General features: G+C 37.9%; 2 long non-coding RNA genes across 2 annotated transcripts; one reads left to right on the top strand and one right to left on the bottom strand.

Annotated features, from left to right (window-relative positions):
• Positions 1-1,285: 1,285 nt before the first annotated feature.
• On the top strand, positions 1,286-28,050 carry LOC119480233. Its single transcript, XR_005204858.1, has 3 exons — positions 1,286-1,296; positions 8,505-8,514; positions 27,902-28,050. It is a non-coding gene; the product is annotated as an uncharacterized LOC119480233 (long non-coding RNA).
• On the bottom strand, positions 10,906-14,248 carry LOC119480234. Its single transcript, XR_005204859.1, has 2 exons — positions 12,693-14,248; positions 10,906-12,445 (listed from the first exon to the last, which is right to left on the bottom strand). It is a non-coding gene; the product is annotated as an uncharacterized LOC119480234 (long non-coding RNA).
• Positions 28,051-60,948: the final 32,898 nt, after the last annotated feature.

Genomic DNA, 60,948 nt, shown 5'->3' with positions numbered 1-60,948 from the left:
CGGATGCATATCAATACGTCTCCATATAGTATGTGTCTATCGAGGGGCGATATAGCATTCTAATTCAGATGAAAGGAACGGGAGTGTTATACATCATGGAGGTGTTTGATGCTGAGACGGAGAGGGACGGGGACGCGATGCGTTATTAGATACCGATATCTGTCCCCAACATGTACCTTGGGCAGATAAACGGTTGGTTGAAGTGACTTTGAAATGCATGGGATGCCACTCAGAGCCGCGCGGTTGATGAATAATTGAAGAAAAGCAGCGGTTTCACTGGCCAACCTCATCCGAGCTCAAATTTTATCTCCGAATATCTGTGCGAATAGATTATCAGCTCAAACTCTGTGCACCAGATAAATAAAAATGCAAACAGGCCAAACTAATTAACATCGGAACAAGAGGCGAGGTAGCCTCCCTGTGATACCAAGCCAAGTCCTCACACTTACCTAACTCACTCCCTGGTTGCGGGTTGTGGTGCTGGGAGATTAAGAAGTAGGTGTTTGTGTTTGTTCATGTGTGCACATGTTGGCCCGTTGTATGTACGGCTGGGGGAGGGGGAGTTTGTCATGTTTACTTATACCCGTGTGTGCAAGGGATGGATGCAAAATGTGCATGTGTTTGCAAGTGTGTGTTCCTCACTAATAAGCCATTGGGAAAAAAAGCAAGCTAATTTGTACATCTCTGCATAGAATTAGTATTAATTTACCTGCTATCTGCGCCCCTGGGACGTTAATAACGCTGTTGTTACGCAGCCCAAACAGCTCTGTGCAAACATCAGAGAACAAGAACAAGCATTGTACCCAACTGTTTCAGGACATATAGAAACGTGTTTTCACAGCCAAAGTTCTCTACTACTCTATACACACACAAATTCCAATCTTCTCATCTTAATTTCACAGGCCTTCCAGGCAAACAACTTCCCAAATTCCCATAGTTTTTTTTTCTCGTCGTCCTGATGAGGACTCCATTACATTAAATCAAAGTTTCCCAGGCCGAGGAAACAGCTTCCTTAAGTAAGGGTGTCTCCTGATCCTCTCCCTATTCTCAGTGTCGGCTCCCATCAGCATCACTTTCCTCGTTGCACTTGCATTCACCTCCACAGTCCTAGCTGCCGCTGATTAGTTCTCTGATTTCCCTTGCCTTCCCGAAGGAGCGCTCAAGTGCGGATGTCTACCCACTGTTTGCTGTGCTAGCATAACAACTGCAGCTGCTGATAGGTTATTGATATAGCTCTCTGTATGGCAATGACAAGACCACATTAGCTGAGCAATGAGAACTGAAATCTCATTCCCTGTTGCTGCTTTTAGCGGCCAAACGGAGATCCTTTACAAACTAGCAAAAGGTGTAGGCTGAAAGTGCGCTGTATTTCCAGTTTTAGTGCCATAATTCACAGCACATTTCAGCATATTTTTATTGTATATTTTCACTCCCAAAATGAATTTGGTCTTGCCTAAATTCAGAGGGATACTGATTAAAAAGGTTCAATGATTTTTTTTCCACTGTATCCGGATGTTGTTTCAAATTATTCCCACTACAAACTACTTCTCATTAGAGAGATTTGTTTGAGTGAGAGTGAGAGAAGGTTCTGTATCTTGGAGAAAACATTTTTTTTTAATACTCAATGTTTTATTATGAACATATGCAACTGAATTTAAATTTTCCATGACAGAAAAGTTACAAAAATGTTTGTTTATGCTGTCAATTATAGTTCTTAGTAAGAAAGAAAATAGGAATCTGAAAAATCGGAATCAGGAGGTCAGACTTTTAAGAAATTGGAATCGGCCAAGAAAATTGGAATTGGTACATCTCTGGTACTGTGATCGCTTAGTTTCATTTACATACATTTCATAGATTGAGTGCAGCTGGAGCTCTTACGCAGACCAACTAACACTGAGAGGGTACAGGGTTAAGGTTCAAGTCCTCGCTCAAGGGCACTTTGACAGTTTACACATCTGTTAATGGACACATGTTAGCTATTACAGGGACTGGTCCTTTAACCATTGGCTCCATGACCACTAGCCAAGCCTTGTTTTTCATTAGTCATCTTTGCTTTTTTTCTGATAAGCATTTCATTATGCACCTGGGTATATATATATATTTTTATTTTTTTTTCTCTATTGCATTGGATAAGACTTTGAATCCAATGTTAACTGCCAAAAACAATTACTCGTTACTTTTTTTTCTATATTTTCATATCTGTTCTGTACAGCTGAAGTATTACCCAAGTTAATAATTTCCTTGTGTTCAAGTGACCAAATAATGAAGACATTTCAGTCAAATGTGTGTTCCAAGTCTGTACAAATAGAGTGGATTTGTGTTTGTAGGCAAATACAACTAACAAATAGTGTGCACATAAACTGTATAATGTAACTTATTACTCCCAGGAATTGAATTTAGTTCACAAAATGTGTCACATGCCACTTTGGAGGGAACTTCTTCCATCACTGGTGGGCACAAATCCCCACTAATGTACAGTGACATTCGTGTGGAGTGAGGTGGTGTGTAGGAAGAGGTGCCGGATGATGGTTTCACAAGAAAAAGCCCTGAGGATGCTCCTGTCCCGGCCAAAGTGATGACACTTCACTCAGTCTGTGAACACTTACTTATGGAAGTGCTCAGCAGGCGGCACATCTGCTTTTATTGACTAAATTGGCACTATCATAAAAATTTCACAATCCACTCCCTCTCGTGGGCATTTACCAGATTTTGGAGTGCAACGCCCAGCTGGGGAAATAATTAATTTACTACTAAAGAAATAATTATGCTTAGTGTCTGTTTGCGTAATATCTTTTTATTTTAGTGCATTTTTCTGTCATGTTTTTTCTTAAAAGTAAGCAACGATCAATAAAGCGTTGAAGCATGAAAGATAATATAATGAAGAAACAATGTTAGCAATGAACTCATTCCCCATATGCAACATAATCCACGTCCAAATGACAAACAAGAAGAGCAAAGAGCAACAGTTAAAACGAGAAATGCAATTATATAACTATTACTACAAATATGTCCTGTAGTGTGTGTAGAAAATGTTGTCACTGAAACTGTGAACATCAAGGGGTAAAACACTCATGCTACTAGTTAACTACAACACCCAATGGCGTGCACATGTCTTGCTATTACAATCATTGTCATGAAGAGACAAATGGCTTCACAAATCAGATTTGTATATAAGGTCATCCTATAGGCACGGTCACACATATGCAAAATAAACATTCAACTCCCGTTCACTTCCATTCTCCGTGAGCGAAGGGGCAAAACAAAGTTGTTTCTGGTTGTGAAGCAAATTTTCGTATTTAGATTCATGTGGAGTTCAGCTTTGGTGAACCTTCAGGCGAATATCAGGGGATGGTCACTCACCTGCATTTGCGCAGATGTGACCATTCCTTAATGCTGCGTTCACACCAAACGCGACTTGAGTGCACCCCCATTTATTAATTAATTTAGTTATTGTAGTAAAAGAGCATTGTGCAGGAAGACGAGGAATACGTTTAGTTTTTTTGAATGACATTCTGGCATCTGACATTTCTTTTTTTCTTTTTATCCAATTCATAATCGATTAATCAAGTAATAATTGACGGATTAATAGATTACCAAATTGTTGTTAGTTGCAACCCTACAGTGTAGTATTTATGGCTCTACCATGTCATGCTCTTGAGAACAATTCCCAATAAAAATCTCAAAACCTTTTTTTTTTTTTTACACATGACCAGTTTATCAATGTTCCAAAATTGATTTGTCAATACATTTGAAACAGCAACGGGGTCCGTTCCAGGTCTTTTTATACACAACATCATACATCATTTACACCTTGAAAGTACCTGATCGATGGCCTGCAATGTATGCTGTCCAGCCATTGTTAAGGTATTTTTAGGTGCAGTAAAACAATGATAAAGCAGAGTCTACAAGGTGTGTGTGCATGATTAATTATGGTGCTGCAGTTTGAGTTGTTAGTGTGCGTCATGCATAGTGTGAACTATGGAGGCGGTTGTATCCTATATAGATGTGAGGGACCGGTGACGAACGCTGGTGGATGGCAGCGTTCCTCCAGTCAAACCTTCCGTAGAGTCCACCTCCAGTTCTTCATTGGCTCTTTGCCGTATTTCGCCATTATATTGTTCTGCATTGTTCATTGTTCAGCGGATCTCCTTGGACCGATGGTAAGCAAATGCGTCCAATAAAATTTAATTTAGTGTGCTTTTTGGTCATTCTTGTGATTTTTACACCTCCCACCATGGACGCTGTTTTAATTTTGGAAGACGCTTTTGTGGCGAATCTACCGCAGACCATCTCTCTTCATTCTCATTGTTGGAGTCCTAAGTACTGCTTTTAAAAGGAAAGGGAAAGAGGTGATGTGATTGGTCATGACTGATACTAGCCTCTACAACTCCCACTAGTAATGTATTTTTTTTCCCTCACTGTTTCCAACTGTGCTGCTGTTACACCACACACCTCTTGACCTCACTCTGAGCTGCGAGCTGTGCACAGGTGATTCTTGTAAATAGTGCCTAAGAGACTCAGGCACCATTAACACAACAAGTAAAATTGTCTCAATTTTGTTAATTATGTATCACTGAGCTGTTGTCTGTTCGCCTGCTGCTACTGAAATCTGCACATAGACAGGGTTTCTTTGTTGATCAGGAAACAAACTTGATCTGACAAATTACAAGTAAATCATATGCCATTCGCCCATGTTGTTTTACTCGTCAGTAATAAACTGTTAGAATGGAACAAGAAATTCTAATGGAAGCTTATTGTAAAGATGAAGTTTGAAGACGCATTATGTAACTGGAAAGTGGTCGAAACAAGAGGGTAAAGCAGAACTTCAAAAACCAATATTACCTTGTTCTTTCTCACAATGTCAGGTTATATTGTTGTCAGTTACCAGAAAGACGGGCATCCAAATATTATACAAGCTGCAAACTATAATTGAACATGTAGCCCTTAGGGGTGAACTCAGAAAGAAATACCGCCTCAACTTTCCCAGTGGAGAGCCCCAAGTGCCCCTAAAGGTTTTTTTTTTATCACCAATCAGTTTGTGGTAGAAAGGGTGACTTATACTACACTGTGTTATCTGAGCATCTGTACATGGTGCATTTCACTCACTTTTACAAACTGACACTTTTATGTTCCTGGAGGTCTCGCCATGGCTGCTTTCCTCTCTCCCCGATATTCTCCATGACTAGCGTGCCACACGCTGCAACACATACAGTAAACTTCAACATGATATATAGATAGTCTGTAATGCAAATATTGTATTGTTCACTGAACACCAACTGCAGTGCAGGAGCACTCGAACACACCGGTAAATATCCATTTTACAATGGGTGTCAATGTTTTCCACAGGTCTGGTGACATTGATTTGATTCCCGCAAATGTCAAGTTGAAGTTTACCACTTTAACCAAATTATTTTACGTGCTATAAACTTAACCGTTTGTATACACATTTATGTGACAAACAGTTGATACTGGCATTACCAGTCGGGATGTCCCAATTATCGGCTGATAATCAGTAAGGATATGTAATCAGGAAATCGTCATTATGCTCAGGCGCAACACTACTAAAGCAAAACAAAACATGTTGGCGGTGTAACTTTATCGTCAGCAGGAGAGCTAGTTAGCCTTAATTGTTAGCAGCCAGTGAGCAGCACAGTCCTGCTTGGCTGCATAACGGAGCTAACGCCTATCATTAACATATGTTACATTATGATGTGTTCAAGCTCTATTCAGTAAAATGAGCAAAGGTTATTTATAAGGTTATCATGGTTGGTTCAAATGTAATAATGTACATTTTTGTTTTCGCTGAGAAACTTGAATAAATGCAGTTGTGTGAAGATGTTTTCAAAGCAATATAAAATACACATTAGGGAGGGATATATGACCTGTTTAACTTCCTAACACTAACTCTAAGCAGCTTATAATACATAATTAAAACTACTAATGTCACCATTATTTTTTTAATCAAAGCAAATATTTAAATTAGAATACAATAATTTATTTCCTTATCATTTTTGTTTTTTGCAAATAACCAATATAGATGACAATAATAGAAAAAAAATATATCATTCATAATTTATGACAGTTTACACTGACTTCAGGATGGTTGAAATTATTGTGAAAAAAGTTAGTCTGGTGCCGTGTATACCAGCTGCTAAAACAAAACAAAACATTATCGGTATCAGCCAATATAACTCATTGACGATCGGCAATCATATTAAAAAATAGATGTGGGCATCTCTAATTACCAGTTTCTGTAGTTGTGGAATCATTGGTTTAATTATATGATCTACTATGTAATTTGTGGTACTTTCCATAATTTAGCTAATGTCAAAAGCCTTTTTTTTCCTTCAAAGTGTGCCAACAGAATTTTGGTTTATGCATATTTCACAGTTTTATAAAGTGGGTCTAACACATCAGAGCAAGAGAGCCTGTACTGTATATTGTAATGCAATCCAGTACAATTTATCAGCAATACTACCTAAAAATAATACCACCATGAAGCCTGTGACGCCCAAAATGTTGTTTTACTGTAAGGCATATCCAATATGTTACAAATCAATATGTCAAGTACTTATGCAATGGCTGAGATTAATTACTTTGTAAACTGTAAAACATTGCAAGCTACTTAAACTTAACACAAATAAATCAAGTTCCCTTGGTACTTTATAAATAATAATTTGAAGAAGTGTTGAAGAATTGTACACATTGTCAGTATTTGTTGTAATGTTTAAACAAGATCCGTTAAGGAGCACAGGTTAAACATTGTTACCCCTATGCTTTGAAGGAACCAGTTGAGATGGTTCTCAGGTATCCTCCAGGGAGGTATCCTGAGTTGTCAAATGGGAAGAGAGGATGTAAAAAGCCCAGAGCAGACTCACTGGATTATATTGTATATCCCATCTAGCCCAGGAACACACTGGGATCTCCAAGAAGGGCTACAGGATGTAGCTAGGGGGAATGCACACCACAGTCCTGGATAAGTGCTGGAAAGTGGTTGGGTGGATCAATAACTTTTTGACACATTTCACCAAAAACTGAACATCATATGTTTCACAATGACATTGTCTTATACTTTATCAAATGCCTTTGTTGCTGCCATTGTGGCGCACATATTACACTCAAGACTATACATAGTTTTAGAAAAAAAAAGTTTTATGTAGGAATTACATTCATATTGGATTGCGGTTTATGTCCAGAGCCAACTTTATCTGCCAACGCAGAGAGTAGAGTGTTTCAGAAGAATGGCAGAAATCAAGAGTGTTGAGGGAGATAGTTGTGGATCAGACATTGCAATAGATGTTTACGATCAACCGAAAACACAATCTTTCTCCACACTATTGTTTTTGTTGCCAATCCTTAACCATACCTTACCCGTAGTTTATTTGCCAGAATCTCTGCCATGGTCTTTCACTTTCTGTGGGCATAGATATTGTAATATACTTGCCACTTAACATAATGTGGAGTTTTGGAGAATCAATATTGGCATTTGTCTTCTTGGATAATATTAAATATAAGAGGTACAATTAGTCGGCTGATTGTACAGCAACTGTGATATTTAACAACTGTTTCCAAATGTAGGAATTTGCATCGTCCATGCAAATGAACGATATGCTGCTCTTCTTGGAGAGTACCCAGGGGAAATGCTGTCATTCCTCGACTCACAGTCAGTGACTCTTGAATAATATGTGTATTACTTACTACGGATGCATTTGGATATTTTAGTTTTTCTCCAGGACAAGGTTGAACCCGAAATGTCAACATATGTACAGTATGGATAAACAGAGCAGTGGTGTCAAGTTCAACAGGCTCACAAAGTTTAGTTGAGCTCATCTTTTAAATCCGCAAAAGACCTTTTGTCTCTATTGCTCAAGGGTTGACTAATGATGCAAAAATCCTTATCCAACTCAAACAAGTCAGGAATTAGATTTGTATCATGCTTATGTGTGTGTCTGCTTTGCGCCTTAGCTTGTCCATGTATGAATACGTAATATGGAGGACACTGGAGTTCTCCCCTTTCTTTCCTTTTTTTGCATCGGGTGACCCACATATCATTTTATTTGTTATTATTCATCCCGTGGATTTTGCGTTATGTAACTTCTTTTTTGTGGAGAACTGCACTGTACGCATTGGACAAGCTGCATGCAGCATACGTGGTGGGAGGCTATTATAAATAAAACCATTCATCTTTTTTATTTTTTCAGCAGCCAATTATTTGTTGTACAGAAGTCAGTGTTCATCACTGCACCCATGCAGCTGTTTTCTTCTGTTTGCCCCTGCTGCAGTTATCTTAACGAGTCTAAAATATAAGACCTGGACTTTGACACTGACATGCAACCGACATGTCCCCCTCACCAGGTTATTCATTTTCTAATTAATTCTCCACAACCAATGTGCTGGTTAACCAACACTCCCACACTCACCACACACACATGGCGATATGAGGGTCTAATGCATTCATTCACTATACATCCAAAATTACATTATGACAAGAACCCCCCAGTCAGACATTGGAGAGTATCCAACCTGTTTTTGTTCAATTTTTTTATGCTCCATGTTTTTCCCTTGAGGATTACATGGAAACAGTGTTGCCATGGCACAATTTTGGAGAGGTTACAGTACATGAAATGAAATGATTATGGATTCTAAAGGCCTATTCCGCTGGCATGTTGTGGGAAAACAAAGACACGCGTGGCGTTAAAAGAAGCAATAGCATATCCTATTTCACCACCTGGCTTTCAAAGACAAAACGATTCTGTAGAGACAAATTTGCATCTGAATTGTTGACATGTCGATTAGTTTTTTTGTCTCTTGACATTTCGTGACACACGTAGGTGGAAAACCTATTTGGACTGTGCAAATTGTTGATTTTGCATTTGGCCTTACTCACACCTGTCAGTCCTAATTTACAAGTAATTATTTACAAAATAAACTCATTCTACATATATGCACACACAAGCACAATTTGCCTGAAGGACATTTTAACAGAAGAAACCTTGATGACCTAACAATACTTAAAGGAATACTTCACCCACAAAATCATAATTTGTATATCAGTTACTCATCCTGTGCTCCCTTGAATTTATGAATAAACCTTTGTTTTTCTCGCAGCCCTCCACAGTGAATAGGGATGCACCGATCTGACTTTTTCAGTTCCAATACAGATAGTGATACCTGGGCTTTGGGTATCGGCCGATACCGAGTACTGATCCGATACTGTTTTTTAATTAATAAGCTGCATGCCTCACTGTGTGGAAGTGACTGGGATAATTATTTTATGTGTAAAGCAACATCGAGATTGACTTAAACTTTTTTCCTAACTTTGTTAAACAAAATGTGACAAATGAATACATAGATATATGTTCACTGACTTTGTATTTATTATTAAAATAATAAATTGTACACCAGCAACTTGGCAAACATTCTAAATTAACAGGAACTACAATTCAAGTGGAAACCTTTCAATGCAGCAACCAATTGGTCAAAACTTAAACAGGAATTAAATTCCAGTATATAATTTATTTTAGAATTGAATTAAATTAATCGGCTCAATTGTGACGATACCCGATCCAGCTATTTGAATCAGTATTGGCCCAGTATCCGATCGAGTATCGGTGCATTCCTAACGGTGAACGAAGAACCCAAAAAGGGAGAAAAGTCTTGATGAATTGAAGTAAATTGGGGGTCACTTTTAACAACAGCTAAACTATGTCAAAACATCTGTTTACAAACTCTCACACACCTCATGCACTATAATCCAAGTCTCATTCATACAGTCGTATGCTCACTACTCCCCAAACGTATGCATTTTTACTAAAGCTTTACCATTTAAAAACATGTATGCATAAACAGTATTTGGGACTGTTTATGCGGGAGTGTTTTTGATCCTCCGTTCACCGTGGAGTAGTATGCAAGTATTCCTTCAAGGGCACAAGAGTAATAGCTCGAGGCATCTCAGTGATGACCTTCAGTCCAACCTCTCAAAATCTCCACTTTTCTTCCTTGGCAACCTTGCCCTCTGCCAGAGACCATGATAAGAAAACAGATTATTCTATCATCGCCACTATTTCTGATTAATGACTAAAGCGTGGCACAGTAATGGAAGACTCTACAAATCAAGGCCGTGTTGTTTTTCTTATAGTTACATATTACTAGATGCAAGGTATTCCACTGTTAACCAATGTCATAAACAGCCAGTTGCATCTTTTAATGCAAACCATTGATCCATCAAAAGCCAGAAACAGTCTTTTAATAAAGCTACATTCCCTCATTGGAGCTGTATTTTTCCTTATAAACAAACACTAAACATGGATTATAATTTTATTGTAGGGACAATATATTTACATTAGCAACACCTCTTAAACTTCCAGAAGCTAAAACGAGAGCGACACTTCCTTTTTGTCCGATCATTTCTCTCGGGGATGTGGCAGAAGTACAACAGCGTCAGTCATCATGTATGCAGTACTTGTTCAAGTTAGGTTAAGTGCTACGTCTGAACATAATGCAAGAAGAAGATGCAAAAGGAAGCCTAGCAACAGACGCAATGGTCATGTTAGAATTTTAAACAGATTGTCATGCTGTGAAATTGTTTCTTCACAATTGTATTGTGGCTTTGCACACACATACCCTAGCAACCACATTTTATGTCATCATAGACGTCCAGTAGAAAATTGTGCAAGTTATGTTTAATTCAAAATATACTGTATAGCAGATAGTGTATTAAAACATATATATATATATATATATATTCTATCAATAATACTGTTAATAAAAAATGTGAAAATAACTCATGTGCTTTCAATCAATCTCCTTGTGAATAAATTCCTCATAAATGTTTGCAGGGCCATCGGAGCAGCGTCTTGTTGATAGCCTCCGAAAGGCTAAATAACAACAACATAAGGCTGCTGATTCAAAATCAAAGAATGCATTCATTAATCAGAGCACTCACATAAGAACGTAGCACTATCAGAATGTTGAATATATTTTGAATTTGTGAACACTTCTCTCAAATAAGCAGGGGGAGGCGCGTAGACACATTTGGCTTGCGTCTCTCTCTCTCCCTTCTGTCTGGAATGCTACAATGGGGGAAAATTGAATTTGCGCTGAAAGCAAGCAAGCTAAGAAACCATTTCTGTCTGTCTGTCTATCAATCGCCTTTGTTTCGTTTGGACAGAGCTGCAACTACACACAACAAACAGCGTTGTCCATTATTCTGAAAAAAAACAACAACCAGAAAACAGCTAAGTAGTAGTCACGAGTATCTCCTTATTGTTTTTTGTTTTTTTTCTGTATGCAAGCTTAAACAGAGGGGGATCAATGAAAAAAAAAAAGTCAACATTAGGCAAGACTACTTCACCAATCAGAAAATACTATGAAGCACTGCAGAGCTAACAAGAAGTGTGGAGCCGAGTGAAGAGTCAATGTCAAGTCAAAGTTTTTATTGTCATGTGAATAGTAAAAAACAAGTTTCCCTCTACAATGACAGTGTTCCTTTGCCTTCAGCTCTGAGTGCCGTTTACAAGGAGACAAAGTATAATGAATAAATACAAGAAAATAGATACGGAAAGAAAAGACACTATGTACAATATACAATACAACTAGAGAAGAATGCTATGTACAACATACAATATATACAATACATGGGTTTGTTACTACGTGCGTTCCTTTTCACATACAAGTAATGTTGTTGATAATATAAAAAATATATATTTATTATCAACGTTACAATCGCAGTCATCAGGCACTATTGTTTTTTTTACATTTGAAATGAACTTTTCAATCAATTGTAGGCAACATTTAATTGGCCTGCTCTACTGTAGTCTCTACTGTAGTCTCTACTGTAGCTCAGTTAACCTGCCCAGATACATTTAGCTCACTAAAATACCTTAACACCATTTCAGATCATGTATAATTGGGACAAAATGATCAATTCCCAGTCAGCTAAAGTATGTAATCCAAGCTTGGTCCATAATATGTACTGTAGTTAAAAAAAGCCCTGCTGAGAAATAATTAATTTGGTTTGACACCCCACTGCAGCTCTGTTTTCTCACTTTATCAGTTGCTGTGGCCAACAGTCTGCATCCTTTATTGAACTCCCCCTTTCCCCCAAGCATTCCTCCGACAGCTAGCAGAAGGTACCATGTAAAACTACTTTCAGAACAACTCAAGCTCCACAGTATACCTCCACTCCTTTTTCTGACAAGTGGTGACACAGTAACTGTCGATCTTTCCTCCCCCATTAAGAAGGAGGTTTCACATTTCTCTGCTGCAGGCTGCCAACATTCTTTTCTGTCTTAGTATTTCTCTTTGAAACTTGCCATACTCAGAGAAATCAAATCATGACGCATCGAACAGCACTGTTCTCAAATAGTGGGCTTCTCTGACAACGCCGGAGACAACTCACGGTGTCTGGTATGGTGTATTGTTACTTGCGGTAGCTGGCTGTTACCTAGCAAAGAATAAAAAAAGATCATTCTAGTGACTGCTCAGGTGTAAAAATATATTCACTGTTTTTGGATTTATGGCCATCGCTTAAAAAGTTTTAAACAAATGCTGACAAAAAAAAAAAAAGACATCTGTCCGGTTTATTCGTCCCAGTATTTTCACAGAGATTCCAGCCAGTGGAGACCGCATTTCAAATGCAGAAATTTGAATAAAACAGGTAGATAATGTACTCTATGACAAGGCATACAAACCTGTGGCACAGTGAAGATGTTGTTCTGTAATTGTTGTTTTCTCTTAAACGCGAAAAATTAATTTGAATTAATTAACTGAATGTGAAATTCGAAAACAAACATAAAAACAACAGCATTGACTCAATATATTCTTTTATAACCCATTGGTTCCGTTTTTTTTTTTCTCAATTCAAATATATGATGTGAATACTGCATGTTTCCATGAGCACATCATATTAGCTAAAATTTCAGAACTGGAGTCCAGTTGTCTGACTTTACTCACTGAATTGTGATTAACGTCAGAAAGTACCCAGGTGCTTTAAAGGTGTGGATGTCTATCACTGGCTTCCACATGGCCCACCGGGACCTGCACTGACAGTGGCTGCTGGATGGATTTAACTCCTCCACCAGATGCTTTCTTGGCTCAGGGGTATTCCTAGGGTAGATACTCTTTAGGCGAGGGGTTTAAGCCTGTGTAACATGACTCTTTTTTTTTTTTAATTTTAGGATATATTACAGAACAACGAATTCTCAAGGGCAATTCGGTGGCGATATTGTGCCTCGTGCGTAAGCACGGTTCATCATAATGATGCACAGTCTGGGAAAGTTATTTTGGAAAAAAATGTATTCATTTCATTATAATGTGGAGTTAAAAAGAAACCCTTGAGAACTTGATGATTAAAAAAGGGAGAGATGTAACATACATCAGAAAGGAAATGACAGTTATTTACATCTGGTGTGAAAGTGACAAAAAAAAAGAAGTATCGCTGTCAGAAACGGGCACAAATAGAAAACATGTCATTAAGACAGCCGATGCAGAGAAGTCGCACTGAAGTGTAATTAAGATGACAACTGGGATGTCAGCAGTTCAGGTTCTTCTGCAAGTCATAGCGATCAGTAATGTAATGAGTGCATTCACATTCACAATGCTCTGATTATGAGCAGTAATCAGCTAAAGATGTTCTTACAAAGTATATCCATCACACTGTACTGTACACCGCCATGGGGTTTGAGTTGTAAAATAAAACCTAAACTGAAACAAACAAATCGGTATTGATCAGAAGTTATCTAACTCATGAAAGTCAAGTAATCAGTGTATTGGCTTGGAATAAGGATGCATTCTTCCAACAGGTGTACCATTGATTGAAATAGAACAGAGCATGGCTCAGGGCTATGCTCATTTTAATCATATTCCAAACCATTCGTGGTTTGGCAGCTGCTAAATGGGAATCAGTACCGATAATGCTGTTAAAACTGAGAAACACATTCTGCGGAGAAGATACAACTTATGCCATATTATTGTCAGGCACCACCAGGCAGGTGGAAATATTTCTATACACACAAAAGGTAAATAAACGAGTTTGGGTGTGTAGACTGGCTTTAGCTAATTTCCCTACAAGCTGGTTCAACAGCATTAAAATGTTGAGTTATGCAAGCTAATAATTGTCAGTTGTTTGCACATTTATCTGATTTCCTTCTACTTAAAATGATATGTTGGGGTGACAGAAGGGAAGCTGACAAATCGTCAATCAACGTTATACTTTAAAGTTCAATCAACATTTTGTTGTGATACCAATGAGACATAAATCCTAGTTGAGACGCCATAAAATGACTAGTTAACCAGTCAAATTTGACCCGTTTTCAAACTTAATTTGATCATAAATATGGATTTATTTAATGTTATTGCCCCAAAATAACATGGATGGTTGCCTACTCAAAACAATATTCTGACTAAAAGTTTACATATACCAGTATGTGATAATACATCAACATTATGTTCCTCTGATAATAACTTTAGTCAAAATAATTCACAATATCTGCTTGTTTTTTTTACTAAAAAAATAGGTATAATTTCACGGAAATTAGGTTTATTAAACTTAATTTCCCCCAAAAAGTGTAAAACTTAATAATTAGTAATGAAGTTGGCCAACAAGGTGTAACACAGAATTGGGTGATAGTTTATACGGTATGCTTTATAAAAAGTCATACCAGAGCGGGTTAATTTTGACCCAGGAAGACAAAAGTTGCATTGTCGACAGGAAGACAACAGGAGGGTTAAACCAACATGAAGATGCAAGTTGTTTTAAATGAGAATTGTGTTGAATCAACTTTGAATATATGTATTTTTTTAAAGAATTCATCAACAAAAGACAGTCAAAAATGCCTAATCTCATCACAAGATGTTTCTGAAAACATTTGAGGAGAGAAATAGGCGTTACAGTAACATAATATTGATTCATATGTGATCAGCGTTGCCTAGTTTGACCGTTTGGCCGGAGTTCGCGAGTGATTGACAGCTGATCAGAGACGTCAGACTCCAGATCAGCTCTGATTGGTTGTTTTCCTCCGGTCTGTGAAATCTTGCAGATGCCATTAGGAGCACCGGAGGACACAGAGTTGAATTTCTAAGAGCAACCTGTGTCTTAAAAAGAGCAGTCATAGTAAGTCAAGGGGCGAGACCTTCCTGGAATGACTGCATTGGTTGGCTGAGGAAAATGTGCAGAACTTGCAGATCCAATTCATAGAAGCCACAGGACAGGTTGTTCCACAGTATACTCAGTGCAGCCTCCAGCTCTATAGAAAAAAGAAAGTCAGATTGACATCTCCACACTTTGAGTTATGTGTGAACATACAGTTCACTGGCTGATAAATATGTTTTCAGATGCTGTGAATTTCCCTCAATTACCGATGCAAATATGGGATATTGGCTTGAGCGGTATAACACCTTGTCAGGTATCTGTTACTACCCTGCCATCAGAGATCAGGGTTAGCAAACAAACACCGACCACACGTAGAAGCTGCAATGTCTTGGTTGGTAATGACTCACTTAATAAAACAGGGTGAGAAAAACAGAAAGTAGGTCCCCTGTCACGCCAGGACTGAGCAACTGACTGCCAATATTTTATCAGTACTTCATTTACTCAGTATTTTACTTGGAAGTCAACTTTAAAGAACTTAAGACTTCATCTCTAACTTAGAAAAAAAGGGCCCCATTTATTCACATTTCAGTGCATTGGGTCCAATTGTGTGTTCCCAACTGGCTAGCTAATTGCAATTGCTCTACATTGCACTCATATGGCAGTTACCACTGATAACGCCGCCCACGAACCACGGCCACCACGTCCATTCTCCGGTTCCTTCTCAGGTTAACACTGTTGGCTCTGTGTTACCATTGTTTGTTTGTGCTGGTAGCACCATTAGCTGCGTGCCACCGGCTCAACCGTCACCATGTTGAGAGGCGTGTGGATGCAATCCCTCAATAATAAATATGCTCTGGATTTTAATGCATCACCTTTAATTTAATTTTAATATCTGTGGCCATTACGTGGCAGCAGGAATGATATGAGCGTCTTCAAATTGAGGCATTTTTACGCACGTGGCACAGCACTAGTAACTTCATTAATCATTTTCAATTATTAATTATCCCATCTGGGCAACAGGATTGGTCATAATCTAATGGTACATTACATTCTGTGCTTTTCAACGCATCACATAGATTATCTGTAACACAGAGATTTCAAGCAAAAAATAGAAACAAAAGACCTGCTTTCAAATTGTTGGAAAACCGTGTGCTGTTTTCTAGTAAATATTGATCCACTTATGTCCATTGTGTTTTTATTTCCCACCTCAAGTTGCCTGCAGGCTCCTGGATAACACGCCTACGACCGACTGAAAACTTCTCTGATGTTAAGTAATGTTCAGCTGCGATGAAGGTTAGAGACGATCGATATATCAGCAGCCAGTGGCCTCCTGTTTTACAGGTGGATCATAAACACTGGCCCAGTTGCTGATCCTGGGACCCCCGGGGTAGCAGTAAATTGCTGGCCAAACATCGGTCCCTCTGATCGGTGGGGTTCTCGTTACGACTCATATGGGATGCAGTCTTGATGGCTGACAAGATTTGTCATTTAAAAAAAAATCTGTATTATTTTAGGAAGTGTTGCGGCTGGTTTCTTGGGACATTTTTACCCTGGTCATCTCTGTGCTGGTATCAGGCTGTGGCTCTGTCACTCATGTATATCTTTGAATTAGTGACTGACAGTCAACTGGACAAAGGCTCTAACACATTGCATTAAGACAAACATTAATATGTAAGGGATAATGTACAGCGTACCGGTCGTTGTTGTGAAATAAACCCCGCCGGGGTGATGACGCGGGTCTCGCATCGCCCTGTCGGGGTTAATATCACAACAATGACCCACTAGCTGTACATTATCCCGCTTAATACACAAATACTGACTTAAGAAATCAATAATTTGACACAAAGAAGGTCTGCTAGAGTCCAACATCAGAACTGCGCCCATAGCAACGGTCTGTTATACATAGCAACGGTCTGCTATAAATAAATAACAGACCATAGAACGCCGTGATTGACCAATCAGAATCAAGCCGTGTAATAATACCTCTTAGTATACACTCATAACTACGCCTTATGTAACTTTAAGGCTCCAACAAGCCTAGCTGTGAGATCCAGGCATCATGTAATTGGTTCATTAGGGTAATTGAGATACATGATATTATGCTGTATCAGGCTACAATATAATCTGGTCTAATTCATATTTATTTTTATTATTTTGTATCTCCAACATAACCTGCGTGGTGATGTTGTGCTCTGTTGTGCGTAAAGGAGTTAAGAGCTCAAGCTGAACACAGCTTTTTTCCTCTCTTCTTCATGTCAGCAAACACTGCACTTCAATATTTTGTATTAACATTCATTTTGATATTTAACTGTATGCACTTTTGGCAGTCAGTCAGATATCCGATGTCGTATCAGACCACAACATCATCTGATCTATCATAATGTTATCTCTAGGCTATTATTTGTAATTCAGGGTGCAGTGTAAAATGTTGCGGTGCTGAAGCCCTTCAGCAGCCACAGAGCTGGCGCCTGTGCCCACTTCACTCATCCAGCGGCTGTAATAACTGTTTATTTAGAAGCAACATGAAGGTGCTTTGTGATTTGGAGAGGTCTGTTTGTGCGCCTCCGCCAACTACAGCCGCACAAACTGTGGCTTTTGTCTCGGAGCTTCGGACGCTCTCCTGTGTGTGGAGGCAGCCTTGTTAACGATGTCGCTACTGTATATTTTTTTCATTAAGGGTTCGGCATTGTGGCTTTGTTTGGACAGCGAGAGAGCGAGAGACGAGGCATGAAAGCGGCCGTCTCGCGCCAAACACAATATGCCATTAAATCGAGAGCGCAAACTATTAAATCGAGAGCGCAAATTACTAATTCGAGAGCACAAATTAGTATTTGGAGAGCACTAATTATTTTCTTCTTCTCCTCCCGGGGCTCCGTACCATAGAGACCGGAAGTACAAGAGAACTATTTTGAATAATTCAGTGTGGACCTTTGGGAGAGAGAGAGCAAACACGGTTTATCTGTCTGTCAAGTGACCTGCCAACGATTCCCTCCTTTGTTTTGTTTTCTTCTTCTTTATATATTTAAGTGCACAGATCAATAAGGGGGCACACCCAGGCCTTCTATATGTATATTTAAATACACTGATGCATAAATCAACAACTAGACTATGCAAGATAATCAACCCCTTAGGAATCATAGTTTACATAATACAATCAGATGCTAGCAGTGAAGCTCCATCGTCATGTTACATAATAGGCTACGCCGTCAAAAATCCATAATTACAAAACAAGTGAGATGAAATTGACATTGATGTGGAATCACCAAAGTCAGGAGGAAGTCGGTGATATCCTATTGAGGCCCATGAATACACATCATGCTTTAATCCCTGATTGATTCCACTGTTTCAGTCAAAGGGGCTTAAGTGATGAGAAGCAAGTTGTTATGGTATTATGGGTGGAATGGAAAAAGTGACATATTGAGTACCACTCACATACATTACACAGATTATCAGTGATAATCTATATATATGTAAAATGCATCACTTTTTGTTTGACACATTTAGAACATGTGGAGAATGAAATTAGTGTTTATTAACTGAAAACTATCATTCAGTGATTTACAGTAGACGATGGCACAGGTGGCAGAACGGGGTGACCATTCATCGAGAGGTGAAGTCCCTCATCTTCCATTAAACCCCATGGGACCTTATTTCTGAAAAAAAAAATGTAAGTTAGTCCTCAGCAAGCAACAAATATGTTATTAATCATGTTTGAATTGCGCCATGAATCACACATACGATGTTTGTCACAGTTTGTCGTAATATAATTTTGTTTTGTGTGAAACCGCTCCGTGAACTACATCTCTCGTCTCGCACAATATACGTCACCAACACTATCTAGCGAGCTAACTTAGCTACGTTTCACACACATATGTAACGTTATCTTATCTGATGTGTTTTATCCAGCTACTCCTGGTCTTTTTATCAGCCAGGAAGTGAAAAAAAACGGGCAAGACCCATTGCTGGTGTGAGCACATCCCAGTACAAAACACACAGGCATCGTAGCTTCAGCCAGAGAGACGTCACTTACCCGACTTTTGGGTGTGTCGTCTTTTTAATTGTGTGTTTTCACATTGTTATACTTTAAAAGTTTTCAGTTTTAAATTGACAAACGTGATTCATAGCGCAATCCAAACGGGATCAAAAAATTATTTGTCCCTCGTCGTTGACTACTGTTCATTTTTTTTCCGAAATAAGGTCCCATTTTGGTCCATGGTCGCCTCTCTATTGTTGGTTCGTTGGTTCAATCCCTGACTAGTCCTGTCCAAATGATAAAATGTCCTTGAGCAAGATGCCGAACCAAAAATTGCTCTCGATTTTTGCTTAAAAAAAACATGTGAACAATTGATTTAGATATAAAAAATGGTCGTCATATCAAGGTCAGTTTCATGTTGAAAATTAAAAATAAAATAACAGCTTTTGTGTATTTTTTTCTCACTTTTTCTCTTTTTGCTTTTTTACCAAATATCATTATTTGGCGCAACTGAAGGTGATATTGCGTTTAAGAAATACAAAACATATATAACTGTTAAATTGCTTAGAATGTCTTCCTTTGCATTGCATTCATTTTGTTCACCATCCAAATATGTTTGTCTCCCACTGGCCAACAACCTACAATTATCAGCCTGTCACAAGCTGCCGTCTACACAATAAGTATTGTTTTTTTTCTTCTCATTATTTTCTACAAACTTAACAAATCAATGCTTTGTTTGGGGGCACACAGTGACTAGGGCCATACGATTTCAAACAGCATGACAGTTCCTTTCCTTGTCAGTGCACTTGTTGTCAGGGGTCTCAGGAAGTCACATTTGAAGACTGTGACACAAATGTTTTTCTTTTTTTTTCCACTGCTCTTTTACATAAATGTTAGAATATAAGACCTTCTGTCAGTTTGATCACAGTCAAAATATTTGAGTGAAAAAAAAAAAACTATTTGAATGCATTGTCTCGGAACTTTAAACCCACTCACTACTTAATCCACATTTGCAGTGGCAGTTCCCAACAATGTTTTAACAAGCACAGAGGGATATTAAAAGTATCTGTTGGTTGTTTCTGATTAGCTGCCACTGAACTCTGACTGTAATCCCATAAGCTCAGCCTCACAGCATATAGAGACTCTGAACAAGCCTACTGATGGGAGGAATTGCAGAGGAGTTGTTCTTCTAACTAGTTCTTCTAATCCATCATATACGGCTTATCGCACATAACCTTGGCTGGAAAAAAATCCTTGAGTGGCCTAGTTGTCCAGATGACCGTGCCGTAACCAAAAGTGTACGGTGTCATTCTCTGTAGCAGACAACAAGTCCACCAACGACATTTATACTTTTTTTGTGCCTTGATTAACTAAACTTTGGCGCATCGTCCCTGTTCACAGAAGAATGCATCAGCAAAGTGACCAAATCTGTGATTCATTAACCCTATATGCAATGAGAGAAAACTGCCTAACAGAGGGCGCTCAAAGAATAAAACCTCTTAAATTATATGTAAATCTCTTTGTTTTAGCTGACATTGAGCTTTAATGTATTTGAAGTGTCGTTAATGCATCTGCATGCGTAAAAAAATATATATGCTGCTCTATCAACCTCTATGCACACATGCATTAAATCCAGGTTACCACCATTGGCAGATGGATATTACCCCTTTGGCCTCAATAATATGCATTTTAGGAAATGGCACTTTTAAGGTGCAACAATGGGGGAGGGGATTATTCGTACTCAAACTTTGACCTATTTTCTAAGCCTGTCAGCATCCTTACACCATTTTGCATAGCAATTATTGGAAAAGTAAAGCAGGTGGCCACAGACGTCATTATTCTATCTGAAAATATTTTTTCTCCAGCTTCCAAAAAGGTATGTGATTTACAATTAGATTGATTCATGCTGTCAATATATAAAGAAGTAAAATATTAAATAGAACCAATTTCCTCAGTTTATGTCCTCCATTAATGAACAATGAAAAAAAAAAAAAGACTGACTTTCCTTGGAGTCTATAAAGTACAAGGTCAAAGCTTTTTTTATTGAACAACAGAGACAGAAGTTGTACAACAAGTTTTGCCAGTTTTCTATATCTACAGACGCGTGTTGGTCTGTTCCAAAATGTATTAAAGTTTTATATGAAACCTTGATTAGCAAACAAAACAAACACAATACAGCATCTGATGATTCTTAATGTGCAACCCCGGGGCTAAAACCAAAATGGTAATACCATAGCATAAACATTTAAGTAAATCACTTTTATATTTAAGCTCTGATAATTTTTTATTCAGCATATTAGAACAAAAACAGTTATATTTGTGTATTAGTAAAGTAAATATCTAAATATCACTGTTTCCATTATTTAAAGTAAAAGCAATGCTATATATTCAAGATGTAGAGTATAAAGCTGCAATGACTCGGTCAGACCCTCAGGTAGATTTCCCCCCGCGAGGAAAGAAAAATGACAGTCATCAATCATTCTGAGACAGTCCGGGTTGATTGGCGTATCTATCCTCATTCAAGATGTCTATACCCATTAGTGAGCGGAATTATATAGGAGACCTAATGTGTTTATGGGTGATTATTCTATTTCCCTGCTATGGGTTAAATTGACTTTTTCCTTCAACTGTCAATACGGCTTAACAGCAAACGTCATTAAGTGTTGTATATTTAATCTCCACGTATCAGTCTTCACTAACGTTCACTGAATAATAGTGTCATTTCTCAACCTATGTCACGGAGGTGGGCTCTGAGTAGTTCCTAAACTTACCTGCCAGTGATACCATCAGTGGGGATTTCAAACTAATGGAAACTAAAGCGCTTCTTTTCCTGGATTCGTGGCGCGGCCTCCAGAGGCAGCGAGGAAGGTGCAGTGAGATGCTGCAAAGTCTGCTCCAATGTTACCTACATTTTTAGGGAGTGGAGTTGGAGCAGGCATTTGTTCTTGACTAACAAGGTTGCTATTGCACCATTGCATGTTCCATTGCAATAAACAACAGAGCAACAGTGGCCACTTTCTGTAAAAGATGAAGTTGACACTACATCCTAAGCATACTTATATGAACTTCTGGTATATATGAACTGCTGAGGAGGAAAAAGAAAAAAAGGTAGCAGATTCTCAGGCTGTTACTGACCAACCCTGTCTGCTAGAAAGTATGTGTATATATTTCTAATTTGCTACAGCAAGTATGCTATGGAAGAAGCATAATGCCACTTTTATCAACAAAATGAGTTCACATTTTAATGAACGTAGGCTGCAAAATCACAACATTGATGCTGAAAGTTTCTGCAAAACATTCACTGACAACATAATTCATTAGTTTTCCTACAATATTATCTCTTGCAAAACAACATGTTGCTCTGAGAAAGCACTTGGTTAAGGTTATGGTAAGATGGTTGTATTGGCGAGTTACTGGAAAAGTTAAGCTTTGGCTGTGACGCAGCTGTGCCAGTGGAATCTCAATGGGATTGTGTGCCTGGGTGTTGGTGTGTGTGAAAAGGTGTGAAGTCTGGTTTACGCTTACCGTAGTGAAGCCGGTGTGAGGTGCGCGTACCAGAAAGTGACGTCTCTGCGGCTTTTGTGTGGTGCACGAACACTCTGCACGTTGTCGCAGCACTTGGTCGTGCACCTCGCGCATGCCTTCGAGGGACGACTGGCCGAGCAGGTTCGCCTGTACAGACATCTCTACGACTGTTCACCGAGAGACCACAGGGACAGTCACATGACATTACATTCTTAGAAAGAAATAGGCAACACACTGGGGAAAAAAGAGGCTTTTTGCTGCAAGCTGTGAAAGAATATGAGAGATAATGTTATAAAAGCTAAAAAAAAAAAAAAATGTTTCATGGAAAGAGTGGCGACCTGAGGGGAAGCACCGAGAGACAGAAAGTAATGTTGACTACTACTGTTGCTAGGCAGCCTGCTTTCCTTTCCGGTGCCACCTGTTGACTTCTTGCTTATCCACAGAGTATTTCTTCGCCCCCTGGCGTTTTGGAGCACGCGCGCCATCTACGGAGGCCCGTGTCAAGGTGTCTCGCATGATATAAACAAAGTTTGAGTGTGCATGGCGAGCTGAGCCCCACCCTCGGTGAAACACCAACACATCCATCTTAACTATAGCTATCTAGTTAACTACAGGGAATGTGTAGCTGGGTTCATCATGGCATTGGGGATTAGATATCTGAATGCAGTTTTCACAGTAAATAGATAATGTTTTATACAAGGAAACTAATGTTGCATCGATACATTCACACAACATTCAAGAGGAGCATCCATAATGGGAAAGGGTGTATTGGTGGCATTGGGTTTGGATGTGTTTGTGGTACAAGTGGTATTGCTTATATTCTCTGTGACCCTGTCTTATACATGTGCCCACACACACATGGCCTACCACACAATGTGACTTTATCGCTGATTTAATTGTCACTCTGTGAACTGCGGGTCCTTGACTTCTGATGGGCCCTCATTATCATCACCACAGATTTACAACCGTGGGCGGCGAGAGGTCAACGAAGACAGAGGTTCAATGCCTTGCAGTGATTGGATGATGGATGATTTCAAAAGGCGCATTTGGAGAATGTTTTGACCTCTCTGCGTTAAGTATCCCCATGCACAGTGAAATGTACATCTTCTCTGATGGCCGTTAATTACTTTTTTTAAAGATATCGTCAGACATGGAAGCGGTGATGTTGCTTTCTTGCTGTAAAACTTTGAGAACATCATCTTTTTTAAGATGCTTAAGCACACCCTTATTGCAACACTACAGAAGTGTCACGCATTTTCATTCAATTTGAGCTTTTTCTGTGCTACACGATTCAATCTATTGATCCACGTTGGCAAACTGAATCATTTCAATAACAAAAGTAATTGTAAAATGATTCAGCTGACAAACAAGGAAATACAGACGTAGTATGACAATACAGCAGATAAAAGCATTTGTTTTTTGTTCCATTCAAATACAAAATTGTCATCGTAGACAACCGTTCAAAGCAAGATATACAAGCATCGGTGAATTAATTTAATAAGACATATTTTACAATGATGATTCATTGCAGTTTGAATGCAATTACAGCCGCATTAATTCAACACAACGACTCGCTGACAAATAAATGCACAGGTGTTTATTGGCTCAGCTGTCACATCTTCATGAGTTAAGAGTGTAATAAATACCACAGAGGGCTCACTGTTTGCTCGGTGCCATAAAAAAGGTTGCTCTTCGGAGATTTCAGGAGTATCTAAATATAAAATATCTTATCAAGGTTTATGCATAATTAATGATTGGTCATTTTACATAAGGAGCGGGAGTTATCTTTCCCATTGCCCTTGCCAATCATCTCGTGTCACTACTGACAGTTTGAGTTCATCCCATCTTATGCATCTTATATATCAGCATGTGAACAATGATATTAAAATACTCACATCCTGGGAACCTTCACAGTGTTGCTGTAGAAACAAGCTACAACTCAAATTATAATCGTCTACACTTTCTTTTACTCACTGATTTGCCAACTAGTCGTTGATCAATGAGGTCAATACTAGATGAGCAGGAGGGCAAAAGAAGTTAAAATTAAGGACATTTTTTGTCTAAACGTTGAAAAAACAAAATCTGTATTAAAGGTAAGAGCAAAAGCAAAAATTAAGTAGGTCTGGATCGATTACTGGGTTGCTGTGTCTCATACATCTCTACAATCTTACGCTCTAATCACCACTCCAAAGCAGTCAAGGACAAGTGGTTTTAACAAACAATGGGTATAAATAAATACAAAATACTAGTAAAACAGCACATAGAGGTATGCTTAGATTTGTATTAACAAAAAGGGCTTTTTGTTGAACAAAAAGAACATGATTATTGACACGGTAATGACGTATAAGTATGGCCTCGTCGGAGCATCCATCTCATTTTGCGTGTATATCTACATTCTGTCTGAGTATTGAATTTAGATGGGAAATTGGCCCCAAGAATGAGGTAGTGATTGCTGACCACCCCATATGTTTCCTGTCATAGAAAACTTCAATAATCTAAAGAGCATCTGTCAAAAAAATAATGCAGTCAGCAGGAGCTGTCCATTTCCATTTGTGGGCAACATAATGTAACTATCTGAGAGCTGGCAGGAAGCAAATAGTATGACTCCTGGCTAGTTTGAGTTTATGAATATTTAAGTGAGACTCTGGGTCACGTCAGCTCTATTAATTGTGAAATGTTTTCAGGAGACGAGTGCAGTTAGCGTCTGGTTTTCTACAAATATGAAGGGTTACATCAAAATGGTGGTAAACTTCAACACATATATATATTTTTATAGATAAATATGCCTGAACAAGAAATAAAATGTTATGACGAAATATATGCAAATACACAAAACCCGTAAAAAATTACTTGTTTGAATAAAAAAAAAAATTTATGTGACGCGATCAATTCTACTAACTTTTATTCTACCTTTCATTCTTGTTTTTATTCAGGAAGACTTGGTTTGCGCACACAATGTCTTTCTCAGTAAACACATTTTTTTAGATATGTACTCCTGGGAGCTATACAGTACAAGCAGCCTTGAACTGCTAGCCTTTTGAGAATTTCCACAGGAGCAAAATGAAGTAACTTCCTTTCTTAACGGCACCGTAACAATCTTCAACACTAAACAAGAAAAAAAAAAACTCACTCTTCTGCACAATTATCCTGCTGCTACAGCTGTGTCCTTGTGGTTCATGTTGAAAAACTGCTTTATACAATATGACCATGCGAACAATGTCAAGATGCATTTAATTCTGCAGGACGTACGTCAAAAAGTAACAGCTTTATGGATGTTAAGGATGTTGTACCAAATTGTCAAACTTTCAGATTACAGATCTAAAAAAGTGCATGTTCTGCTGCTTATTTACATGTTTATATACTATATTAAAATGCTTAACGTCTAATCCAGTTATAGAATTACCGGCGTAATCACATCATCTGAATTAACAATTATTGCCTGAGGCATATACTGCTCTTAAGCTGTGTAGACAACACATGTTGCCTAAAGCCCCAAAAACACAAGACGCATATTATCTTAAGATAAATAAATTACAATACGTTTTGCTGGTTTATGTTACAGTTGATCTGGTGTTAATTGGTGTCAGCATTTAGACAACGTATCAAATGAATAATCTAGCACTTACTTGAGTTATTTTTTAATGAGCAAATCCATATTCACATCCTCCTTTTTTAGTTTAATTTTCTCTGTGTGATTTTTTTTTTCACAGTATAAAACATTCATAGTGAGATGTCCGTAACAGTATCGAGCTCTCTGAGTACATTCAATACAGTGGGGGAAAGTTTCAAATGATGAGGGGCAATTATCCATTATAGATTAATTAAACTTGCTAGCCCTTTTGTAATCTAAATCTAATTGACTCATTAGTAAAATAAATTGCATAAATTAATGGTGTGGAGAGTCCACGGACAAAAATAAAACATTATTGTATGCTGTTCAAGGCTTTCAGGGAACAGAGGAGCTTTTTGTTTAACGTACAACGCACCTTACATGGGGTCAAAATATGGGAACAAATCGGATAAATACATGGCTAATGAGACCAAGCCATTGTCAACTTTAGGGCAAATGTATGTCCACTTTTAAAAACTCCTTTCATTGTTTTTTTTCTGCAACCAATTACTGAACAAACCAGCCTTGTTAAACTTTCAAAACACATTTAAGTAAATTGTATTTACACATTACTTGTTGGCCATTCCTAAGATGCATTTTTTTCTTTCAATTTAAACTCCGTTGTTTTCATTAAAACACAGTTTATATTTCACCCTGCCATTGCAGCCAGGCTAGTTTTAGGCAGTTATGATTAAAATAGAAGTAATTGATTTGGTTAGACTCCCTGTTAATGAAAGCCAGCAGTGGAATTGGCAAAGTGCTCTCAGCATCCCGGCATCTTCCACTTATGTATCCCCCTGGTTGAAAGATCCTCAATATTTAAATAAACATAAATGAGGTGCTCCTAACAGGAAATCGACGGCACACATCTTGAAATGCGGTGATATATTAAACTACTTGCAGAAATGAATGGACGCGCTAAAGAAAGCCATTATATGGCCACCATTAACAGTGCATCATTTTAGAAATAAGCTGATCAGCACTTTTAGAGATGTAACTGCTGTTCCTAGAGGAGATAGATGGCCCTCTCTATTCATTATCATTTGGATGTGTCAAGTTGCCTCGGTCCGCGGCACATTAAAGCATAGTCAGGTGTTGTTTTAATGACTTAACAGTACATGTGGATATAACATGATGTTATTTATAGCATCAGTACAAGAGTATTTAAAAGTGTTCTACAGTTAAGATGTCTATATGGATTATTCTATACAGTATACACATGTGCATTGTGATGTTTCCTTGTTCTATAGACCCAGTAGTAAACATATATCCCTGTAAATCATAGGCTTATTTGTTCTGTTTTTTTTTTATTTATATGCTTATGGCATTGTAACGGCACGTCTTAGCTAGGTATTCCATTTTTGTATTCTTCTAGAGTAAATATGGATTGTCAGAAATGCCAATATTTGTGATGCGAGTGGCACTACGTTTGTTCTCAAACATGTTTATCTATCTATATATCTATTTTGAATTTGTTGGAGGTTTTTTCCTGTACATTCTCCTGTACTTTCAACTTGTCACGAGAACCGATACTTCAGTACCAAATTGTTGCAAAACATTCGGAAAACGTGACGGTACTTGTCTTTCTACAGTACGGCAAGTACTGGGGGGGCTCAACAGCATCTAAAATCCGAAAGACGCAGTAAACTCACTATTGACACATGCTACATTGTGAACAACAAATCTGTGTTGAAATCGGCAGGAGAAAAGCTAGGGTGCGTTCCAAATCGCATACTTTTTCTTTTTACTTTTAGTACATACTGCAGCTGTGTAGTGTTGCATGCAGTATGCATAGCATTGTGCCTTTAGTACGTACTGTGCGTTCCAATACCCATACTACCATACTATTTAGTATGCCAGACAAATATTTAGTATGTGCCAATACATAATATGTCAAATGCAGTATGCCAAAAATACCAGGATGTCCTACTACACCAGGTCACATTTTGCAGTATGTAAGCCAGCATGCTTTTCTGGCTTTTCTGACACACAATCCTCTGTGCAGGGGATACATGAGCAAGAGGGTCAAAGTTCAAAGTGCAATGTTATGAGTAAGTATTATGCATACTGCATGAAACAGTACGTACTTTGTAAGGGCAGCTGCAGTACGTACTAGAAGTAAAAAAAAAAAGTATGCGATTTGGAACGTAGCCCTAGTTAACGTTAACTGTTAGCAGCCGGTGGGCAGCACAGTCTTGCAGAGCGAACAGCTAACGTTAACGGAGGTTGCATTTCATTATGATGTGTTCATGCTCTATTCAGTAAAATAAATTGCTTTATTATGTGACCTTGTGTAGAAAACAGCAAAGTAAAGGAGAAAGAATGTATATTAGTTCTATAACACAGCAACAATATGGGTAAAAGTGGAGGTATATGAATACTTTGTTCCATGAATAAACATAGGTACTTGTGGAGAAAATGTGTTTCAAAACAGGGAATCATACAGCAATTACTGAACCTCAATGCAAAAATGCCTAATTTGCATAAGAGCTCCCAATACCTTCTCCCGATGCCCCGAGTTTCTGCAGTCAACAACCCAGAGTCTCCCGGCTGATTACAACGGGCCTGGCAGACACTTGCACAATGATTCATGCAATCTTACTCATCATTTTCACAGGGCTGCCTCCATTACACCTCTTATTACACTGACTATGATGCACTCGACAAATGAGCTGTGTGGAAACAAGGGTAAAATCATTTAACCTATTTAAAAAACTTGCATTATGATGAATTGTGTACGGGTCAACACTGAAAAACAACAACAACAACAACAACAACAAATATTTGCACCATTTTCTACAAAATATGGATCCTGCCAATCCTTCAGCTGGCAGCATTTAAACACTGCAGATACAATGGATGAGTATCGGCATCAGTAATAACCTTATCAAATAGGCCAGGTTCATGTTATTGGACTTCAAATCAGTGTGAGGGGATGGGGGGAAAAACTGATACAGCATAGTATCGCAATGTTTTGCGAGGCTATATCATATTGATACACGGATGTCAAGTGTCAATCTTTTATTATGTAAACTATTAACAACACAACGGCCCGTTGGTGAGCCAGGCTTCTCTTCCATCTCTCAGAAGTTGTAGCGGGCTCAGTCTTAAAACTAGAGTGAAGATACTAGAAAACCCAAGGAATCGATCGCTATCAACTATGTCATGTTAGCTACAAAGTTGCACTACATTTTGGAGAGGAAAAACTGTCATAGCCATTTTCGAAGTTGTCCCTTGACCTGACACCTCAAGATATGTCAATGAAAACTTTGAAATGAACAAAGTGAAAACTGTGTCTTATTAGATAAAACATATGTTGACAAACTGTTGAAGAACAAGGTTATGAATCGCAACATATCGTATTGCAATACTCAAAATGTTTAAAATTGCAGTAAGATCATCTTGTGACTTAAATATTATGACAGTATTGTATCTTGTGGCCTTTGGGGACTCCCACCCCAACTGATTACAACCAATGTATACGCAGAAGTATCTAATTCAGTGGTGGAAAGTAACTAAGTACATTTACTCAAGTACTGTAGCACAAGTAACCCAAAACTGTATGTTAGTATTTTCTTTCCATGCTGCTTTTTACTTTTACTCCACTCCATTTATCTGACAACCATAGTTACTGGTTAATTTGCAGATTGAGATTTTGACATTCAAAATGTATGATCACTATGAAATATGATGCATTAGTACATAATAATTAAAATGTCTGGAATAAACAACTAAACGAGTCTGACAACCTACTTGGAGGCTGCCTAAAGCTGAACAAACCTTGCAGATATGAATCGAGTTTTTAGGCATAAGCAAAGCCAGAACAGGTCATCTTCTGTACCTATCCCAATTTTATAATTGTTGAGAGAGAGATAGAGAGAGAGAGAGAGCTGAGCCAAAAAAAAAGAATATAAAAAAACCCAATAGAATAGGAGGCTTGCTCTATGTGTGGAGGTAGAGAGGGCCAAGAAATCTGATACATGATTAAAACGCTTATCCAGTTGCCAAAATGGAAAACCATTCCCTATTTGTTGTCCCTGCTTTTTTTGCTCCATCCTTTCTCAAACTCCCCCCACTGGATCTCCGAGCTCCTCCCCTGCCGTTCAATCGCTACTAAATCAGATTGAGAGTCATAGATCACCAGAGACTTCACAATAATTTATATGCAAATCAGATGCCATCTATTAGCCTTTCACAGAATCAGTTTAGATTATTGGAGAAAAACAGAGCGACGCCTTGCACCTGACCTTCTTTTAAAGGCTTCCCCCAAAGTGAAAGTGCATTGTCATAAAACCCTATTTTAGACACCACCTGGAGATGTTTAAAGAGATTTACCCACACTTGTGATGCAACCTGATACCGTAGCCTTACTCCCCAGGGCTCATTTGATGGATGCTTGGAAATCTCAGAAATTTAATTTAAGATTAACATAGTTCAAAATCTTCAAAAACACTCTTCTAATCCTACAATACTGGAGGGTACAAAAGAGCATATAAAGGGACATATGGAAAAGGTTAGATGTTTTTCAGCTTGAAATAATTCGATTTTTCAGATGAGAGTTTAGTCACACATTTCCTTTTTAAGAATACACATATAACTGAGTCCCTGAATAGTGTTATTACATTGCAAACTGCACCCATAGTGAATGAATAATAGCTTCCACCCTGAAATACTCATGGGGCACGGTGGATGTTTGCCATCGACTATGCCATTGTTTCTGTGTACCTGTGCAGATATATTTGGCTCATATTCCGTGCACAGCAATAATATTTTGCTGTTGTTACAAATGATGGCCAGTTTGGATGAAGGCATGAGAGAGTAATGGGTTAGGGTGCTGCGTCGCTGCTAATTAAATGACGACGAGCGAGCAGATGAGAGAAATGCTTTAATTTTTCAGAGGTGACATGCAACCAGGAACATAATGTGCCAGCTATCAACATACATAACAGGTAGAGAGAGAGGCATCGGCTGACAGGTTTAATAATGAAGGGCTGGAACACTGCAATGTTTTATCCATCTGCTGTCAGATCATCTGGCCAAACATGTCAAAGCACTCACACTGTTGCTGTTGTCCCCACTACTGATGTTTACCTCCATCATTGAATGTCAGTACACAGTAGCCTACTCCTTCCAATTATTTGTTCAATTACCAGGACACAACACATACTGAACAGTAGACAATGTCAGGGTATTTCCAAGATGTTACGTTCATGGTGGCCATATCCAGCAAGGTAGGAAGAATGCTAAAGTTATATATATATGTTCAAATGTGCAAGCTGTATGAAGGAAACGTGATTATCAATAATGGGTTAAAATAATTATTTTCACTTTTAGCTTTCACAATTTATAATATTAAAAATGCAATATCAATTTAAGAGAAAATTAGGAACGACTTAAGGCAAACAATACTGGACATTTTGACTTATTATAATAAGAAAAACACTGGTGCTACTAATAATATTAAAGTACACACTCAAGTATGCAACTAACAATAATTGTGCCCATCAAAACTGCTTGTTTTTGCCAACAAACAGTCCAAAACTCAAACATATTTAGTTTACTTTCATAAAATACTGAGCAAATCAGCAAATATTCACAATTGAAAGGCTGGTTAATAATTTTCTGTCCTTTTTGCCCCAAAAAATTAAATGAATCAATTATCAAAATAAATTTGATGCCGATCAACCAACCGATAAATTGGCTATTTATTCCAGCTCTACATTCATTTCTCCCAGTAAACCATGTCAGCGTGACAGTGAGCAAGCATCCACAATATCAGAATTGTGTACCTAGTTTACAAAACACATACAATGTCACGCTCTTCTTGAAATCCAATGTATAACGTTGCCCATACTGGTTAGTTAAGTGGTTTTGCTGGCTGCATCATGACTTCCACTCATCTTTCTATTGATTGATTTCATTGATTGATTCTGGCCCCATAGTCACGGGATAAATTGACCTCCAAAACACCCAAGCATGTACGATGTAACTCTTAAATAAGACATCTGTGATATATATTTGATTTTCATTATATATCTATGATATGAGAAACTTCACCGTTAGATTTACACCATATTACATGGCTTAGCAGTTACGCAGGCAGCTGCAGCCACCCACAGGAAGTAAACATGTAGGTGTGAAAGCAATAAGAAAGGCAAGGTTCAAAATACACATGAAATATACTGTATGCATTTAGATTATTTAGTTTACATAATTTCCTAATATCTATAACTCATTAGGAGAATGAGTGTATTGAAGAATATATATTGTGAGGTTTATGTTGCTTTCTACCCACACTTGATCTCTGATAAATAACTGTGGAGATTTTAGCCATCATTAAAGTAACTACAAGGGACTTTTAATTGGTTGTGAAACACTCTCAATTTAATACTAATGCCTCTATATGACCTACATAAGCAAACAAGACCATCAGTGAGAAGATTGTCTATTTGTACATGGTTATTCTGGCGACTTATATCCGACTTTGCTGCCGCCTTCGAGCTCCGGCAAGAGGTGGAGAGCTTCACGCCCGACAGCAGCAGCTCCTCCTCTGCCAGGAGCAGAACTTCACCTCGCTGCTCCGCCGGTCCCCGCTGGGAACCAACATCGACACCGCGCTACTGGAGGCCCAGGCCGTATTGCTGGGCCCGCTGGATGGAAGGGAGGCACGGGAGAACCAGAACCAGGACTGAGCGGGGCAGAGTGCAAGACCTTGTTGCAGTAAAATGAGAGGTTTTCTAAAGGGACTCTGGTGCTCGGAAACAACACCAATTTTTTAAACAGGTACCGTCAAATTGAACACCTCGTAGTCGCTTTATTATTGCAATTTCTCGATGGATTATGGATTTGAACCTTAAAAGGATGAATTGAAGCTTGCTGACCATGAGTGTATTCTAATCCATGTACTTCCAGAAGTACACTTCAATGTAGTGCACTTTGTGCACTCTGTATTCACTCGAGTAGTGCATAAATTTCAACGGGGAAGGGTCGTCTCAAATCGAATACTCTGCAGCGCACTGACTGGAAATGACGATCGCAACATTTCACCGCAACTGAAAATGGCTGAAAATGCACCGGTATGTTTACGTATTGTATTGTTTTATTCTGTTATCTACGTATGTTTGAATAGTGGTTGTGGCACACTCAACGATCTGACCGTTTTGAGTACAACATCCGGGTACTTTGAGTGCACTGCATTTTTCCGTACTTCCCAGTGTGAACGCACTTATGCACTCAAAGTAGTAAGTGTAAGTACAGAAGCACGCGGATTGGAACACACTGAAAGTCATAGTTACAGTCCTGTATTATGGTAATGCCACCAACACATGGTGCAACTGTTTTGACACCAGAGACAACAATGAGGGATAAAGGTGCCGTCGTGTTGCTTTACCCTCGACAGTTAACTTCCAACCGACATTCAAAAGAATCAAATTTCAATCAGCCCTTCAATAATTATAATAGGAGGCCCTCTCCAGTTGTAGTCACTTCAGCGGTTTGGTTACAGGTGCACTGGTGTCCTTAACACAAGTGCAATCTCTCTGCTTGCTTTGCGATACTCCCAAACGCATGTTAACCCCCTATACGAAGCATTGTGGTTCTGTTTCTAGCATGTGAGGTAGACCGTTCTCAGTAATCATAGATGTCCATGTGATGTGCAAACTCTTTTTCTGCAGCAGCTTATCCGTCCTCCTTTGGCAAAAGGGTGGAGAAAGCAACGTTATTTTTCAACTTGAATCATCTGTGCTACTGGTGCATAGTGCACTTGCAATGATTCATTTTAAAAATTCAATTTTGCAGCTTAAACACTATCTGAGTGTAATGGGAACAGGAATATTAAGCATTGCCAAATTAAAACTATCCATAACACTGATTAAAAGCACCGCTCCGAACACACACACATGCGCAGGCACACGTACACACACGCATGCACACACTCGTACAAAAGAAAAGCAGAGGTTTCTATTGTTCAGCGCTGACATCTTTATTTTAATTCAGAAAGATTCACAAAGCAAAAACCATTAGGGAGCAGAGCGTCAGGGGAGATATTTAGCTTCATATTCAAGGCCCGGTTTGTATTCTTAATGGCCATTATTCAGAGAACTGAAGTTGTTTATTGTTCTCGTGTCACTCTGAATGTTTCTTTGCGGTTTTATATATGTCAAGCTCTTCACGAGCACATTGATCTCTCTGAACCTCAGCCGTGTGAACGATCTCACGTTCTTTTATATACAAGGGGTGTAAAATAATGTTTAAGTGAGCCTGTGTCTCACACATAATTGAGTTGACCTTTGTATCTGCACATGAATATATTTTTTTTAATTTATAATTTTCCCTGAGAGCATGGAGTTTTTTTTATTGCCAGTTGCCTGACAGAAATATTCCTCATCTTTAAAAATACATTGTGTGTACTTGCATGGACACAATTAATTTACCGCTTAGCATCTTGTGTTGCTACTTGGTAAAGACCATCACATTTAATTGTATTCGAAGCCTGGAGGAAAGTAGTTTAAACATTGTGTTGCATGGTGGTTTATAAGAAAAAAGTAGCCTAAACTTAATCACTCCGGTTTTCTCATTATTTACTGCATTACCTCTCCTGATCCGACTGTTTGACTAAATATGCCGGGGCATTTACAAAATGTAAAGTTCCTTGAAAAAACGAGAGAATAAATCACTTGTGAGTATGGCTCATTGAACAGATCCTTAGCAATTTGAAAAACAGTCTGTGTCCTCTCCTGTTTGCTGACTTTGATGAATTTCTGCTACATCGAGCAGCTCAAATTCAGACTGATGTGTTATTGATATATTTTATGACTTGGTATGTCTAAGGATGATGCATTTACCAGATGTAGAAGGTAGTGCGGAAGGAATGCCAAGTGTTGGTGTCAACGGTGAAATTAACATTATGACATCATCATGCGACTGTTGAATTTAGTGAACTGGAAATTCATTCAGCTTAACTTTGTATTTATGATGATTAAAGCGAAACAGACACATCTACCTAGTAATAGAGATATCCAGCTGGGTGTACTGTAAATATCCAGGACCACAAGGCAGCACACACACACACACACACACATCCTACCATAGCGAGCACCGTATGTGAAACTCTTTGGTTAATGTGCAACCCCCATGGGGTTTTCATGAATAAATGCAATATTAATTATATTCCAACTCTATATGTGACTTATTTTTAATACAGTATGCCTATTCCCACTTTAATATATTCAAGAATAAAATGGATAATTTTCAACAAAGACGATCCAAGAAAGAAAAAAGTCCTCTTTTCCTGACATCCCGTAATCAGATTTAATTGGTGTCATTCACATAACCGTTTCTTTTATACTATTAAAATGTCTTTCTCTTTCACACAAAGCTCAGATAAGAAACATAACACACATGAAATCTTGGAGGTGTGCACGTCGGTCCTTCAGCGAGCCTTTGTGACCTACTTTTGCGCCGTAACGCTATTATGTTCATAGATCTGCTGTAATTCTAGCCTTAACCTAAATTTATTCATGAAGCACGGGGTTAGTGGGGGTCCTGCTTTTGGTTTTGATAGCTCAGCATCAGATTTCACTCATTAATGAGCACCACTTCAACGGATATATTGTACGTGATTAAGCAGTATTAGGAGTGAGGGAAAAAAAAACTGATTCATGTAAGAATCATGATTCTAAAATGTTTTTCTTCCGTCTGGAAATGTTGACTTGCCGCGCACCCTTTTCCGGTTTCTGTAATAAATTGCATAGATTATGTTATCGTAGAGAACGTAGATTCTACGGGAGCTGGAGTTGCAGCAAGCAGTATGCTAACGTTAGCTCTCGGAGTCTAAAATGGACAATAAGGCAGCAATAATTTCAGCCAGTCCCGTCTTCATTGAAAACAAGCGTTTGGGCGCACATTGGATTCTGTAATCTCCCAGAGAAGACGGAGCTTGACATGACTCATTCGATATGCAAAGTTATGCATCCCTGGTATTATAGTGTTGCAGCGGAATGAGTATTCTCTGCTCTGTCCGATTTTTCCGGAGTTTCTAGCGGCCTCAGTTTTAAAGGTAGAGTGAAGTTCCTGGCATCATATGAAACTAGAAAACCTAACCAAAACCAACCATTGCTACTAACCAATGTCATTTTGCAGAAGAGGCTAAATAATGCTCCACAGTCACGCTGTATTTTGGCGTGGAAAAACTGGTATGGGGTTTTTCAAAGGGGTCCCTTGGCCCTCTGACCTCAAGATATATGAATGAAAATGGGTTCTGTGGGTACCCACCAGTCTCCTCTTTCTCCCCCCCTCCACCTGTCCTATCACTGTATGTTAATCACATGCAGTTTTTTGCATGCAATATAAATGTGCTATTTTTTGCCTAAAATTGTGTATTTATAGTGTATTCTTTATACTATGACAGTTTTCCTAAAATTACATTTTTAAAAATCTCAATATATCACAATATATTGAATCGTTACCCTAGTATCATGATATGTATGGTATTTCTAGATTCGTGCCATTACACAGCCCTACAGCACAGACTGTATGGGTTGTAGCTGCTGCAATAGTGGGCCAATCATACCTTGCATTAAATAGAATAACGCTCTGCGAGCAAAACCATACACATGCTCTTTTTTTTCTAGATCTGAGTACAAAAAGGATTGAATGCAGCCCTATATGAGACTATTTCCTGCAGTCGCCATATTTACATTCTTTCGTTCACTGGGATAGACAGCTGTGATCACCATGAACAGAAAGTTTGCAGTGAAGGAAAACCCTTACTGTGCCTTTTTTCAACTTTATCATGTTTTCTCTGCTCAGCGATCTCATCTGGCATCAGAAAGAAACAACCCATGCTGACCCATCACGGTTCTTGGGGTCTCTATGTGGGGTCTCCATAGCTGCCACAGCCCCAATGTGTAGTTATTCTTTTGAGGAGGTGTACAGGTGTCAGCTACGGTGTAGCTCTGGTACTCCATCTACAGTATCGCAGATGCCTGCTGCTTAAAAACAGCTGTAAAACAACAATTAAAGCATTATATTGTGCTGCTAATATTTTAAGAATATAACTTGTATGGGATATCTAAGTGACTCTTCTAAGATTTCTGCTGAATCTTTGTAATTCTTTATTATATTTATGATCAAATTCAAAGATGCTGACTATCCGCACAATAAATTGGCTATGGCAGCCTCACTCTCAATATATCGACACCCGCTTTCAAAAGCCTATTTCAACCAAACATAAATGTCTGTACAGGGCGGTGAAAAGACCATTAAAAGAGATGGCATCTCTTTGAAAACATAAAAGGTTATATCGGCTAAAAATGATATTGTAGCATCCGCAGCTTGACTGAAAACGACACCTCGCGAGGTTCACTCGGGTGCAAATGTACATTATTCAGTATGTTTTGGCTGTCAGTCCGCTTTCCTTTTCCCCTTTTACTGTCGTCCCTCATAGCCTTCATTCAGATAGAGTTGTGTAAGATCTGACTTTGCAGTATCCATCACACTGTTTTAAGGTTAATGGTTCGGAGGATGGAGGCCAATCGCAGTGTGTTTGATCAGGCATCCTGTGCTGTTTTGCACGCCTGACCACGCTCCTTGTTAACTCATAACCTCAGCAGAGAGAGGCTTTTTTTATCTGCATCCATGAAGCGAGCTGAACCAGACTTTCTGACCGCGGAGGGCTGTAATGTTAATTAAACAGGACGGTGAATCAAGATGACAGTGATTCACCCTCGTTGTAGTTATCACCGTACAGTCAGTTGTGAACTTTCAGCTTTCGGGGTCAGCATTTTTCTGTGTTAACGATAAACTCTGTTTTGACCAAATGTAATTTCAGGTCTGAGCTGTTTCAAGAAAAATCTACTTATATTCTGTGTCATACCCGTAAAGCAGCATAGATGACTGTATTCATAAGTATATGAATAAGTAATGGAACCCTGTAGCTATCAAAGACCGCCAGACTGGATGCTGAATGACATTCATTTCATATGCTAGTCAATAATTGCACTTTGATTTAATATTTGAGAAGGGCAATTTAAAGTAAGGGATTTTTAGCATTTACTCTGACACTCTCTCTCAGTGTCTGTCTTTTTTACTTACTTATACAATGACTTTTTTATGTTTTTATATTAATTTCACGGTTTCTAGGTTAGTAAATAGAATTCATACCAAAAACATCATTTGTTGAATAATCAGGTCTATATCAGTCTCGGTTTATGAACACGAAACACAAAGGCTGTAGGTCAAGAGCAGCTCAGTTGACCTTTGGTCCTCTCTCAGAGGAACCCCGTGGTTGAACTGCAGTGAGATCAGCGGCTCCTTCAACGTGATTAAGATCTGTGCTGTTGCACATCACTGAAGTCTTAATATTAAACCGTACCTCTGTGGGTACCGGAGTATGTAGTGGAGAGGATATGCAAAAGGACTGTGGCATGCGTAACATATCATACGTAATGATCATTCATTTATTTGCAACAGTAGCTCATGAAGGTCAGAGGTCATGTCAGAGATCCCCCGTGATCCCAATTCTAAACCTTCAATATTGAATTGCTGCCGATACAAAGCCTGACGTAAGGTGTATTGTAAAATTCAATAATTAAATCAATGTATGCAGGTTTGAAAAAAAACGCTCTGGAGTAAAAATATAGTTATATGTCACTTACATTCATCCATCCATCCATTTTCATCTACTTAACTCGGGTCGGGTGGCGGGGGCAGCAGGCTAAGGGTATTCCAGACATCCATCTCCCCAGTAACGTTTTCCAGCTCTTCCTGGAGAACCCAGAGGCGTTCCCAGGCCAGACGAGATGTATAATCTCTCCAGCGTTTTCTTGGTCTCCCCCGGGGTCTCTTAGTTGGACGTGCCTGGAAAATACTCTGATTTTCTTTATTGCTGAGAGTAAGATGAGAAGGCCGATACCACTCTCATGTCTGTCTGTTCAATATAAAACTGGAGTCAGGTGACAGTTAGCTTAGTTTAGCATAAAGACTGGAAACAGGGGGAAACAGCTAGCATGACTCTGTCAGAAGGTAAAATAAAGCACTTCTAAAGCTCACTAATTAACAGTGTATATATCACATGTGTTTAATCCGTACAAAAATGTAAGTATAAAAACAATAAGATGTTATTTTTGGGAGGTTATGTGCCAGTCTATTTCTTGTCTGGAAGCAGTGACCAGTCTCCGCTGGTTGCTTGTCTGTGGTGTACTCGCTGCTTTCGATTTTTGTTGCTTGACTTTCATGTTGTGCATTAGGAAATAGTTTTGGCGCTTCAACATACAGTTGCAGAACTGCACAAAGCCAGTGTTGTAGTCAAGACCCGCTAAACGGACAATACCAGAGTGTATCAAGACCCAGACAAGACTGAGACCATACCAGTGCTGCTGTGAGTTTTCAGTTAGCCAAATATTATTACCGAAGATTTGGCTGACATTTCCTCCCAGACAGCCTCAGCATCTCCTCCTGTCTCCCACGTAAAGTTTCTTGGAGTGCGTGTGAAGGGGAAGGGTGACAGCTGTTAACAGTAACAACAATTATAAATTATAAATGAGTTATTGGTTGCATTTGAAGCAAGAAGTTTTACATCCAATCACAGTATTTATTTTAACAAATACATCAGACAATGTACAGCCAATTTAGTGATCTGGTGGTCTTATTTCAAGACTGATCTGGTGGTCTTATTTCAAGGCCACCAGTTGTGGTCTTGAAATAAAGTCCTGAGTCCTCTTTGTCCGAGACCGAGACGAGACCGAGTAAAAATGAGGACTTTCAAAAAGTGGTCTCGAGACCAAGACTGATCTAGAGATTTGGAAAAACCATTCCATGCATTTATCTTCAGCCGACTTGACTACTGTAACGGCGTCTTTACTGGTCTTCCTAAAAAATCGATCAGACAGCTGCAGCTGATTCAGAACGCTGCTGCTAGAGTCCTCACTAAGACCAAGAAAGTGGATCACATCAGTCCAGTTCTGAAGTCTCTACACTGGCTGCCTGTCTCTCAGAGAATTGATTTCAAAATACTGCTGCTGGTTTACAAAGCACTAAACGGTTTAGGGCCAAAATATATTTCTGATCTTCTGCTAAGTTATGAACCATCCAGACCTCTCAGGTCATCTGGATCAGGTCTGCTTAGTGTCCCCAGAGTCACAACTAAACATGCAGAAGCAGCATTCAGTTTTTATGCACCAAATATCTGGAACAAGCTCCCAGAAAACTGCAGGACCAACTCCAACTCTGAGTTCTTTTAAATCAAAACTTAAAATGTTCCTGTTTGCTGCTGCCTTTTATTAAACCAGATAATGATCTGATATACTGCACTAGAGCTTTTACTCTTTTGTGTTTTGTTCTATTTTAGCTTCTATCCTAGCTTTTATTTTTAGTTTTTATTTTCTAATCTTTAATATTTTAATGTTTTTATGTTTTTATAACTGTTTTAATTATGTCTTAATGTTCTTTTGTACTTTGTCGCAATGTGAAAAGTTCTCAAAAAACAATCAAATCTGTATAATTAAGGTATAGTTTAAACGATTAGTCGATCGATTGACATTTGGCAGTTAATGTTTCAGTCACTTTTCAAGCAAAACTGCCAAACATTCTCTATTTCAAGCTTCCTAGATGTGAAGATTTGCTTCTTTTCTCTTTTGTATATCTTGAATTGAAAATGTCCAGTTGCATATTTGAATAAAAGCCTTTTACATAATAAAAAAATAAGGCAAATAAAATCTGAAAACAATGTTTTTTTAACCTAGCACATCCAGCTGTGACACACCGAAGCTCTAGCTGTTTTAGTCTTTCTGGAAAAAAAAGGCTTTTCTTCATGTTGGACCTGTGTGTAAGCTGCATCATGTTGATCCGTGTTAGTGGGGTAGTAATAAAGACCAACCTTAACACAGTCGCTACAGGACTCTAAATTGAGAGACAACACGCAGCAATAGCACAGGGTAATCTACTAAAGAGGCTCGCATTTGTTCCCACAGTCAGGGTGTGCTGGGGAGCTGTTGGCGTGCGGGGCGAGAGTGGGAGAGATGAGTGCTGGTGGCGGGAGGTCACTTTTTTCTGCTGCCCACCTTGGCACGCAGCAAGCTTGTCTTCAGATCAGAGCTTTGCCATGAACTGGAGGTTGGCAATGAATCCAAGTGGCCGGGGGAGATAAGGCAGCCTCTGGGACATTACAGATGCAGGCATTAGCTGAGTGGAGACTTGATGGAGAGCAGGGCAAGCTGAGGCCTTTGATAATGCTGCCGATGTTTACTGCCACTACTCAAGAATAAGGCATCTGCTAGGCGGTCAACAGACTTACACAGACTTGTACAGACACAAACCGGTCACTGCAGAGGCATAGAACGATCCAATTTTTTGATGTTGCCTATTATTTGCCGTGTCGCCTCTCTTGAGGGAACTGGCAAAGGCAACATGAGAGCAGCTCTTTCAAAATGGTGTAGTTCCCTGTAGTATTTTAATGCAAATTACTGTTTTAAAATATTTGTATTTAATCATCTTTGACAATGCTTTTGTTATCCAGCTGCAATTCAGAGCTCGTATCCTTTTTTTTTTGTTCAGGCTCAGTGTGGGTCTGCTTTTCCTCCTTCGTTGTTCCCATTTTTTTTTTTTTTTTTTTCACCTTACTGACATGCAGGCGATTCCCAGTGGATTGCTAGCATGCCACGGTTTCAGCTCTCAGCTTATCTGACAGTAACAGTGCCTGTCCCATCCTGAATCTAACATTTACTGTACCATCCTTCTCCCTCTTCACTGGCTTCAAGTAGCTCTGCCATTTACAATTTGTGCCAAGTCAGCAATGCAAAAAGACAACCCTGACCGCAGGGGGAGGAGAACAGTAGACAAAGTGGCTGTCACTCTCCAGTGGTGTTTCTCGGCTGAGTAATTCCATAGCTGGAATAAACATTAGATATCTAACACGTTATATGATAACTCACAATGTTATTTAATGTACAACAGGTCCTCATTAATTAAAAACCTCAGACATCCTACTCTTGTGTTCCACAATTCCAAGTTTTTCGAGCAAAGTAATCATTTCTTAGAAGTTTCAAATCCCTACATTTCATGCAGCATATCAAATATTTAAATATTTGTAATACCCATGAAACTATAGGCTTAACAAAATTATATATTTCAGTAGGAACGATCCCAGTGATAATTTATTATAATAAAAAACTAATCATCTGATCTTTCTTCTAGTTTACTGATTGATAATGTATCAAGGAAACACAATTACACACTTACTGCTGACTTAAAGTCCTAATTCATTTCACAGACAGGCCACTGGCTCGCCAAATTAAATACAGTGATATCTCTTGGTCTCAACCTCTATACGTCATGGTTTCAAGGTTTCATTTAATATGCTCCATCCACAAATTAACAGAATGTAATTTGAAATTTAATATGGAAAAGGCATATAATAAAGGGTCACATTCGGTGTGAGATGAAATACGGTATAATCCATCTTATGGACCCTGCCATGTGGCCTAATCATACACGGTCAAGTGGGCTAAAGTACTACTATATCTGTCTATCTCTCTGTCTGTCTGTCTTTTGTTTTATTGCATTATATTTGATCACTTACTCTTTATAATTCAAAATTTTGATGTTTTAACAATAAGGGCGCTCCTATCGATGGACCGATTGGTATAAGTTTGATCGTGGTCTCCATTAAGGCCAATCAGAAGAGCCAATGACCGATGAAAGAGAGTGTCTCTAAGAGAGACAGTGGAATATCTTACACATGTTGCCTGCAAATAAAAAGATGTCAAGTCATGATTTATCATCTCTTAATTGCAAAACTAAATATACAATTTTGTTAAGAATAGTTAAATAAATAAGCCCCAGTAATCGTGATTAGAGCACGCTTATTTAACAAAACCCTTATCACATTATAACAAGATATTTATCCTGTTATAATGGCATTTTTTTCTCGTTATTACTTAATACCAAATTATTCAGTCTCACTAAAATTGTTTTCCTGTTATAACAACATAAAACTTAATTTTATTAAATCACAGAACCTTCTTATCATCATACACAATGAATGGCTCTTAAAAGAATAAATATTTATCATTAAACTATACATTAACTCTACAGATGCTGGCAACCAGGCATCAGCTTTTGGTGGCCAAAACAGAAAATATGGTTGCCTTATATTTTTGATAATTAAGATACTATGCAGTTATACATCCACTTATATTAAAACTGTAATATAAAAGAATAAATGCTTTATTACAGTAAACAAACCAAATTCTAGTAGTTCAGTTAGTCTAGTAGTAGTTAGTGTTTTATCTGATAACTCCTTAGAATTTCAATCATCAGTGTTATCGTGTCCACCCTCAATTCCTGGTATATAAATACCAGTAGTGTAGATGTCGTCATGTTCTTCACAGATCCCTCAAAAATAAATCCAGTAAGTCACTGCCTGCTTGTTCACCCGTTCTCTCCCTTTCAAATGTTTTTTTTTCAAATTTTCTAGACCTAGAACATCGGCTTGTCCATCCAGCTGCATCCCCCTCTCACACACAGCTGAAGAGACATGGGTTGCACATTTTGCCGTTTGCTGTCCTTAATATGTTAAAAAAAAAAGTGGTTGCCACTGATGGCAGCCAAAGGCCAAGAATTGGTTGCCAATTATTCAAAATGGTTGCCAATGGCAACCCTTGCTGTCGAGTCCTGTTATAGAGACATACAAATACAAATTTTCATTGAAACGTAATAATGTTTTCTTGTTATAACGTGATATGTTGTTATAGCAATAAGCTCATATGTTGAAAAAAACATACAGTCAGAGTCTAAAGACAGGAGATTGTAGCATCACCAGAGATGGATGAAACTAATGACCGGTTCATGGTTTGATTTATATTAATGCTTGGGATGAGCCACAGAAATCATCCATCTGTCCACTATCTATACCACCTTATCCTGTGCAGGGTGGCAGGGGGGCTGGAGCCGCTCCCAGCTCACATCGGGCGACAGTATTTATAGTCTTCACCGGTCTTAGCCTGGGTGGAGCATTGGGCTTTGGTGCTGATTAGAGAAAGACTGTAAACTGAATGCTCACATCCACGTACGTTAAAATCATGCTTGATCCCCAGCGCTACTGGTTCAAGTTTAAGCTTTAAATACTAAATACCTTGAGCGTGTAATATATGAGACCTTCAGGTATCAGAGTTGATGATCAGTATCTTGCGCCCGCATCTGTAAATCATTTCAGTAAAGGAGGTCTCACTCTGTCCACTAACCACTCCCCTCTGGATATTATAAACTATTCAAAATCAATAAAACATTTCCTTTGCATAGAACTGATCGATGATTCTTTTAGGGAGTGTCACATTGTTGGGGCTTCGGTGACATGAAGGAATTGATTTAGTGATGACTTTATTTCCCCAAAGGGCTTTTTTTTCAGCATTTCTGCTCACATGCATAATGGGACTAATAGTTTTACTTGGTATAGATCATGTATTTAACATTCTTCTTAATTGTAGTGTTAAGTGAAAGGTTCATTGGTTGGTATTTACGCCTTCAAAAACAATGCCTCAAACACTTAATGGGAAATCTATAGTGCATCTCACTGCCTTTGTAACCTAATACAATTAGGGTTTCTAATGTTAGAACAAAAGTCCCTTTAATGTTCTCCCTTTTTTTTTTTTAAATACCATATTTGGTTGGATATCTTTTATTTGTTACTGATCTCAATATCTTTGAGTTTGCATGTTACCCCTTGTGCCTGTGTGGGTTATTTTCCGGATGCTTTGGTTTCCTCCCACAGTCCAAGGACATGCAGGTTAGGTTAATTGGTGACTCTAAATTGCCCGTAGGTGTGAATGTGAGCATGAATGGTTTTCTGTCTCCACGTGTTAGCCCTGTGATTGACTGGCGACCTGTCCGGGGTGTACACCCCGCCTCTCGCCCAACGTCGGCCGGGATCGGCTCCAGCTCCCCCTCCGCGACCCTTCAAAGGATAAGTGGGTATCGCTAATGGATGGATGAACTCAAACATTTCTTTATTTGCTTTGTTAACCAATTGTTTTACTGCTATTTCCACTCACCTAAATGTGTATGTTTCTTATCTATTGATGAATGTGGAAAAGTTAAATCTAACCTTAGGAGACAATCCCATTTAGTGTAAGAGACTCTGCCAGAAGGCCAACAGGACTTTTTTTTCCTGTAGTTTTAGCATTGCTTTTCAAAAGTGTCTTGCCAGTGGCTATTTTGCCCTGTGGGAAACATTTCCTCTAGTGACTGTTGCCAATCTCATACCTACTTCCAAAAGGTCGGTGCCAATTCCTCCCTTGCAGTCCAACATACGCACAGCCCTTTTCTTGCATCCAGCTCACCTAATTATCCTGGTGCTATGAGGCATGTCAGAATGTATTCATCCTGCCACTGCCAAGCCGGTTCCCAGTCTGTACTCTTTAATTGGTCTTCATTATAAAGGTATATGGGTAGAAAACAGCGCACAGGTAAAGGCTTTATTTTTCTTGTTTGTACATTGCATGCTGAAATAGTTGATAATGTGTGTTAACAATAATGATGCTTGTGCAATTATACGGAGGAGGCTGCTCGTAAAGCATTCGTTTTCTCTTTGTGTCACACCCCTCTACACCCCCACACACAGAAACACATACTGTATATACATATACACACACATACAAGCTGAATATAGAAGATGAAATGACACGTTATAGAAAAAAAAGGATTATCCAAATATATTACAGTTTAAAGACCTCACAATAGCACACTTAAATATTAAATATTTTATATAAATTTGAGTTGTAACTGCTCTCTGTTTTATTTGTCTTTCTTGAAAAAGATAATTTGCACAGGAAGTGATGCTTCTGCATTTCCTGCTGCAGCAGCTTTCTGTCAGCGAAAAAGAGAAGGAGATTGATTTGTTAGCAGGACTATACTGATTTGATTATGTAAGAATGTCCTTTCTTTGTCATAAAATTATTTATATGTCACATAAATCTATTTTTGTGGCAGTAATTACTCATAATACTAGAGCTGCGACTAACGATTGCTGAAACCAGAACATTGTATGCATTTTTGCTTGATTAGTTAATTAAACGATTAATTGATCATCAACATGTTTGCTGATTTATTTTGCCTTAATCGATAATCAGCTAGTTGCTTCACCACTACTCATATCATCTGTTGATTGATCACATACAGCGAGATTTACCCACTTGGCTGGTTCAGCACGTATTAATACATTTGCAATACAATAAATGAATATGTAAAGTAAGTCAAGGACATACATTTAAAATGCAGGCATATCTGGAGGAATGACCTCAACTTGACAAGATTTCTTTTTTTTTTATGCTGTGTTTGCTGTGGCCACACCATGGCACAGTAAGTGATAAGCAGCGTGGTGAGAGACTCAGAGGGATTTATCTGTAGCAGTGCTGAGTGGGGAGCTGATAAAGGGGTTAACACAGATGACTTGTTTTGACAGTAAATGAACAGAGGAGGTGGAAATGTGTTAACAGCATTATGCAAAACAGGAAAACATGTATTTAATCAGGAGTTGATTGCAATGCAATGCCAAAAGTGGTATGTGTTGATAACTAAAATATAGCCAATTAAACATTTCAACATTAAACATAATTGTTAAAATTAACAATTAAAACATTACGCCACACGATTTATGCAATTGTGAGCATTTCATCATTCATCATAGAACCATGATACCAGAATAGTATTAATTTGTATAGCTTGTTCTACTAATTGTATGGATCATTCAGAATATTTTGTTCTGTTTTTATTTTATGTTGAATAATCACAGAAGGAAATAGTTCATACACGAAACCCATCAGCAACTCTGTGGTATAACATGTTATTCCTGTTAGTGTTGCCACACTTTGCTGCTACTTTTTAAAAAAAGTGTAAAAGTTTAAGTCAGAGTTTTTTGAGAGCAGGTGGTCATCATGGGGATGGTCTGTCTGTCCAATCTATCAGCTGGTGAGTTCTCTCTGGGAAAATAACATACTTTAGCAGCAGAGCAGAGAGAAATTGATCAGGACAGCACCCTCAAATATTGATCTAGCTTTTGCGTTTTCTTGGCTCGCATTGATCAGCAAAGGTTACAGTACTCCTCTTTGTTCAGAATATGAGGAATAGAGATATAATAATATTACATTTTCCATTCAAAATAAAATAAATGAATAAATTAACTCTATGAGAAGAGCATTTAGTGTGTTCCGAATGTAATTTCTGTACTTTGATTCATTCTAATTATTACAAGGTTTACAGAGTAATTGCTTTTGGATCAGATGAGCTGAAACATCAAAAGGTAATTCATATAATCTCCACACCTACACCGAGAAGAGGGGTGTGTGCATTGACCGACGTAACGAACTTGAACTAAACCATTGAAAATTGTGTGATTGGACTGACCTTTGGAGAGAGAACAGCAGACAATATATCTGCAGAGGGCCCACTTATGAGTCAGCGCGTGTTAGCTCATTAAGTATCAGTCTATACAATTTTGTAATAATGCTATACATTTTGTGGCACCCTATTTTAATTTCCACGACACAACTTGACCTTTTTGTCAAACATCCTCATATGAGTAGAAATTGGCAAAATAGCTCATTCTTTCAGCTGAACTTATTTAGTGAAACGTCAGCAATGGTTAGGGATACGGGCGTGTATATAAATTGGTTATATTGAAACTACTTTGCTGAATAGCCTGTTGAGCTACAGGAAGGCATATGTGTATTATTTGAACACATAAGCTGACTGACCTTGGTAGCAGAATGCACCATTATGTCCATTACTGTAGATTACTTTTTTTCCAAGAATATTGTGTACGTGAACGTGTATGCATGCTCAGTGCACATCTACACGTTTATTTGTTTTGTTACCTTCTGCTAACCGAAGAGCTGTCCTCAACTGAAAATGATTGAAGGGAACATCATATCCTTGACCAGTCCAGGCCAAACCGAGCGTATTTGTACAGTTCAAACAGTGTCTCAATGGGCTGCGTTGGGTTTACAAAAATTGAATAGAAATGTTTTAATAGAACCTTGTAGGTTTATAATTTATACAATAATGGGTTTATTGTAAGTCCAATACTACTACTGTGAATTCAGTATTAAGTGGTTCACTCAGGTCATACCAAGGCATTGGTCTATATCGAAGAAATCCAATATAATGAATTAATTCAAAATGATGTGAAAAACTCAGGGAATAATATTAAGTCCCTGAGATTTTCACATCATTTTGAATCAAGGTGTTTTTTGTTTTTTTTTCATATTTGTTAAAAGTGATGAAGTTACATAATATTTTACCTTGGAGGATTTGTTCCAAAAGCATTGAAAGGGGTGTTTCACTAAGACGTGTTGGAAACCAAACTTGAGGGGGCACCAAACAGCCAGACAAATGGATAACACTAAAATCACAACCTGTTACAGTCACTAGTCGATGCCATTTCTCAGGCCTGGCAAATGACGGCGGAGAAAACCTCATTTGACTTTACGTTACACATACTGTGCATTTCTGCCTCAAACCAGATACCAAACTTATATTTGTGCTCTCCGATGTTAATGCAAAACTCACTCTGACATTTATTTAAAATCCAATTTAGCTCAGGTGCTAGGGGGATATCAAGTCTTGATGGAGTTTTGTGTCACCTCTCTAATGAAGGAACCAATGCAAGGACTTAGAGGCTGATGAATATGAGCAGATGTCAGAGAGTGATTTGACACATATTCCATCAATTTCGCCATGTACCTGCAAGGAAATAAAATGTATGAATAACTCATTCGGTAAACAGAGCAGCTCATATAGCACCACAAAATTGCATTAAACTGGAAACTAAATCATTCTGTATGTGTGCGGCATTTGTGTACGTGTCTATGCATATGTGGGTCATTTTGATAGGATCTGTCATTTAGACAGTTTGAATGAGAGAAAAAAAAAAAATATTACTTGATACTGCAGAATATCCAATTTTAAATATTTCTCCCATGGTTTTGCCTTCTCTTACCTGAGAAAGATGCAAAATAACTACGAATTAGTATCTCTACAGGACGCATACGATGGACCTCTAAAGAATTAAACACGGTAATTGCACTCCAGAGAAAGATGTAAATATAAGGTGTGTGAAAGGCAAAGTTTCCCTTCCTAACATGAAATGAGCCTATATGATTCCCCTCGTAGAAAATGCCAGAGTTTGACAGAAAGGCAAAACAGTATAAAGGTCTTATCTTGATGACCTGCTTAGACTGATATAGCAAAATATTGGCATTTTAATAAAAATGCCTCCTGACATTTCTGTCATTTTCTAATTCTTTTCTGTCAAGGTGACCTTTTCTTAGCCTCTACTGTGAACATTTCCTCATGCGCACATTATCAAGGCGCGTTGGTCTCTCTTGTACACTTCCAGTGGGAGTATGCTATGTTTCATAGTACTGCGGAGGTGTATTAAAACTATGTACTCAACAAAAGTAGTCCATCATTTGTTATATCTGCCCAGTCGTACTAAATGGTGTATAAATGACATGGTAATTTGCAAGTATTTTTTTTTGTGAAATAAGAATGCAATTCTTGCTTTTGGCGTGTCATGGGTACGCCATGTAGTCTGTACTGACTGCAATGTAAACGCATCCACGTAAATATGCTATGCTCAGAGCTAGAATAAAAAGCGAGAAAGACAGTGTATGGTGGGCGAGAGGGGAGGTGGACGGGTCCAACAAACACAGGACTGGTATTTGTGTTCTAAATTGATATTTTACTCAGGTTACGTACTTAATTTAAGCCCGACAATGATGTTTTTCCTTAATCTAAAAAAGTGAGTGATTTTGTCGCCTAAACTGAACTGTAGCCATTACCATAGTTGTGTTGTGTGGAGTAAAAATGACTAAAAAGGCGAAGAATGTCCTTGTAATGTTGTGCTACTTATACGCCTTCCCATGAGATCGGGTTACTGATACACAAAAAATGTGCAGAGCTTTGCCTCTGAAGACTTAAACCCAGTTGTTTATTTCTTAAAGGTCTCCGTCACATACATTAGTGTTTGTCGCAGCCAGTGTTGGCCCATGCTCAGACAGATGAACGTGAATGAATTTAGACTATTACTGCCTGCATCTCAAATTAATCTGCAACACGACCTTTACAGCCAGCCATCATTTGTCATGTGACTGAAGTTCAAAAGAGATACAAGTGTTGGTGTGTGAACACTGTGCATGCATCTCTGCAAATGTTGATGTGTCACGTTGTTGTTTATTACATGATTGTTAATCAAAACCAGCATAATAAAGAATTCTCAGCCATAGCTTAAAAAATGTTCTTTCATTATTGAGACATTCAAGCATTGAATATTTGTCAGCTTATTCACAGAAACATCAATGCACAATGCACAGTAGTCACACACAGCTTGAAAGCCAATTTAATTAGCCAAGCCCCTCACAACAGTCTTAAACAAGACATCTTAAGACCTAATAAGACGTCAAGCAATTCTGGCATATTGTCCCCAGGAAATCAGCCACATTGTGTCTGAATGTTTGTTGGCAACCTTTAGCAAACACATTGGGCTTCATTCCTCAAAGCTTAAAGCACTATCAGTTTGGCACAGTAACTCCGTTCTCGAGCATGCTCACTTCCACCTGACTCCATGAGCAGCAAGTCAATTGCCACTGGAAACAAGAGCTTATTTTGACACATTAGCAGATCCCTATCCACCAATCCTTCCCTCCTGTGTTGGCACAGCAAAGGGTATTAAATGGAAAAAATTCAAATCTGGCAGGGAGAAAGTCACACTATGACTCTTTAGATTCCACTTATCCAGTGAAATATCTCAGCAACAACATCATTTTGTTCAGACATTTATTTTTCCGAGACAATTGTATCTCGAAGACTTTGGTGACCCTCTAGCATTTCCTCTAGTGCCACCTATGCGTTGACATGTGTGGTTTTGAGTAAAATGTCTCTACAACCATTGGGTGGATTGATATGAAATTTGGTAGACACATAAATAGGGTTGTACCGAAGAGTTTGAAGCTTAATTCATTCATTCAAAATGCTGACATTTGATTTCAAAATCAACATTCAAATGCTCCACTGTTTATTCATTGTGTTTAAACATGGTATTTCTGCAACAGCGTCAGAGAAAGATTAGGCTACATTAATCAGTGCACCACAACTGCGTAATTTTGAGCGTCACTGCTAAATTTCCACACTGACATTAATATCCTCTGCGTTGTCGGTACTGTTACTAACAGTCTCGGTAGTTAATACTAGTATACAATTTGTAGAAGTAGATTCCAGTGGTGGCTGCGTAGGATTGTTTCTGACTTGTGTGATCCAAACATTTCCAATAACCTCAGAGCGTTGTAAAGTCCAAAAGTCAAAATGTATTGAAACAAAGTCACAACAGGTTTTTATCCAACAAAATATTCTACTTTAACCCATATGCCCATATTTGTTGGCGTTTAGCCTTTCACAAACTATATTTTAATTGCGGTAAAACAACTGTAGAAAAGGATTTTGTTCAAGGATGTTTTATTTTTTGGGGGTGATGACATTTGAGCTTAATTTGAAAACCTCAATAGAAGCTTCAAATGTTAAAAAAATACATTCAATAAGGCGCTAAGCATTAATGCCACCCTCAGGATTGGTGATCCCTTAACTTTTCTTCTTTTCATCAAGTGAAAACTGTAATTTGCTCAAAACTTTGGTTACTAATCACACTCCCATTAGCCTCAGATGGGCTTCGTGCTAAATAGCAAATATTAGAATGCTAACTTGCTAAACTAAGATACACACAAGCATTTTACATGCTAAACACCAGCATGTTAACAATATCACTGTGATCATGTTAGAACGCTTTCATTGGCATGTAGCTAATTTAGGATTATATTTAATTGTTCATTATTGTGATGTGATTTTTGGACAAAATATAATATGTCAGATTACTCTATCCTCACCCCAGCTAAACACTGAAGAATTACCTAGTCTGCACGTTGCCTGGTGTTAATATTCTGCATGTTTAACTGCTGTCATAACACATTTTGAAAGTGGCAATGTACTCTTGAAAACTAACTAAGACTTCAGCATCAGTTCTGGGATATCATACAAAGTGGCCTTTCCTCTCACCTGATGTCTAGTTGGATGACACACAAATTGACATGTTCCCTGTGGCACGGAGGCTTGTTTGTCTAAAGAAAGACACCAATTTGTATGATGTCTGAAAATAGATGCCGGGGTCTGTGGATGTCATCAAATGAACACTGACTGTATCGTGTTATTGTTTGAATCAGGTTAACTGAAGACAGCACAGTAGTTTGTTTTCTGATGAGTGAAATGTGTCATCCGTTTGTTCAACTTTTATGTTGTAGAGCCACCGACTGACTTTTAGATTATAGTGTTACCGACTGACACCATTTAATGAGCACATGGCACTTTTAAAGGAAAGATGGAAACCAAAATAAATCTTTACATTTCATATTTTACACAAACCAAAGCCATAAAGATATTGTTAAAACCACTTAATAGACCACTCACATTTACATAGCATTTACCAGTTGCCATTTAATGGTAGGTTGCTGCCTTTATATCCATTACCATCAAGCAAAAAAGCGATTTAATTTATTTTCTGGCATAATTATGTCACTTCAGTCTTGCATGTGCATATGGCAACATGTGACTTTCATACTTTGATATTTTGACCCAGTTTTTCCAACATTGATCCAAAGGTCAATGTTTAGTGTTAATCATTTAAAATATAAATGAGCCATTATTTCATATAAAAATTAAGATAATTAGTTTTCTGGTTTTGAGAAAAACAATGCTACTACATCAGACACAGTTAATGATATAATTTTAAAATAGCCTCATGTGTTATGATTATACTGCCGGGCAGTGTTATCAAGAAATTGGGGACAGGCTCCTGTGAGATGCCCATTTTTTAATAATTTTATTTAAATGTCTCCAGTGTTTTTCCCTCTTCAATATCATTGAGAAGATGGCTGTGTCATTCTCTCTGCTCTCAGTAGGCTCTGGTTTTTATAATTGCCTTCTACTTATTCTAAGGCCAGAGGCTAGATGGAGCTGTATGTTAATTGTACCGGCCTCCAGACATTGCACTCAGCAGTCACTGCCAATGTGGCGAAACTAATAATCTGAGGTCTCAGAATTTCTAAAATAAAGTTAGCAGATGACCTTAAAGCTGCCATTTGTTTCCTTTGGTCCATCTTGTTTTTACTGAGCAGTTTGGACTTCTACCAGCGTGGAATTCAAGCGATAAGAACAGCAAAAAAAAAACACAAAATCAAATGGTCAATTGGCACTGGAGGAATCTGGACAAACTGCACTCAATAAGTCATGCTTAACTCAACCTAATAAATAATACATCATATTCCATTATTGGAACTATCCAATCACATTAAGCAATAACAATGAGAGCAAGGGGAACAGGTGAGTGGGAAGCGGCTCAATTTCATCCCATAAATAAGGGCGAGCCGGCCAGCTGGGGCTCCTGCAAGTGGCTACATGAAGACTGACAGCTGCCAGATAGCTTACAGACTTGTCAGAGCCACGGATGACCTCAGATGTCTGGCAAGTATTTTCAGGAATGTGAAACGGGGGCGGCGGTGGCAAGGTCAGATGTAGCACGTTTTAATTTCTTTTCTTTTCTTTTCTTCTTTATCTTACACAACATTTTCAAGTGAACTTATAGATACTCGTCCTGTTTGTTTTAACCTCTGATGATTAAGCACCGTCTAATTACGGTGTGGTGGCTTGTCCGTATTTGCCAGAAATTAATGTCAGTTTATTCTCTGCCCACATGCAGTGACAAATCAAATCTTAAGACTGAAACCCAAATGGAGTCCATAAACAACTACAAGCATGCATGTTTAGCAGAGAAAATTGGACTCAATTTACCTTTGGTATAAAAACACACAGACTTTGGGGTCAATGAGCATGCAGTCTGTACCTGTGTGTACTTTTTGTATGAAATGAGTTGCGGTAACCAATGCTAAAGGGGTACAAAACACACACACAAAGGAAGATATTAAAGTAGAAGTAAGGCGATCATCACTGCCTATAAAATATGAAAAATGTAGCCATGGCATGCAAAATTGTTCAGTCTTGAAGCAAAACAAAAACCCCAATAGGCGAACAATGATAAACTTGGACAAGTTAATGTGCTGGAAGTCAGTGAAAATTGACAAATGGTACAAAAGGAGGAAGCCTGATACACTAGGAAATGACACTAATTCCAGTTAGTTAGCTTATTTGCTTATGTGCTTATTGTTAACTTCATCATACCTTGCTTGCACAAACTTCAGCGATCATGAATGCACAGATCATTAATAAAAACCTGAAAAACAATTGTAATATTATTTTTTTTTTTTTGAAAACCAGAAATGTGTTTACCTGAACATCACTTCCCTTTATCATTTGCACTTTCCTTGGCAGAGCTTAAGCAATACAAATCTTTTACTTAGATTTTGCATCTTGCTTTTTGCAAACAGACATTATTTTTTCCCCTTTGCCATGCAGGGAAGAGCATTAAAATCACTTGGAGTCAGGTTGAAGTATAACTCTGTCACACAAAATACCTGATAGCCCAATTGTCTTTTGTCAATGCTCCCACTAGAGTGAGATAAAATTTTCTGAACTGGCAATTGTGAGTGATCATGTCCTGAGGCAAATCACTGTCATTTGTCATATTCAACTGTGAACATATCGGCGAAAACACCTTTATGCTGCATATTTCAGCACTGCACTGGATCACAGCTCTGGAATATGTTAACTCTCTTGATATGAAAGAATGATTTACCTCTTTTATGTTAAGTCATCGTCAAGGCGTTAAATATTATTGGGAATGTCTTTAGTTTGAATGATGCAAATTAGGATCGTGGTGCGTGCTCTGTGATGACCGTTGAATTTAAATGCTTGACACGCAGCAGCGCTACTTTGGAAGTGCTGGGGTGTAATGATATATAGAATAATCTTTAATATTGACCGAAATAACAGCTGATTTATTAACCATGTGATCTAACAGAGCCAATAGTACATGACTGGACCAAATTAGACTATTTGAACTTCTGAATAGGGGTGTTCCAATCCGACTTTTTCAATCTCGATAGCGATAACGATACCTTTGCTTTGGGTATCAACCAACCCCGAATACTGATCCGATACCAGTGTTTAATGAATAAGCTTTATGCCTCACTGTGTGGAAGTGGCTGGGATCATTCCTTTATGTGTAAGGCAACATCAGACTTGACTTAATCATTGCTTTCCTAACTTTGTAAAACAAAATGTGACAAATGCAATTGTTATTTATTATTAGAATAATAAATTGTACACCAGCAACTTGGTAAGAAATCTTCAAAATTAAGTGGAAACCTTGTTAATGCAGCAACAAATTGGTCAAAACTTAAAGAGGAATTAAATCCCAGTATATAATGTATTATAGTATATAAACATATAATCAAATTGAATAGATTGGCTCCATTGTTACCGATACCCAACCCAGCTATTCGAATCAGTATTGGCCCGCTATCTGATCCAGTATCGGCATCAGCATCGGTATCAGTGCATTCCTACTTGTGAATGTTAAAGGTAACCACTGTGGTATTTTCCTTTTTCATTATGAATTGTTTTAAGTATATTCGGCTCTGTGTTTTACAACCCCTGTGAGCTGATTCTATTTTGCATATTTCTCTACTTTCCCTGAATATATCTGAAGCTTGCATAACTTACCAGTCCACCAGGAGTTTTTTTTAGACTTAACAGAGAATTGAGTCTGATAACTCCCAGGCTGGACCAACTGAGCACATACTGTTGGAAGATATTTGAATTTTAGTGTTTTTTTAACAGCTACTGTCACACTTCATTGCTTTCATTAGACTGACTCGTCAGAACTAATCCCACAGCAATATACTAAGGCAAAAATCTATTGTTTACCATCTCCAGCTTTCATTTTAATTTAATTATAATAGTTTCCCTAAATTGATTTGGATGATAATAAAAGAGGAATGTCTGCGTCTTAACTGTAACAGCAAAACTTGCTTAGTAGCAGGAATAATGTTTGATATAAAGGTAACTCAATCACGTCTTGCACTGAAGGTCATTTTTCATTTTGACGAGATTGGCAACTTCTCATTGCAGATTTGGTATTTGCAAATTGGAAATAAACATTGTATTGTTTAATTTAAACTCTTACCATGTATACAGCATTTTTCAGTGACAGTTCATTCCACAAAAATCTGTAGAACCTCAAAGTAGAACGAAAGCCTAAATCACAACGTTACCGTGCGGGCAATGTTCAATTAACCTAAAACATATCCTAACATTCTGCCTGTCTAAAGCATAATAACACTACTGGCATTTTCTTTTTGTCTTCATATTGGTTGCCTAGATACCTTGTTTCTGTAACACAGTGATTAGGTGCTTATGAACATCAAACAGCAACCGGCTTTGACTTCTTTCGTCTACTTTATTTCAGTTACCGCATTATTTCCCTATTTACGTGTCATTTATGATTATGTGGTTTGTAGACTTAAAGCTTACCAACTGCACAGATTAACAACTCTAGAAGGAATTACACAAATTGGGAGGAGATGATCACATTTAAAAACAATTACAGCATAGCCTCCGACGGGGCTGATCAATATGAAACCAAGTGTTGAAAATAAGGTTATGTTCTTCACTGTGGATTCTGTCACACACATTATTTGACATACATAATAATTGGACAGTAAATTACTGTAGGGCTGCAACCGACGCATATTTTGATGAAACCATTAATCTGTTGACTGTTACTTTGATTAGTTGATTATACATCAGATAAAAAGAACAAAGGGAAATACATTATTTCAAACATTTTATTAAAAAGAAAAAAAAAACATATTCATTGTCTTGTTGTAAAATGTTCCTTTACCACAATAAAAAAATATTTAAATAAATGTACATTGGGGATCCAACCATGCACTTAGGATGAAAATCAGATATTGATCAAGTTTATGTTGTGAAGAAATAAAGGATTCACTTTAGACGGTCTCTCACTAATGGCATGACATATATACCAAAACTCCATAACGTTACATTATATTCCAGTGTTTCTCCCACCTAATTTCAGCTAATTAGAAGTTGGCAGATTTGTATCCTTTTTAACAGACAAACGCAAGATTAAAGGTTAATAACCAACGATACAGCAGAGAAAAGTGAAGTGCATTTTAAAAACAAACTTAACGGACAGAAATGCCTTCTGTCTTTTTTCTTTCCGTTTTGTGATGGATCAATGTAGCCAGGCGTTAGCTTTATCAAGCGTTTCAGCGCTTCATCGTTTGCCCGCTATTTTTTTCAAAGGAGACGACATTGTTTCCTTCGCTCCATTAGCTGGCTAACTGCTCCCACCTCAGGAGATGTTGCCACAGTGCGTGCCGTGCAACATGACATAGACCCAACTAATCGATGGTAACATTTAATGCCAACCATTTTTATAATATATTTTTAATTAGGGCTATCAATCGATTCAAATATGTAACCGCGATTAGTGCATGATTGTCCATAGTTAATTGTGATTAATCACAAATTAATCACACATTTGTATCTGTTATTTTTTTTTCATTTGCAAAAAAACTAGTATGATGGTCCCAATGGAGTTTTATATGATTGCAGTAACTTCACTCTAGCCCAGAAAGTTTGGATTGCGTTAATGCATTAAACAAATTAGTGTCGTTAAACAAATTTGTCTTAACGCGTTATTATCGCGGTAACTTTTTACAGCCCTAATTTTAATCGATTAGTTGTAGCAGCCGTTAATTGCTGAGTCTTGGCTTAAGCATATCTGAAGCCATACAAAACAAACAAATACAAAAATATATATGTTAATCGTCATAGAGACAGAGAACATAAATGTGCAACTCTGACTATAGACACTTTTTCTGCCAATATTTAAAAAGGAAAAACATAATCCCTCTATATCAGATTACACTGATTTAGAAAAGGCTCAAAAACTTGGTATGAGACATAAAAAGAGGAAAAGAGAGTGAGTAAATGTCAGTTTAGTGCTCAGGCGACAGATTATTTGTAGCTCTCTATATGATGTTTTTTTTTTCTCTCCCTTTTTTTGAGTCATTTTACACTTTGAGTGCTGCCTCTTAAAGGCTGCTGTCTAAGAAGGACACAGACGGCTCTCGCAGAAATGGGATACAGTCGTGCTCAACTCCAAAAATAAAAATCCCTGCTTCCTGAGTCAAAGGTTTTGAGCACTATAAAAAAAAACAGCAGTAGTAGCCATATCTACTTGTGCTGTCATTTAAGCCTTTTGAAGCTTTTAATTGTCTATAAGAGTATACTTTCCACTGACTATCTCTGTTGTCAAACATTTTCTGAGAAGTTTAATGTTATCTCTTATAGTTTGGTTTATTTTACCATCATTACGAATAATATCTGAACTCATTTTTTGGACAATGTTTAACCTTATAGATTAAATTGTGCTGAATTTTGACAGCTTTATGAGCGTCTTCTTAGACTAGTGGCCTAGTCTAAGTTTAAACGTCAATGGTATTAGTCATTATAATTGTATTTTTTTATAATTGTTGGGTTTTTATCTCAATATAATTTGCGTCTTTCTGTGAAAACATTGATTGTGTTTGAATGTGCTTTATGAATAAATTTACTTGACTTTTAGGACTGATTATAGAAAACATCCCAATTTGTTATGCTCACGTGGCGATAGATGATTGCACGGCCGTTTTAATAATAATTAATCTGCGACCTTAGGAAAGAAAGAAGTCTGTGATCTCTCTCTATAGACTTGTCTTTCAATTGAAATAAACCACTAATTACCATTAAAGAATTAACTGTCTGCACGTCTGATGCAGGATAGTTGCTACATCATTTCAATCAGGGTCTCCAGAATGTAACTGGGATCATCAGCTGTGCGGTAACTCATCTACAGGAACTCTCCCAGCGTCTCACATCTTTCATTTCCCTCCTCTTACTTGTCTCCACTTCCTCTGATCTGATTTGCAGCAGATATATAAAAGGATTGAGCTGATTAAGTTTGACACTCTGAAATATTGCTAAAAAAATATTTCAATTGAAGTATCACTTCAAACAGAGAAAACTAAAATGATGAAAGCATTGTATGGGATGCATTTACTTTTTTCATGTGGGTGCTTTATTTCTATTACTAAACAAGTTATTTTTATTGACTTTTACATGCCATCATGAAACCATACAGTGCATTGCTCCCATCTGACAGTGTTTATGCCACAATTTGTTCTTGATATTGACATAGATTCACCAATTACAGCTCTAAGAACCCTGTTTATTATGTCTACCAGATAATGTGTACAATATGTTAAAGAGGTAAAAGGAAGACTGTAGAAACTGCTAATGAGCTTAATTAATTATCTCTGCAAATCACTTATTAAGTTTTGATTTTCTTATGAAGTTATTCACAGTTCTCACAAACAATTTAAATATACTAAGCAGTAGATCTACAGTATATGTGAATCCCATCAAGTGAACGACTCAAAAACATCAAAGCACAAACTTCATATTAAAGTGATTACATTAAAGATTAGAGATTGTGATATTAATTGGATTGTATAATTATCTTTAATATCAACATTGATAGTCACGCAGTTTTTGCATACTGCTGTCTACACGTTTTCTACATTGGAAAATGTATGCATGTAGTAAGTACTTAACATGGTAACAATTTGTATTGCATCCATGCCTATAATTATTATAAACATACTTGTAATGTGTTATAATATTCTTATAGCATTGTATAATTATAGTTATTAACACTCATACATATTCATAAAGCTTTATAACAATAATCATAGCACATCATAAAGCATTTTTCATGACTTATAAGGTCAAATATCATAATACTTCATAATTTCTGGTCGCTCATTGGCATTTTTTTTTAGCAAAGACCATTGTGTATTATAATAATAGTTGCAATACATTATAATATTTTTATAATGCATTACAATTTGATTAAAAGTTACTCTAAGTGGTCATTGTTCGCTTTAAATAAAGTAAAAACATATATATTTTACACAGTTCTGTGTGTTGTTCTTTCATGTATTCATTTATTTATTTTTCACTTTAAGCAAACAATGATCTAATTACATTAACGTATAATCACATAATGTACTACATCAGTGATTTTAATGTAATATAGAAATATGAGATTAACTTAAAATCACAATGTATTATAATGCATTATAAAAAGATAATAATGTTTTACAACTATGGTAATTATAATACACTAAATCCTGAAATAGTATGAAACTTGACCATGTAAGTAATTATAAAATGCTTTTTAATGTGTTATGATTGTTATAAAGCATTATGCATATGTATTAGTACTTATAACTATAATTATGTAGTGTTATGCACTTATTATACAGCATTATAAGTATGTTTACAATGCATTATATATATGGGCATCATAGAAAGTGTTACCACCATTTTCTCCAGCTACATATGTGCAGCACACAGAACAGCATTCTCTAGGGAATGTCAACGGATAATCTGGGAAATGATAATGGAAGTAAACAAAATGTTCTAGGGGGAAGTAGATTCCCAAACACTGCATCATATAAATATGTTGTTGGATTTGGTGAACATCATCCTTCATATTGGATTGCAGAAACAGTAACAGAAATATGTGGGACTGCCCTTTGCCATGCAGTCTTGTGTGCATACGAGGTGGGGGTGGTTTGGGCTGTTTGGGAGCAGCCATGCACATAACCACAGTGTATACTG

Source organism: Sebastes umbrosus, chromosome 21 (assembly GCF_015220745.1).
Source record: "Sebastes umbrosus isolate fSebUmb1 chromosome 21, fSebUmb1.pri, whole genome shotgun sequence".
Taxonomy (NCBI): Eukaryota; Metazoa; Chordata; class Actinopteri; order Perciformes; family Sebastidae; genus Sebastes; species Sebastes umbrosus.
The sequence above is the reverse complement of the archived record's forward strand: the minus strand, read 5'-3'. Positions and strand labels throughout refer to the sequence as shown.